Source organism: Pseudopodoces humilis, chromosome 27 (genome assembly GCF_049639895.1).
Source record: "Pseudopodoces humilis isolate 2021_Gansu_Grassland_sample_001 chromosome 27, ASM4963989v1, whole genome shotgun sequence".
NCBI lineage: Eukaryota > Metazoa > Chordata > Aves > Passeriformes > Paridae > Pseudopodoces > Pseudopodoces humilis.
Window position 1 is genome coordinate 1480388 of NC_142226.1, and position 70313 is coordinate 1550700.

The 70313-nt window shown below is 58.8% G+C and overlaps 1 protein-coding gene across 1 annotated transcript; it reads right to left on the reverse strand.

The window, feature by feature from the left end:
* Positions 1-8207: 8207 nt before the first annotated feature.
* On the reverse strand, positions 8208-41673 carry FOXO6 (forkhead box O6). Its single transcript, XM_014258589.2, has 2 exons — positions 40625-41673; positions 8208-9784 (listed from the first exon to the last, which is right to left on the reverse strand). The coding sequence occupies exons 1-2, from the start codon at positions 41051-41053 to the stop codon at positions 8372-8374; spliced, it is 1842 nt and encodes a 613-aa protein (XP_014114064.2). The 5' UTR covers positions 41054-41673; the 3' UTR covers positions 8208-8371.
* Positions 41674-70313: the final 28640 nt, after the last annotated feature.

Consider the following 70313-nt stretch of genomic DNA (forward strand, 5'->3'; position numbering starts at 1 on the left):
GGGCGTGCACACCCCTCACACCCCCCTCGCACTCGGTGCTGCACTCACAGCCTGCGGATGGAGGATCTTCTACACTTCCCCAAGTGATCTTCCCCCAGCAGACCCTTCCCTCTCTGTCTCTTTTTGCTGCAGGGAACTGAAGGTTTCCTGGGGACAACTCCTCCTCCTCTTCCTCCTCCTCCTCCTCCTGCTCCGGGTGTCCCCAGCCTGCACAGGGAGTGCCAGCCACTGCCGAGGGGGGTGTCGGGGAGGATGAGGAGCACCCAGCTTGTCCCCCAAAAGAATTGGGCAGAGGGTCTCTCTGGTGTGTGTGTGTGCCCGGGGAGATGTCATTTCCCGCTCAGGGAGGTTGGCAGGATGTCCCCAGAGAACGGGGCTTGATGGGCACAGTCCCAGGTGTCCCCCGGGGGTGCAGGGCACAAGGGCTGCCTCCCCCCAAGGGCAGAGCCCTGGCACTGGGGGCAGCTGGGCAAAGGTGGCCCTGCACTTGGCCCTGCTCAGGACAGCCCTAACCATGGAATCAGGGAATGGGCTGGGTTGGGAGGGACCGCAAAGATGATCTTTTTCCACTCCCTGTCATGGGCAGGGCACCTCCCGCTGTCCCAGGCTGCTCCAAGCCCCATCCAACCTGGCTGCGTTGCTTCCCTGGGCTTCGTTCAGCACAAGCAGCTTGTGCTGTTTCTCCTCCTCCCTGGGGTGGGCTGCTCATTTTTGCCCCATAAGACAATGCCCTTTTTCAAAAACAAAGAAATTATAAAGTACATATGAACATATGGTAACATATATTCTGGGCTGCCTATGTGGCCAATTTTCTGTATGTTACCATATGGTGCCGCGTATTTAGCAAAAATATAACTTGACTGTTTCTCTTTCCATATGGGGATTCTTTTGCCTTAATTAATAACATTGAGCAAAAACTCTTTCTAAGGTTTCCAAGATTTCTGCAAGGGAGTATCTCATGACAGACACATGCTCCTGAAGGCTTTCCTCCTCATTTGCCTGCACCCTTCTGTCCCTGTCTCCTTCCGCGTGCTCCAGGGGCAGCTGTGGGCACATCTGGCGCTGTTGGCAGGGGGATGCTGCACCCTTGGCTCCCGGCCCAGGGGGCTCCTGTCCCCCCAGGGCCCGGCTGCAGCTCCGGGGATGACACGGGGCCCGTGGGCTGGATCCCTGCGGCTCATCCCGGAGAGGAATTCCGGGAACAAAGTGGGAGAGGGAGCCGGTGCAGCACAGAGAGCCTTGGTGGCCGCGCAGGGACAGAGCTGCTCACTCTGCAGCTCTGCAGCGGAGCCTCTCGGGGTTATCTCCGATGGAAGGTGTCGGGGGATCCTCTCGGGACGAGCCCACAGGCAGTGCCCGTGAGCTGCGTCCCGGTGTCCCGGGCTGTGAAGGGTCAGTGGCACAGCCCCAGGCGCTCCTGCTCGCCCAGCCGGAGCCCGGCACCGAGGACAAACCTCCCCAGAAGCGTCCCTTGGCCCTCAGGGATGTTCCTGCAGAGCGGAGCTGGCACAGGGCAGGACAGCAGGGCCAGCAGGGAGATGTTGGATCTCCGCCTCTCCCGGTTCGCTGCGTCCTGCTGAGGCTGCTGAGCTCCCCGGGCTCCTCCTGGGGTGGGACAGGGGGCACAGGCAGGGCCTGGGGGCTCAGCTTTGCTGTGGGGTGAGCCTGTTCCTCCTGCTCTGCAGCAGCAGGGACTGCTCCCCGAGGCACCATAATAATTAATATATAATATATAATATATAATATATAATATATAATATATAATATATAATATATAATATATAATATGTAATATATAATATGTAATATGTAATATGTAATATATAATATATAAAATATCATAGATCATAGATCATCATATATCATATATTATTATATATTATATATTATAGTATATAGTACGTATATAGTATATAGTATATGATATATAATATATAATATTAATATATAATATATTATATAAATATATAGTATATAATATAAATAATAATATAAATAATATAAATAATAATAACTCTCATATATATTATATAATATAAATAATATAAATATATAACATAAATTATATAATATATAATATATAATTATAATATATAATATATAATATATAATATATATTATATATAATATATAATATATTATATATTATATATTATATATTATATATTATATAGTATATATTATATTTTATATATTATATATTATATATAACATAAAATACATATTTTAAATATTTAAGATATGAGATATAAGATATAAGATATAAGATATATATATATAAGATAGGATATATTATATCTTATATCTTATATCTTATATCTTATATCTTATATATTATATCTTATATCTTATATCTTATATCTTATATCTTATATATTATATATTATATATTATATATTATATATTATATATTATATATTATATATTATATGGAACATAGAACATAGAACATAGAACATATAATACATATTATAAAGATAGATATAAGCGATAAGATAAATATCTAAGATGTAAGATATACGATATAATACCAATAACAATAACCCTCAGTTATTATTCCACGGGCAGGATTGCTCCAAGCCCCTCTCTGGAAGGATGTCCCTGAGCCAAGCTGCATTTCCAGCCCAGTTCAGACCAGAGCAGGCTCTGAGCTCTCGTGCCCAAGCTCTTGGCACAGATCAGATCCCACCCTGGCACCAGCTGCTCCTGGTGCCACTGGGGGATGGCACTGGGAGAAGGTCAGTGCTGGCAGCACTCAGCTCTGCACGCAGGACAAGCGTGGGGTGCAGAAATCGGGCTGCAGAGCAGGAGGAGAAGCAAGAGATCATCCTGGAGTGCTGCCCCTGAGCTCTGCTGCACGGGCATTTCTGGGAGAAAAGTACAGCTTGGCCGAATATTTCAAAATATTTCAAATATGTATTCAAAATATTTCAAATATTTCAAAATATATATTCAAAATATTTCAAATATTTCAAAATATATATTCAAAATATTTCAAAATATATATTCAAAATATTTCAAAATATAGTCAAAATATTTCAAATATTTCAAAATATAGTCAAAATATTTCAAATATTTCAAAATATATATTCAAAATATTTCAAATATTTCAAAATATATATTCAAAATATTTCAAAATATAGTCAAAATATTTCAAATATTTCAAAATATATATTCAAAATATTTCAAAATATAGTCAAAATATTTCAAATATTTCAAAATATATTCAAAATATTTCAAATATTTCAAAATATATATTCAAAATATTTCAAAATATATTCAAAATATTTCAAATATTTCAAAATATATATTCAAAATATTTCAAAATATATTCAAAATATTTCAAATATTTCAAAATATATATTCAAAATATTTCAAAATATATTCAAAATATTTCAAATATTTCAAAATATATATTCAAAATATTTCAAAATATATTCAAAATATTTCAAATATTTCAAAATATATATTCAAAATATTTCAAAATATATTCAAAATATTTCAAATATTTCAAGATATATTTCAAAATATCTCAAATATTTCAAAATATATATTCAAAACATTTCAAAATATATCGAATATATATTCAAAATATTCAAATATTTCAAGATATTTTTCAAAATATTTCAGATATTTCAAATATAGATTCAAAATATTTCAAATATTTCAAGATATATTTCAAAATATTTCAGATATTTCAAATATATATTCAAAATATTTCAAATATTTCAAGATATATTTCAAAATATTTCAGATATTTCAAATATATATTCAAAATATTTCAAATATTTCAAGATATATTTCAAAATATTTCAGATATTTCAAATATATATTCAAAATATTTCAAATATTTCAAGATATATTTCAAAATATTTCAGATATTTCAAATATATATTCAAAATATTTCAAATATTTCAAGATATATTTCAAAATATTTCAGATATTTCAAAAATATATTCAAAATATTTCAAAACATATTTCAAAATATTTCAACAAATATTTCAAAATATATATAAATATTTCAAATATTTCTAATATATATTCAAAATATTTCAAAATATATTTCAAAATATTTCAACATATATTTCAAATATATATTTCCAAGTATTTCAAATATAGATTCAAAAATGTATTTCAGATTTTCAAAATGTATTTCAAATATTTCAAAACAGGGTGATGGGGATCATTTCAAGTGTGTTGATCCCAGAGAAAATAGTGGAATGGCTGATCCTGAACACAAGGAATAAAGAATCCAAAAGGGTGATATAATTACTGCCAATCAACAGGGATTTATGGAAAACAGATTTTTATCTTTTTTTGTTCGTTTTGGGGGTTTTTTGGTGGGTTTTTTTTGGTTGGTTTGCCGGTTTTGGGGGTTTTTTTTTGGTTGTTTGTGGTTTTATTGGTTTGGGTGTTTTTTGTTTAAAAGCAGGATTACAAGAGCCCCTCTGGAGCCAGGCTGGGAGAGCTGGGGGTGCTCAGCTGGAGAGGAGAAGCTCCAGGGAGAGCTCAGAGCCCCCTCCAGGGCCTGCAGGGGCTCCAGGAGAGCTGGAGAGGGACTGGAGGAGAGGGAACGGCCTCGGGTTGGGCCAGGAGAGGCCTAAAATCAGAATCAGGGTGGATTTTAGGGAAAATTTCCTGATGGAAAGGACTGTAAGTCCCAGGCTGTCCAGGGCAGCGGTGGAATCACTGGAGGGGTTTCAAAGGTGGATGTGGCACGTGGGGACACAGGTTGGTGCTGAGTTTGGAAGTGCTGGGTTGGACTCCCTGGTCTTAGAGGACTTTTCTTAATGATTCCATGATTTTGTGACCTCCAACCATGCAAGCTCAGCTTCAGCAAACATCACATCTCCCCCCTGGTAACTCTCCCCAGCTTCCCTGGGGGGCACCATCCCCTCTCAGCCCAACCACACAAGCACTGACGGCAGCAGCAGCCCCACCTGGTAATATTTAAAACAATTTTATTCATGAAAATATGCTGTACAATGCACTATACACAGTTCTTTACATTGCCACATACACAAACTCTAATAGCACAACCAAGAAAGTTACCATTGCCTACGATAGATGCATGTGAGAGATGATGCCTCCGACCCTCCCCCCCAGTCTGTACAGCTATAAATACGAGGGAAAGGACCCAAAACCGCCGGGGGAAGCAGCCCGGGGGGGCCCTCGGGTGTCCCCCACACCGGCTCCAGGCAGGGCAGGGCGGGAGCAGAGGCAGCTCCTGGTCCCAGAGGGAAGGGGGTGATGGAGAAGGGAGGATGAAGCTGAGTGTGGTGGGACATGAGGTGGCCTCGCTGATTCCAGAGAGGGAACCTGGAGCCTCAGCCGGCGACACAAAGCCCTGGTGTCCCCCACAACCACAGTGGCAGGGGGGGCACGGCCCCAGGACCTGCCTGCCCCACACCCCCAGTCCGTCAGCACCTGGCCACTGCAGCCCCACGTGCCTGGGTCCTTTGGTCACCTGTCCCCATGGCCCTGGGTCCTTTGGTCACCTGTCCCCATGGCCCCGGGTCCTTTAGTCACCTGTCCCCACGTGCCTGGGTCCTTTGGTCACCTGTCCCCATGGCCCCGGGTCCTTTGGTCACCTGTCCCCACGGCCCTGGGTCCTTTGGTCACCTTGTCCCCATGGCCCTGGGTCCTTTGGTCACCTGTCCCCATGGCCCTGGGTCCTTTGGTCACCTGTCCCCACAGCCCCACGTGGCCCTGGGTCCTTTGGTCACCTGTCCCCACGGCCCTGGGTCCTTTGGTCACCTGTCCCCATGGCCCTGGGTCCTTTGGTCACCTGTCCCCATGGCCCTGGGTCCTTTGGTCACCTGTCCCCACAGCCCCACGTGCCCGGGTCCTTTGGTCACCTGTCCCCACGGCCCTGGGTCCTTCGGTCACCTGTCCCCACAGCCCCTGGGGTGCCAGCGCTCGGGGGTGCCCGTGCCTGCCCCCGCCGCCCCTCGCCCCGCACGACCACTGAACACACGACGTTACCGACACGACTGCACCGCACACACGACAACCCCACGGTCACGAACCACACGACAGCTTGGCGAGGGGCCGTGCCCACGCAGGGGCAGGGGCGCGGGGGCGGCCGCGGGACGAGGGGACGTTTTCCTCCCGCCACGGCGATGGCCGGCCCGTGGCTGTGACATCGAAGGGGGCTCGGGGAGCTCCCTGCGTGGGAGAATCCCATCTCCAAATGCCTGCCCAGCATTGGTGTGCTGCTGGATCTGTGCCTGGAAAAGCCAGGACCCCTTCCCTTTCTCCCACTCCTGGGGGGCAGAGCCCCCCGTCTCCTCCAGGGCAGCCAGAGCTGCCCTCCTGCCTCTGGGTCCCTCACACCCACGTGCTGAACTGGGGGGTCAGGGATAAAATAACCACTTGCAATCGGTTTCCAAGGATTTGAAAGATGCCTGAAACGAGAGGTGATGTATAAAAGGAATGCGGTAATGATCCTGACCAAAGAATAATCCTTTTTAAAAAAGCATTCAAGAAAGATTATATATAATAGAATATATTAAATTCTGTACATGATCAAATAATGTAAACATAATTAATTAACTCGTAAGAATGTCTTTAGAGACCGTGCCTGCCGTGTGCCCCGGGTGAAGGGGAGCGGTGGCACATGGGGCTCCTCTGTCACGCTCTGCCACAGCCGTGTGGGTCAGGACAGGAGCAGGAGGTGCCACCCGTGGGTCCCCATGTCCCTGGGGCTGGCTGGGACCCAGCACCTGCTCCGTGGCAGAGGAGCTGGTGCTGGGGCAAGGAGGGAAGAGCTGGGCTGGGGAAATGTGCTGGTTCAGTGCACCGACCCCGCTGCAAGCCAGGGCCTGGGGGTCACAGAGAGCTGCCCAGGAGGAAGGATGGCGCAGCAGAGACCCCACAGGACACAGCAGCAGCTCCCACCACCTCCTGCCAGCCCCTCCATCATCTCCAGACCAGTTGCTCCTGCTGGTCACCAGCCTGGACCCCCCCAAAACCTTGCTGCTCCTGGCAGCTGTACGGGATGGACGTCCCTGGCCCGTTCCTGTCCCATGGGGCAGCGGGGTCAGTCTGGGGTCCTGACACACAGCAGGACCACGTGTGCATCATGGTCCCCATCCTCATGGAGCCCCAGCCCCTGGCAGGTGGGTGCACCCCTCTTGCTGACAGCTCCTGGATCGGCTCTCCTGGCACCCCTGGGGTGGGCAGTGAGGCACTGGGACAGGCATGGTGGCACTGACCCCACAGGAGCCCCACAGCCCTGGCTGGGGAGCCTGTGGCACCTCCCTGAGCAATGTGGGTCACCTGAGCTTGGAGCAGGATGGACCCCGCACTGCATCCAGAGGCCTGGCCCCCACATCCCCCCCTCCCCACACACACCAGCCCCTCCTCGAGGATGACCCACATCACAGCCCCCCACCATCCAACACCCACCATGGCCAAGATGAGCCACGTGATGGGACACAGCCACCAGCACTGCCCATGGCCTCTCTCTTTCCTTTCCCTAAGCTCGCCCCTTTCTTCCTTCCAACGCAAAAACTCAATGGCAAAAGAGTGCATGAAATCAAATAAATACGGCCCCCTCCCCGCCCCTGCGAGCTGCCCCTGAGCCTCCAGCTCAGGGGACCCTCACTCCCAGCAGGACCCCCCGGGAGCATGCCCAGCCTGCTCCGGGCAGGGGCTGCAGCCTTCCCTGGCACCCTCAGGCCCCGGGGGCTGCCGAGATGCTGCTCCCAGGGCTGCTGGCTGCTCACCATCACCACCCCCTTCTCGCTGCTGAGTAAGAAAAGCTGCCTGGAGCCACACGAGGACACCTGCAGTGGAGGTGGCCTGGGGGTGTGGGCTCGGCAGAGCTCCCGTCTCCACCAGGACTGAGGGGTCACGAGCCCCCCCTTCCCTTGGGGCAGGGTCCCCACTCCTGACACTTCTACCCGGAGGACTCAATCCCAAGGTGGCTCAGAGGAGAGTCCCCTCCCAGGGGGGATGCCCACGTGGGGAGGGTCCCACGCCACCAGCCGTCACCACTCTGTCACCCAGCCCAAGGGCGAATCAAACCGGCACCACTGCCACGGGGCACTGGGACCGTCTGGAAAGGCTTTCCCTGCCTGCTACCCCCCTGGATCTGCCTGGCTCCGGCTGCCTCTCCCACCCACCTGCCCTGTGTCCTCCAGAGGATGCTGGCAGGACCTGCAGACCGGGCACACGTGGGGCTGGGGGGGTCCTCCCCCGTCTCAATATTTGACCCTCCGGTTTGTGTTTCGTGTTCGACCTCAAGCTCAGACCGATGGCTCTCGCCCATCTTAACAAACAAAGGCAGAAGAGAAAGGAAAAAAAAAAGTTAGTCTCAATGTTCCCCTCGTGGCTTCCCGGTGGTGAGCCCGTGCCGGGGCAGGCGTCACCCAGGCACCCAGCTCTGGTTCGTGGGCTGCGGCCCCCCGGGCAGCGCGGGCACGTTGAGCCCGTTCTGCGGCGGGAGGGCCGAGTCGAAGTTGAAGTCCATCTCATCGCTGTCCATAAAGTCATTCAGGATGATGGACTCCACGTCGCACTCCAGGCTCCCGTTGAACATGTCCAGGTCCAGGTCTGCTGGGAACCTGTCTTGGCCCAACACGGGGGGGTGGACGGCCCCCGGGTAGGGGCCCTGCAGCGAATCCAGCAAGCTCATGTGCGCCCCTTGGTTATTAGCGTAGGAATGCAGGTGCCCGTGGTGCGGCACGGCCGTCATGCTGCACGAGTCACTGGGCAGGCTCATAAGGCTGACAGGATTGGCTAAGGCACTGGTGTTGACCGCAGGGTGGTGACCGGCTGGTGACGGGTGGTACAACGCGTTGCTCTTCACGAGAGAGCCCGGGTGGGGCGGGTAGGAGGACAAGCCCTGCTCCCCGCCCCCGCACAGCAGCGGGTTGTGTCTGTGGCCACGGGCCGGCACCATGGGGCTGGCCTGCGGCAGGGGCAGCTCCCCCGGGACCATGCTCTCCTTGTGCGCGTAGGAGATGGAGGAGAGCAGGTCCTGCAGCGAGGCGTTCCTGTAGGAGCTGGCGGGCGAGAAGGTGGCCTGCTTGTTCTCCTGGATGGTCTGCATGGGCAGGCGGCGCATGAGGCTCATGGCCGGCTGGCTGTAGATGGTCCCGCAGTAGGTGTTGGAGGCGGCCCCCATGCTGGAGCACTTGGAGTTGAAGGTGAAACTGGAGCTCCGCTGCCGCAGGGCGGCCGGGGGGAGCTGCTGGGAGGGGCTCATGCTGTAGCCGTCCTGCAGGTCCTCCAGCATGCTCTCCCCCAGGCTCTCGTTCAGGCTGATGGTGCCGGTCAGGTCGGTCAGCCGGGGCAGCTCCACGGAGCAGCGGGCGCTGAGGGACGGAGACATGGTGCTGGAGGGGCTGGGGTACATCAGTGGGGACGAGGGGGTACCATCGTCCTCCTCCAGCTCGTCCGGCTCGTGGTTGGCCATGATGGGCGAGAGGCGCCCGCTCAGCGTGCTGGCCGTGGAGTTGGCCCGCGTCCGGAAGTCCGCCCAGGCGTCGTACTCATCGCTGGCGTGGGACGCGGGGCTCTCCGACCACTTGGCTTGCTGGGAGGACGGGCTGTCCTCCCCGCGCTCCTGCGTCACCTGCAGCTGCTTCTTCTTGCTGGCCTTGCCCTTGATGCGCAGGAACTTGCTGTTGTTGTCCATGGACACCGCCCGCCGCCGCGGCGTCTTGCCCGTCTTGCCGCCCTCGGGGTTCAGCATCCACCAGGAGCTCTTCCCGGTGCCCTCGTTCTGCACGCGGATGAAGCGGGTGTGCAGCGACAGGTTGTGCCGGATGGAGTTCTGCGGGGACAGCAAGGACAGGGACGGGGTCAGCAGCGGGGATGGCACCCCCCAAGGAAAGGGAGTCCCACGGGGATGGGGGGCACACCGTGAGACACCTGGGCTCCATCCCCTGGGGTGTCTGAGCCGGAGCGTTTGGGGCTGGGAGAGCTCAGCTGGCAGGTCCCTCCCACACCCCGTGGGTCACAGCCCTTTGCTGCACTCCCAGCTCCGTCTCTGGCACAATCCCTGTCATGGCAGGGACAGGGAGTCCCCAGGGACCTGCAGCAGCCAGGGCCAGCTCTCAGGGGACATTCCTTCCCTGGCAGGAGGGACAAGGTGAAGAGGCAACAAATGCAGTGACGGAGTCAGGACCACCCAGGTCAAGCCCACCACAAGGACCACCCAGCACAACCCACAGGATGCTCCCAGGGCTGTGGAGATCCCAGCTGGCTCCCCACAGCTCCACAGGCAGAGGGAATCCCTTTGGAGTGGACTCCAAGCCCCTTCCCCTGCCTGACATCACTGGGGATGTGCTCCCCTCCACCCTCAGCAGCGACACACGCCTCATGCAGGGCACATCAGCACCACCACAGCCCAAAACAACCTGTTGGTACCACGTGAGACCTCGTCCCCAAATGCCTGTCACCCCCTGTGAACAGGACTGAGGGCCCACAGGAGAGCGAGTGGCTCCCTGCATGTCTGGCTCTGGTGACAGGGACACACCTGGGAGGCTCAGGTGGGTCTGTAAACCCACTAGAAGCCCCTGTGCCCACAGCAGGACTGCCTGGGGGCTGCTTCCACCCTGCACACTCATGGCTCCCTCATCCACATCCAGCACCTCAGGGTCCTGCTGAGAGCAGCACTCGGAGCCCTGGGCTTGTGCCGGCTCTGAGGAGCTCCCTGGCTGGAGCAGGGGGCACACCCCAACATCCCCAGCTGCCCCTGCCCCACGGGGTGACAGCCTGGGGGGACCCTGGGGTGATGCACCCTCGCGGTTTTGGGCTGGGGAAGAGAGGGGGTGAGGATGTGAGCACAGAGTGGGAGAGGAACCCACCGAGAGCAGCCCTGCAGAGAAGGTTCTGGTGGGCGAGAGGCTGGACAGGAACCAGCCCCTTCCTGGGCTGCAATAAAGAGAAAAGACCAGCAGGGCAAGGGAGGGGATTCTTCCCCTGGCTCTTGCGAGACCCCACCTGCAAAGCTGCCCCCAGCACTGCAATCCCCAGCACAGGAAGGACATGGACCTGTTAGAACTGGTCCAGAGGAGGCCCTGGAGCTGCTCCCAGGGCTGGAGCCCCTCTGGAGCCAGGCTGGGAGAGCTGGGGGTGCTCAGCTGGAGAGGAGAAGCTCCAGGGAGAGCTCAGAGCCCCCACCAGGGCCTGCAGGGGCTCCAGGAGAGCTGGAGAGGGACTGGGGACAAGGCCTGCAGGGACAGGACACAGGGAATGGCTTGAGATTGGAAAAGGGGAGATTTGGGTGGGATCTTGGGCAGGAATTGTTCCCTGGGAGGGTGGGGAGGGGCTGGGCTGGAATTGCCAGAGCAGCTGTGGCTGTCCCTGGATCCCTGGCAGTGCCCAAGGCCAGGCTGGACATTGGGGCTGGAGCAGCCTGGGACAGTGGGGGTGACCCTGGGACAGTGGGGGTGTCCCTGGGACAGTGGGAGGTGACCCTGGGACAGTGGGGGTGACCCTGGGACAGTGGGAGGTGACCCTGGGACAGTGGGAGGTGTCCCTGCCATGGCTGGGGTGGGATTTGAGGTCCCTCCCACCTCAAACCAGTGTGGGATTCTCTGACACCTGCCTCTCCCTGCTGACATGCAGCTCATGGGATGCCACCCCAGCTCCCTGTGCCTCAGTTTCCCCAGAGGCAAAAGGCAAGATGCAGAGGCCAGGGAAGAGGCTCGGTCTGCAGAGACCCTTCTCGGGGCTGGCCAGGGGCTGCTGGAGAGGGGAGGCACCTCCCCAGCCCCTCCCCAGCTGCAGGAGGGGCAGAAGGACGAGGAGGGAGAGGAACCCACGGTACAGGGGAGAAAGTTTGGTGCCGTTGTGGTGTACAGTGGAATACTAATGAAGAGGCAAGTGAGCTCCAGCCTCATCTATCATATTATGTAATGGCTTACTTCTCTGCACTTCATTTATTTGGAGATTGCTCCCAGGCTGGCTCCTCGCCAGCAGCCACCAAATCCAAGTCTACAGAAATCAATCTCGCACTGACTGATTAAGCCGTGTTTAGAACTAATTGCTCCTTCGTGTGTGGGGAGAATAAATTACGGGCTTTAATTTCACATCTTTAAAATGCAACTGCAGGTATGGGCCAGCCATTAACCCCTTCCTGCACAGCTGGGGAGGGGGCCCAGGGGGTGTTTGGGACACCACCAGCCCAACCAATGCTCACCACCTTCGAGCAGAGCAAGTCAAGCCCTCCTGGCAGGGAGAGTCCCCTTGACCCTTCCAGCACCTCTCCTTAAGCCACAGAATGATCCAAACTCCCACTGGCATTCAAGCAGCAGGGACAGGAGCACAGCACGTGGTTGTCACTGCCTGGCAGGCCCAGGGCCACCAGCCAGCTCAGCCCCTGGTGCCCTGCACCCACAGACTGTGGGGAGCTGGGGATGCCAAAGCTGGGCTTGCTGGAGTGATGCTCAGTCACTGCCGGGCCCCTGGCACTCGTGGGGACCCCCCCATGGCCACAGTCCCTCCCTGCCAGCTCTGCTCAGCACAGGAGGCAGGAGATGCTGCAGGGATGGAGCTGCCATGAAGAGCACGGGGAGAGGGGATGGGCCTTGGGGATGTCACAGCTGGATGGGGGTGACATTCAGCATCCTCAGAGGGAGCACAGGGCACCCTGCATCCCCAGAGGCAGGGGACGGAGCTGGCAGGGTCAGGCTGCCCGAGGGAGAGAAGGGCAGGCTGCGGCTTCTCCTGCAGCCGAGCTTCATTAAGAGCCTGAAGACAGCGGCAATTAAGCGCAAGGTGCAGCACACCCGGCTCTCTCCTCATTAGCACCCCGACACGCTCGGCTGGCCGCGGCTCGGGGCACACGGAGCAGGGCGGGGGCTGCGCTGGGGCGGGCCAGGAGCTGATTAGCAGCAGGCAGGGACCTGTCCCAGCCACGGGCACCCCGGCAGCCCCGGGCACCCAGCATCCCGCAGCCCCGGGCATCAAACATCCCACAGCCCCGGGCACCCAGCATCCCGCAGATCCGGGCACCCAGCATCCCGCAGCCCCGGGCATCAAACATCCCACAGCTCCGGGCACCCAGCATCCCGCAGCTCCGGGCACCCGGCATCCCGCAGCCCCGGGCACCCGGCATCCCGCAGCTCCGGGCATCAAACATCCCGCAGCCCCGGGTACCCAGCATCCCACAGCCCCGGGTACCCAGCATCCCGCAGCCCCGGGCACCCGGCATCCCGCAGCCCCGGGCACCCGGCATCCCGCAGCTCCGGGCACCCGGCATCCCGCAGCTCCGGGTACCCAGCATCCCGCAGCCCCGGGCACCCAGCATCCCGCAGCCCCGGGCACCCAGCATCCCGCAGCTCCAGGCACCCAGCATCCCGCAGCCCCGCTGACAGTGACGCGCAGCTGGGGACACGGGGGACAGCAGCTGCCTTGGCAGGGGGTGCCCTGGGCTCAGGAAAGGACGGTGCCAGCCCCAGGGCACCCAGACACCTGTGACACCAGTGCAGAGCTGGTCGTGCCCTGCGGCCGAGCTGTGCCTCCCTCCCGTCCCCTCTGTCCCCGTGTCACCCCTGCCTGTCCAGTCCTCTCCGATGGCTCAGCCCCTCACTGGGAACCCGGCCCCGCTACCCCCAAACTGCACAGAGGGCATCGGTCCCCAGCTCACACTCAGCCCGTGCCAGGGTGACACCCAACCCATGGCAGCGGTGACACCCAGCCCATGGCAGCGGTGACACCCAACCCATGGCAGCGGTGACACCCAACCCATGGCACGGGTGACACCCAACCCATGGCACCGGTGACACTCAGCCCATGCCAGGGTGACACCCAACCCATGGCAGCAGTGACACCCAGCCCGTGTCAGGGTGACACCCAACCCATGGCAGCGGTGACACCCAACCCATGGCAGCGGTGACACCCAGCCCATGGCAGCAGTGACACCCAGCCCATGGCAGCGGTGACACCCAGCCCATGGCAGCAGTGACACCCAGCCCATGGCAGCACTGACACCCGCACTGCGGGCCCAGCACACCCCCCAGCTCTGCCGAGGGGACAGAGACGCTCCGGGGAGCACAAGGGTGGGCTGGAGGTGGCACCAGGGCTGCAGGTGCACCGGACCCCCTGCCCAGCCCCGGCTGGCAGCACGGCAGGGCGAGGCTGAGCCCGTGCCAGCCCCCAGCCGCCAGCTGCCGGAGCCTTTGCCAAGCTGGAAGTGCCCAGTGCCACGCCGGTGCCCGTCTCCCGGGGGCTGAGGGGGGGCTGTGGGCACCCACAGAGCCCCTCACCCCCCCAGGAGCCCTCCTCCGGCGAGCCTCATTGTCAGGGGAACAGGCAGTGTGAAATCGGTCTGATTAGCAATTAGTCCCATTGTAAAAGGATTAGCCGGACCCATTGTTTGGGAGAGTGACTTGACTGTCAATGGGCATCTGGCAGCGATGATGATGATGATGATGATGATGCGGTGGGAGCCGGAAGCCATTCCCCGAGGCCGGACTCCCAAAAATGAGCATCGACCCCCGAGACGAAGCTCGGACCCCGAGATGAGGCCCCCAGCCAGGTACCGACCCCCAAGACAGGCAGCGCTGCCCATGCCCACCCCAGCAGCAGGTCCCAGGGTGCCCCCCAGCCTCGGGGTGCCCGCGAGTGTCGGGGTGCAGCGAGCGGGGCTGAACTCCCCTCTGCGTGCCCTGAGGAGAGCGGGGTGGGGGCAAACGAGTGCAATCCGAGCCCTGGCCAGAGCTGGGGGGATAAACAAGGCGCTCTGTGGATCTCCCCATCCCTGTCACATCCCCTGCACCCCCCTTGCTGTCCCCACCACTGCCCGGCACCCCTCCCTGCACAGCACTAAGCGTTTTCCAAGCAAACCCACCGATCCCAGCTGCTCCCCACACATTCCAAGCTGACAGCCCTGCTCTCAGAGAGCCCCTCGGGGCCGCCTGTCTGTCTGTCTGTCTGTCTGTCCAGGCTGCCGGGCCATCCAGCAAAGGGGCCCCTTGGTTGTTACCCCGTGGGGACTCTCACAGCGGTGACAGGAGGAAGCAGGGACGGGGACGCTAACAAGAGCTCTGCCAGCAGCACAAGGACGGCTCCAGGGGTTAATTGATGCTTATTCACTTCTTGCACATAAAAATTGCCACTGCTGGAGGAAATATTCCAGAGGGCAGAAGCTGCTGACAGCCTCAGTGGGGCTTCATCCCTGGGGATGATGTACAGGGAGGGTGCTGGCATGGGATACTCAATGGTGACACCGCCGAAGACACCATATTCACCCAAAAAATGGCTCTGCCTGTGGGCACCAGCCACCTCCTGGCACCATCCCCTGGGCATGGGCAGCCCTACTCCCTGCTTTGGTGTCACCATCCTGCCCAGAACAGCCGCTGGCTGAGCACAGCCCACCAGTCCTGGCACGGCCACCCCGAGCGGGGCCCAGGCGTGTCTGGCGAGCAGGTGGCAGCTGGCACACGTGGCAGTGCTGCCCACACGCTGGGGCTGGCAGGCACCCCGGCTGCTCGTGACAGGGACAGGATGGCCCACAATGACAGGAGCAGGTCCCCATGCTGTGCCACAGCTGCACGAGACCCCACCGTGCCTGTGGGGGCGTCAGCCCACCCCACATCAGCCTGACCCATATCAGCTCAATCCACACCATTCCCATCCACACCAGCCCCACGTCATTTCCATCCACATCACATCAGCCCCACACCATCCTGACCCACATCAGCCCCACACCATCCTGACCCACATCAGCCCCACACCATCCTGACCCACATCAGCCCCACACCATCCTGACCCACATCAGCCCCACGCCATTCCCATCCACACCAGCCCCACACCATCCTGACCCACATCAGCCCCACACCATCCTGACCCACATCAGCCCCAAGCCATCCTGACCCACATCAGCCCCACACCAGCCCCACACCATCCTGACCCACACCAGCCCCACACCATCCTGACCCACATCAGCCCCACACCATCCTGACCCACATCAGCCCCACACCATTCCTGTCCACATCAACCCCATGCCATTCCCATCCACACCAGCCCCACACCATCCTGACCCACATCAGCCCCAAGCCATTCCCATCACATCAGCCCCACACCATCCTGACCCACATCAGCCCCACACTATTCCTGTCCACATCAGCCCCAAGCCATCCTGACCCACATCAGCCCCACACCATCCTGACCCACACCAGCCCCACACCATCCTGACCCACATCAGCCCCACGCCATTCCTGTCCACATCAGCCCCACGCCATTCCTGACCACACCAGCCCCACACCATCCTGACCCACATCAGCCCCACGCCATTCCTGACCACACCAGCCCCACACCATTCCTGTCCACATCAGCCCCAAGCCATCCTGACCCACATCAGCCCCAAGCCATCCTGACCCACATCAGCCCCACACCATCCTGACCCACATCAGCCCCACACCATTCCCATCCACATCAGCCCCACACCATCCTGACCCACATCAGCCCCACGCCATTCCTGTCCACATCAGCCCCACGCCATTCCTGTCCACATCAGCCCCATGCCATTCCTGACCCACATCAGCCCCACGCCATCCTGACCCACATCAGCCCCACGCCATTCCTGACCTACATCAGCCCCACGCCATTCCCATCCACATCAGCCCCATGCCATTCCTGACCCACACTAGCTCTCCCTGCACGGGTGGGTGAAGCCAACAAGGGGAAGCCCACGGGGGCAGGCAGGGGGTGGCTGTAAATCCAGCCCCACACCGGGACCCAGCCCCACTGAATCCCACCGGGCTCTGCTGTGAGCAGTCTGTGAGCTCCCCACATCCCCGCGGTGCCTGGCTGGGCAGGAGCAGCCCCCCAGCACGGGGCTCCTGTGCAGCCTGAGCGCTGCCATGCCCCACAGCCTGTGAGCTGTTACTGCCCCACAGCCTGTGAGCTGTTACCGCCCCACATCTTGTGAGCTGTTACTGCCCCACAGCCTGTGAGCTGTTACCGCCCCACAGCCTGTGAGCTGTTACTGCCCCACATCTTGTGAGCTGTTACTGCCCCACATCTTGTGAGCTGTTACTGCCCCACATCTTGTGAGCTGTTACTGCCCCACATCTTGTGAGCTGTTACTGCCCCACAGCCTGTGAGCTGTTACTGCCCCACAGCAGCCCCCACGCTGTGCCCCACAGCATCTCACAGCAACCCCCCTGCACTGCTTCATCAGCTCCCTGGTGCCCTATGGCAGCCCACAGGCAGACCCACAAGCTCCCTAGGACCCCACAATGCTCCACAATGCCCCCAGACCCCCGCAATGCCCCATAACCCTGCAGACCCCCGCAATGCCCCATAACCCTGCAGACCCCCATAAACCTCCCCAGCCTCTGGCTCTGTCTCAGCCCCCCACCCGCAGCTGGTGCCCAGGTCCCGTCTGCCACGTCCCCCTCGGGAGCCGGGGCTGTCCCCCCTCCCCGGGCCGTCCTTGCCGGGGGCTGGAGCCGGGCAGGGCCCGCCCGGTGCCTGCGGAAAGGGCACGGCAGGGGCAGGGGGAGGCACTCGGCCCCCGCCGCGGGGGTCTCGCCGGCGGCGGCGAGCGAAGGCAGCGCATTCGGGTCAGCGCTCCGGCTGAGCAGAGCGGGGCTGACGTGCTGCTAATTGAACCAAATGCCCATTAGAGGCGAGAGGGGCCGCGCCCGGCCGGCCCCGGCGCAGGTGGCTGACACGCGAGGAGCCCCAGGGCGGCACGGCCGGAGCATCCCCGCCTCCCCCCCGCGCTCCGAGCGCCGCCGACAGCTCATTAGGGCCCGCTAATCACCCCCGAGGTGTGAGCAGAGCCGAGGGACGGCTGGGGCTGAAGCTGCAGCCTGAATCCTCCATGAGCATCCCCCCGAACATCCCCCCGGCCCCTCTCTGCGCCCACCGGGCAGGGGTCCAGCCTTGCCCCTGGGGCACACGGCTCCACGATGCTGTGTGGCTCCAGACAAGCTCCAGACTCTGGAATCTCACAACATCGTCCCCCTGTCCATCCCGGGGCTGGGGGATGGCGTGGCCCAGACGTGCCTCTCCTGGAAGAGAAGGTCCAGGTAGGAAACCACCACCCTGACCCTCTGCCGGGGCTCGCCAGCCCCATCCCGACCCCCAGATCCAGACAGAGCCCGGCTGTGGCTGCCTGGGCTCCAGGCTGGTTTCAGAACCAGCACAGGTGCTGTGGAACTGGATGGGTCCCTGGGGGGATGCCCATTCCCTTCCTGACCCCCTGCTGCTCCTGGCCCATCTCCACCACACATCTTGGTTGGTTCTGAGTGGGTCCGACCTCATTGAAGCCCCCAATGCATCCCCCCCCACCGCACCCCCTGGCACGGAGCTGCCCCTCACCCCCACTGTGCGCTTGGCAGATGCTCCAGGGCTGCCCCAGTGCCTCCCTTCCCCTGCTGACCACAAGCAGTTCCCAAACTCACTAGTGACCTGACTGACACCCATCAAACCACCCACGGCTCCCCACGGCCCCCAGCAGCCCCCCCGTGCCCAGCCCTCTCTCCAGGGCACCCCCACACCCCCCGGCCCCAGGGGAACACCCCACGGGGGTGCTTGGGTCAGCACTCGGGGGTGAGACCCCCTGCACCCCCCAGCCAGGAGGCCACATGGGGACACTCCTCATGCCCAGGCTGGAACCAGAGTGCCCGTGGGTGTGGCAGAGGTGGCACACAGGGCCCGGAATCCCTCTCCCAAGCCCTGGGACTGTTGCTGTTGCCATGGCAGCCGCTTTATTTTAGCCAGCTGCCATCACTCCATGTCCCCTCCAAAACCAGGGGAAAAGCCAGCTCGGCCACCAAGTCCCAGTGAGGTGGCTCAGGAGATGGGTCAGAGAACCACAGAATCTCCCAAGCTGGGAGGGACCCACCAAGATCATCAAATCCATCTCCTGGCCTTGCACAGACACCCCAACAGTCCCAACCTGAGCCTGAGAGCGTTGTCCAAACAGCTCGGGATGGATGGATGGATGGATGGATGGATGGATGGATGGATGGATGGAGACAGAATTAGGAGTGGTATTGAGTGATTTCAGTGCTGGGGGAACACCTGCATGGTCAATCCAGCTACCAGAGCCTGCACAAAGATATCCCTTGCCTTGGGCTTCTCCTGACGGGGCCAGAACAGCCCCAAACCCTGGGAACAACCCTATTCCTGGACAGGAACCCCAGGAACAAGCCTGTTCCTGGCTGTGCTGGGGCTCTGTGTGACACCCTTTCCTCCAGCCACAGCAGTTCCCAAGGGCAGGAGGGGGCAGAAGAGCTGGTCCCAGCACCCCACAGTGTCTGCCCCAAGCCCCGTCCTGCCCCACCACCCCAGGGTCTGTGCTGCCCACCCTTGAAGGGGTGACCTGAGGGGGTGGAGGAGGAGCCCGGGGTGATGAGGAAGGCATCCTGTGCACCTCTGCATGCAGAACCACACCTCTGCAAATCCCCAGCACCACTCGTGCCCCAGGCGCTCCCCGAAGGGCTCATTAGATCAGAGCAGGGCTGTGCCTAACGAGCAGACACACGCTCCTGTGTGCCCCCCTCTGGGGAGCTGGGGACCCCCTGTGGGACTGGGGGATGTTTTGGGAGAGCCCAGCCTTTCCCCACTCCCTGCAAGGGGGCAGGAGCTGTGGGCACACAGGACCCAGCTGCAGCTCCCTCTGGCACCAGGTACCCCCCAGGGACACGGCCCCGGTGCCAGGGTGATGGGCTGGCCCCACACCCTCCCTGGCTATGGGGTCACTGCCTGCAGGGACAGCCAGGAGCCCTGCCCTCCTCGTGTTCTGTATCCCTGGAATGCTGCCAGAGGGAAGGGGTTAGGGAGCAGCTGAGCTGCTGTGTTGCCCATCTCAGCTCTGTGGCCCTGGCATGGGCACCCGCTCACCCTCAGAGCTGGAAGCAGCTGAGCCACTGCCCTGGGCAGCTGGCCAGGGGACATTGTAGTGCCACCGGGCACAGCAGTGCCCTGGGGACCTGTGCCAGCCCCAGCTCTCAGCCAGCCCCACGGGGATGCTGGGGGTGGGCTGTGGGGCAGGGGGTGCTGAGCAAGGGGGAGCACAGGGTTGGACTCTGCCCCTCCCTTTGCAACGGGAGCTCCAGCCCCAGCAGCCCAGCTCCCCTGAGGTGCCACCACAGCCAGGGATGCTCTGCAGGGTGCCAGGGACACCAGCCCCTCGCCTTTGGGGACAAAACCCACCCTCAGCACTCCCTGCTCGCCCAGACCCCCTCCAACAGGTGAGGCCAGGTCAGAAGCCTTGGGAAAACCCTCTCCACCAGCAGCTGCTTACCCTGCAATGCTCTAATGACACCCCAGAGTTGGCCACCAAAATAGCTGCAGTAAATCACCCGGAGCTGCCATGTAATTTTTGCATGAAATTACAGGATTTTTTTCCCCTGGGTTCAATTTCCTCCACACCAAGTTCTCACCGCAGCCAAACCATTAAAGCAGCCGCACTCCCTTTTCCTCAGGTACCACTTGATGTCCCTGCTGGCTGCCCCCCTGCTGCTGGCACTGGGGCTGGGGCTGGCAGTCCTGTCCTGTCTGTACCCACACTGAGAACCCAGAGCTGCTCCCAAACCGAGGCAAGCCACATCAAATCCTGCTGGGAGAGACCCCAGGGACAGCCAGCACCCACCAGGGATGCAGGAGGTGCCCCAAGCAGGATGCTGAGCCCCCGTGGGGGGTTCCAAGCCCAGCAGGCAGAGGAGCTGGCTGTTCCCATGAGGGAAACCACCCACCTCCTCCTCCCTGCCCACGGGAGGAAGGGGAAGCAGCAGGACTCAGCCTGCACCATCCTGTGACCCACAGCGATGCTCAGACACCCATGGGAGGCAGCTCTTCTGTGCTTTTTGCTTCTCCCATAGAGTCAGAGAATCCCAGACTGGTTTGGGGTTGGGCAGGACCTTAAAGTACATCACTTCCCACCACCTGCCATGGCAGGGACACCTTCCACTGTCCCAGGCTCCTCCAAGCCCTGACCTTGGACAATTCCAGGGATCCAGGGGCAGCCACAGCTTCTCTGGACCACTTGTTCCAGGGCCTCCCCACCCTCCCAGGAAGGAAGTCCTTCCTGCAAGAGATTTTATCCCACCACCAGCAAGCACAGATGGCAAAGACTTGGGAGAACTCAGGGCTCTCAGCCCTGAGGGGTAAGGGGACAAGAGGGGTGGCCAGGACAGCAGGGACATCCCTGCCACCAAATGACTTTGGCTGAGAGATTCTTCATGGAGCAGTTTTATACAAAAAAAAAATAAAAATAGAATAAAATAGAATAGAATAAAATAGAATAGAAGAGAGTAAAATAAAATAATAAAATAAAATAAAATCCCAGTTGCTCAAGCAAACAAACATTTGTGCCAGTTTGCAGGTTTCAGGCCCAGAGGGTGGAGCAGGGGAGAGTTCAGTGATGCCTCTAAGGGAGAAAATCCTCACCACAGGGACCTGCTGTGCAGAAACATGGCAAGAAGCACTATTTAAAAAACATCCCTGAAAATAAGGAGCAGTTTCCAGCCAGTGGTGGGGTCGAGTCCATCTGGTCAAGCCCATGGCACCCCTGGCAGGCTCTGGGCTGTCCCTGCTGTCCCCAAGCTGCTGTTCAGTGCTGACAGCCCACCCCAGTGTAACACACACCATGGGCTGGCTCCTGTCCCCTCCTCACTCAGCCCTGTGGGACTGCACATCCCCCAGCCCCTGACCAGGGCCAGCTGTCCCCAGCCAGCCCTAGAGTCAGAGCCCCCCATGCCAGCACACACTGAAACCCTCCAAAATCCTCCAAATCATCCCTGGAAGTGCCCAAAGCCAGGTTGGACAGGGCTTGGAGCAGCCTGGGATAGTGGAAGTGTCCCTGCCATGGCAGAGGGTGGGACTGGGTGGGCTCTGGGTCCCTTCAAACCCAACCCATGATTCTGTGCAAACCCCACATAACTCCCTTTTTTTCCTCTCTCACATTAATTTTTTGCCCTTGTGCGCAGGAGGAGGAGGGCAGGACCCCCCCGTTCCCAGCACAGCCCCCCTGGCACAGGCAGGATCCGGCTGCTGCAGGGAGTGGAGACCCCCAGGGTCACCCCCTTGGCAGAGGGGCAAACACTCCCCAGCTGGAGCTGTCACCGGTGTCACCATGTCCCTGCACGGCCAGAAACACAGCGGGAAGGAAGGAGCCTCATGGCAATGGCCCTCCTGGCCCGGGCCAGCCCAATGGTCCCGAGCCATGTGCCACAAGGGGCTGTCAGCAGAGATGCTGTCACAGCTGAGAGGCCCCGAGTGCAGCACCCTGTGCCACGGGATCTGAGGGACATCAGACACCCCAGGGCAGCCCCAGAGCTGTCCCCAGGTCCCTCAGCCTGCCAGGCTCTCACAGCCAGGGGGGCTCAGCTGCCTCACACCCGCACAGACCCTGGGGTGAGATGTGTGGGGATGGGCGCTCCCAGCAGGGCTGAGCCTTTTGTGTCTGATCTCAGTCTGTGCCCGAGGCTGCTCTGTGCATCCCCAGCCTCACACAGACCCTGCTGGGAGAGGCAGTGACGCACTGGGGGGGTCCAGAGACCCCTCACGCCACCAGCTCGAGTCACACCAGTCAAAGTCACGCAAGTGGAGCAAGGTCACCACAAGGCCCCGGGGATGGTTCTGAAGCTCCAGCCCCGTGGGAAGGAGGGATGCTGCGTCCCAACCCCCAGCCCAGGCCTGCTGCAGACACGGGAAACTGAGGCAGGGAGGGGGTGCTGGCAGAGAATGCTGCAGTGCCCTGCCATGACCACTGCCGACACCCACCCTCCCCACCCACGGAGGGGTGACAGCACCCTGGGGTGTCCCCAAGGGGGATTCTCTTAGGGCTCACTGGCTCGGCAGGTGGGGTGAGGCTCACAGCTGGGGTGGCTCCTGTGTGGGGTGAAGAGGGACGGGGAATCCATCCTGTGCCCCAAGGAGCTCCCATTGCTGTGGCAGCCACAGCTCAGGAGTGTTCTCAGCCCCCGCTTTGGGCAGGAGCCAAAGGCAAAGGTGTGGCAGAGGACACGTAAAAACCATCCCAGGGGGCTGAAAGAACAGCCCCCGGCCCTGCAGCAGCACGGGTGGGTCACAGCCCAGCCCAGGATGTCCCCAGCCTGCAGCAGGGTGTCACACTGCTCCAGTCACACCCTCATGGCACAAGGTGCACCACCCTGCACACGGGTGCCCCCCTCCCGTGTCCCCCGCCATCCCCAGCCCCCCTCCCGTGTCCCCTGCCACCCCTGCTGACTCAGCTGCCCCCTTTTTGTTTCGTTTGCTCTGCACCTGCTAATGGCAGCCACTCCCCCTGCCACCCCCGCAGCTCCGGGCTGGGGTCCCAGCAGCCTGTGCTTCCTCACAGCACAGGGAGCCAGCAGGAGCAGGAGGGGAGGAGGAGGAGGGGAGGCTTCCCCCACGCTCAGCAGCTGCCCAAGGATGGGCTTGAGGGCCCCCCCGTGCCCCAGAATGTGTGGGGCATTGTGCCAGGGATAAAGTCTCGAGATTCACACACCTCGATGCCCCCCAGGCACTGCCAGCACTCACTGAGCACAGCTCTGCCCATGACTGCTGTGGCTGAGCCCTGGTGTCACCTCACGATCTTTGGTGTCACCCCACAGACCCCTGCTGTCACCTGGACTCCTGGTGTCACCCCACAGACCTCTGCTGTCACCAGCGAGCTCATCTGTGCTTGTGGGGTTGTTCCCTGTGGGCACAGCCCCACTGATGGGTGGGAAAAGGGGGACCCCTGGGACATCCCTCCATCCCGGGGGCTCAGCAGGGTGGGCTGGCTGCATCTCCTCAGTGCTGCCAAGGAGGTCTCTGCAGGCGAGGGGCTGGCTGCCAGCAGGGCTGGGGCTCCCCAAAGAACACCCCAAAGGAGCTCCCAGCTCAGCCCACGGGGCACAGCACAGGATCCACGGGGAAATCCTGGCCAGCACTGCGCTGCAGGCTCTGATTTCATCCAAACACATTCCCTGGGCAGGGCCAAGCACTGCTGCCTCAGCAAGGGAATTTCCTGGCTCTGCATCCACTGCTGGAGAAAGCACTTGGACCAGCCCATCCTGGGGGGCTCCCAACTTCCCCTGCCCTGGGATCTAAACCCTGATGCTGCAGGGCTTAGGGGGTGTCTGATCCTGCTGAGATGTGCCCCTGGGAATGGGACGGGCAAAGCTGTTTACAGAGCACGGGGGACACTTGCTCCCCAGTGCACTCACCCCAGCATGGGCTCATGGCATGAAGGGCATCACCAGTGGCAGGCAAACACCCCAGCTCCAGCCTGTACTGGGTTTAACCCACCTCACCAGTGCCCTCCTGCCAAGACCAGTTACCCCGAGGTGACCAGGAATGACCAGCTGCCCTGGGCACTTGCCAGCATCCCTTGGCTACTCTTCCCTTGGGAATGCTGACTGCCCACAAGCCCAGACAAACCCCCCAGCCCTGTGTGCAGGCACAGGGTCCCCAAGCCTTGCTTTTTCTCCCACCCTGAGCTACCCATGGCTCCCTACACTCAGCAGACCCACGAGGCACCTGCAGCGAGCAGAGTGAGGGCTGAGCTCTGTCATGACAGGCAGGGCTGCCTGCTCCCCCAAATCTGCCAGGCTGGCGCCTCATCCTTCCACCCCTGCCTTAGAAAGAGCAGCTCTGGGACTTGTCAGCCTGTCCCCACCACCCAAGGCCACCGTGGGCCCCCGCAGCAGCACGGCCCTTCCGGCAGTGCTGTCAGGTGTTGAGTGGCTGGGCACAGCAGAAGGCAGCTGGGGACCCTCAGTACCTGCCTGCCAGAGCTCCCGGATGCTGGGTTACCCGGGAAACAGGGATGACATCGCAGGGGATGCAGGGAAGCTCTGCCCGAGGTGTGCGGGATGCCATTGCCGTTGCCAGGGAAACAGCGGGCGACATCCTGCAGGTAAGGTGGGTGCTGGGGTGGGGGCCTGGCAATGCAGCCCAGCTTCACCTGCCTGACATCCAACAGGGCTTTGTGCCCTGTGGCACATGCCCTGGGGGCACTGAGGCTGGCCCTCCCACTGCCATCCCCCTGGAGCACTGGTGAGGCCATGAGGAGGAGACTTTCCCCTTGGGGACATTGCCACCCCACCTGGGGCTGCTCTGCTGGGCTGCTGGAGCAGGGACAGAGAAGCCACTGCACCCCAGCTCTGGATGAGCACTCTGCTCCCTGCCCCATCGCTCCTGGGTCTCCACAAAACAACACCCAGGGACACGTTCCCCTGCCTGCAGCTCCCACCATCAGGCCATGGGCAGGGGCTGGCAGCGAGCCCACCCCATGGAGGGGGAGCTTTGCATCCCCGTGCCACCTCCAGCTCAATCACAGCCTCTGCCTTTCCCCCTCGAGAGCTCAAGATGCTTCCCAGCATCCCAAACTCTAGCACCCTTACCCTGGGCAAGGTGTCCCCTCTCTCTGAGAGCTGTTTGATCACACAGGGTGGCAGGAAAGCCACTGCAGTGGTCCCTGGGCTGCACCTGCACCGGCTGAGGCAGGACACAGGGATGCTTCCCACAGACATTGTGGCAGGAATGCTGCCAGACCAGGCACAAACCCAGCAGGAGCAGGGGTGAAAACAAGCCAGGGGGCTGCTGGGGCACGGGAAATTCGTGGTGCAGCTTCTGCCCCCCAAACACAGCTCTGGGAAGGACTCAGCCAGCACAGGCAGCCCGAGGAGAAGAAGAAGGAGGAGGAGGAGGAGGGGAAGCAGGCAGCCGCCCTGGGGAGGCAGCGGGATCCCTGTAGGCTGCTGCAAAGCAACAGGAACACAACAACCCCCTCCTGCCTGCCTTAGGGGAGTTTGCCGCCCGAGGCAGAGCAGTTTTACCTGTAATGGCAAAAATTACATCAGCCAGAGCTGCCGAGGCAGCCAGTCCTGGTGCCGCTCGAGGGAGGATCCGGATCCAGCCCACACTGCCACGGCCCCACGGAGCACTGAGTTCCCAAGCAATGGGACCAGCTGCCCTCCTGCAGCGAGGAGGAAGTGGAGGTGCTCCAGCCAGGCCCTGCAGCACCTTCAGGATTGGTTTTTATTGCAGATGGGTCTCCCTGGAGCAAGAGCCCCCAGTAACCTGTCCCCTCCAAACTGGCAGCGATGCCTTGGGCTGTGGGATCAGCCACCTCCGTGGCAGGAGCACATGGCCCCAGGACCTTCCCCAGGGCCACACTGCCAGTGGGGGTTTGTGTGTCAGTCAGAGGAATCACACACTTGGAAATAAAACTACCAAAAAAAGTTGTCTGGGCAGGAGGGGGGTCACAAAATGCCCAAAAACAGAACAGGCAGAAGGAACCAGTGCTCAGAGCACCAGAACAAACCAGCTCTGGACTGCAGTGACAGTGCCCTGGACCCGGACCCAGGGGTTTGAACCCATCCACAGCCCCCCTGGATGTTGATTTTAGGCTGTTCCTGGGAGGTGTGGGTTGCAGCAGGGCTGGGGACAGAGGAAGACAAGGCACAGGGAGGAAGCAACGGGAAGTCACACATCCCTGCAGGAGAGCAGCTTCTCACGACTCTGGAAACCCATCCTCAGGGGTCTGAACACCCGGGGCTAGCATGGTGCTGTGAGCACCTGCCTGTGGTGCCAGTCTGGGCACAAGGCCCTGCCCGAGGGTCTCCCCGCGGAGCCGGGGCCGGCAGGACACCCCCATGCCGCCGGTGTCGGGGAGAACCAAGCGGCCCTTCAGAGCCACCCCTGCCCGCGGGGCCCCCAGCCGCCGGGCCCCGGCTTCGTGACACGGAGCTGTAATTGAATTAGCCTGAATTAGCCGCTGCTGCCCGGGCAGCGCCGCCTGCAAACCATCCTCGAATTCCTGGGCACGGCGCCCGCTCTCTGTCTGCGGCCCGGCCCCCGCCCAGCGCCTCTCCCGGGCCCGGCCCGGCCCGGCCCGCTGGGCCCGGAACCGCGGCCGGCCCGAGCCGGGCCCGGGGCCGGGGCAGCGCCGGTGGGAGCCCCCCGGGGCTGTCCCCGAGCCAGCCCGTCCTGCGCCAGCTTCCTCCGCTACAGAATGTACCGAGGCCCCTGGCCGCGGCCAGGGACACGATGTGCTGCTCCCCGCTCCAGGCCCTGTTTTTCCTGGCCGGGCTCCTGCTCCGCTGGCGGCCGGGCTGTGTCACTCAATGCGGCTTTTGTTCGCTCCTCGCTCGGCTCCCTTCACACCTCCATCCCACCCCTGCAGCCCTCCTCTGGACCCCGCCGTGACCGTCCCCAGCCCCGGCTGTCCCCGGCCGTGACCGTCCCCTGGCCTCTCCTGAGCCTCGAGGGGATTTTCCCCTCCCCACGAGCGCGGCCATGGCTGCTGGCAGCGCCTTCCTAAGGCAGCTCCCACTGCCAACCCCCAGCAGGGAAGAGGTCCCTGTCCCCCTCAATCCTGCCCACAGGGTCACTGTCCCCCTTGTCCTGCCCACAGGGTCCCTGTCCCCCTTGTCCTGCCCACAGGGTCCCTGTCCCTCTTGTCCTGCCCACAGGGTCCCTGTCCCCCTCAATCCTGGCCACAGGGTCACTGTCCCCCTTGTCCTGCCCACAGGGTCCCTGTCCCCCTCAATCCTGGCCACAGGGTCACTGTCCCCCTTGTCCTGCCCACAGGGTCCCTGTCCCCCTTGTCCTGCCCACAGGGTCCCTGTCCCCCTCATCCTGCCCACAGGGTCCCTGTCCCCCTTGTCCTGCCCACAGGGTCCCTGTCCCCCTCATCCTGCCCACAGGGTCCCTGTCCCCCTTGTCCTGCTCACAGGGTCACTGTCCCCCTTGTCCTGCCCACAGGGTCCCTGTCCCTCTTGTCCTGCCCACAGTGTCCCAGTCCCCCTGACCCTGCCCTCAGCCCCAGCCTGCTGTGGGCACAGACACAGCCTGTGGTGATGGTCCATCTATAACTCGCCCATGGGTGTTATGTGGGTGCAGGGGGGATGTCCCACACTGCCCTGCCAGGACCCACAGGGACCCCCATCCACAGTGGGGATCAGGGGAGGGAGGGAGATGGAGCTGCCTACACGGGAGAGCTGAGCACAACCTTCCATCCTAACACCCGCTGGAAAATGGGAATTTTCCACTTAACTGCCAGAGGGATAGATGGGATAATGGGAAGAAATTCCTCCCTGTGAGGGTGGGGAGGCCCTGGCACAGGGTGCCCAGAGAAGCTGTGGCTGCCCCTGGATCCCTGGCAGTGTCCAAAGACAGGGTTTGCGGCAGCCTGGGATGGTGGAAGGTGCCACTGCCCATGGCAAGGGATGGGATGGAAGGAGCTTTAAGATTCCTTCCAACCCAGTCTGGGATTCTGTGATTTGAGGTCCAGTACAGGAGATGATTTCAGCTTCCCAATCTTTAAATATTTCCTACGGTAAAAGCAAAAGAGTCCCTGTGACCCAAACTGCCAGTATCCCATTTAACCCACTGGATTTGCCTCCTGCCTGCCCTTCTCCTGCCTTCCCCTTTCAGCCACTTTACCACCTGAGCTGACCCAGCAGGATCTGCCCACTGAGCACTGGGGCAGTCGGTCTTGGGGCTGGCACCCCCAAGATCAGCAGTCCTGGGGAGACACCAAGGATGCAAACCCTCCCCACAACACCACCATCATCCCCCCAAACCCTCCACCCCTACCCACAGCCTGAGAACAGTCAAACCCCCTCCATCCCTGAATCCCCAACCCTCTATCCTCCATCCCTCCCCACAGCCCAGGAAAAGCCAAACCCACTCTCTGCACCTCATGGATTAAGCCTGGTGGCATCACTCCTGTATCCCCAAGCCCCTCTATTTTTGTCCCCCCTCATTTCTTTGCGGCTGCTCTCTTCCCTGGCAGCGGGAGGGGGTCTCCCCTGCATCCGTCTGGCAGCTCAGCCCCTGTCGCCATGGGGGCATTAGCACCAGAGCTGCAGGGAGCTCCCCGGGGAGAAGTAAGTGGATCAAAGGGTTTTAGCAGCAGACGGCTCCCAGACAAATCTGGATCGTCTTCAAGGCAGCCACTTGCGGCTACAAATGCACTTTCTGCCTGCAGCTCCCCAGCCAAAAGTTTCACACCGGCTTTAGTGCTTTTAACCCCTCGCTGCTCCCGGCCCCGCAGCCAGATCCCGGCTGGATGGGGGGGCTTGACCCGCCCAGGAGCAAATCCAGCCCTGCAGGAAGAGCTGCACTTGTGCAGAGACCCCCCTCAAAAATGTGGTGTCCTGAGCCAGGCAGCGAAACCAGCTCAGTTCCCCATCCCTGGCACAGTGACAAGGGGGACACTGAGGCACGGGGGTGGGGGAGCAGCAGGTCCTGGGGGTAACTCCCCCTCCATCCCCTGCCCGCTCCACCCCGACCCCTGGCAGCAGATTTCAGGTGACAACCCCCAACTCTGTCCCACCCCACTGCCCTGGCCAGCCCATGCCCCCACCCACACCCGGGCGGTGCTGGGGGGCAGCAGGGCAGGGAGAAGCACTGCTGGAGTCTGCTGCCATTAATTATTCAGGGCACGAGGTTAATTGTTCGAGGTTCTGCTCACTCTCCACACGCAGGAGCAGGATTTGGGCTGTGGTGAGAGCTGGGGACAGGGAGGGGGGTGCCAGGGACCACTGCTGGCCCTGTCTCCCAGTGTCACCATGGGGGTGCCTCAGTGAGGCAGGAGGGGACCCCAGGCATCTGTCCCCGGCTGAGGAGCCACCTCAGCATCTTGGCTGGGAGTGTCCCGCCCCAGACCCCTGCAGTTGGGTACCTTGCTGGTTTAACTGGGAGCTTTGGGGAGCCAGACTGCCCCCCCTGCAAGCAGCCACTTCCCAGCCCTGCCCCCCACGCTGCACAATCCATACCTCAAATCTCCCAGCCCTGCCCCCCAGCCTTCCCACAGTCCTGCACCCCACATCTCCCAACCTCTCTGCCCAGTCCCCAGGTGTGGGGTCACCCTGAGACCCACATGGGCAGAGAGAGGTGCCCCTGCCCTCAGCAACAGGCACAGAGGTACCTGCCCAGACCCCACCCTGCATCCTGCTGGTAACCCCATGTCCCCCCACACTGGGTCCCCACCTCAAAGCCCCCCAGTCAGTGACAGTCTCACCACTGGCACAGGGGCCAGGCAGGAGCCTGCTGTTCCTTGGCTGGTGCACTCAGGCTCCAGAACAGAGGGAAAACAAGAAAACAGCCAAAAAATCTGCGCAGGGGGTGAGCAGGCCCTGCCAGGATCCCAGAATCACCTGGCTCTGGAATGGGCAGCAGGAAATCTCAGCCAGGAAGTCCTGGCACGTGGGAGGACACCTGAGAACATGTTGCTGGGAATCTGGGAATCCGGGAATCCTCACTCCATTGCAGCAAGGAACAGCACTGCACCCCCAGAGCCATCTGGGACCCATCCCATACCTACTGCTGCTGGTGTGCCATGGGGCCAGGGGGGGACACCCCATAACCCACAGAGCACAGAGGGGCAGGGAGGCAGAGCCAAGCACATCAGGGCATGTGGGCATTGGCACAGAGGTTTCCTCTGTGTGTGGGTTCAGGGTATGGGGTGTGCAGGATGGCTGGAAGTGTGTGTGGGAGGGAGTCCAGGCGGGTGGGGTGCAGGCTGCAGGGTTTGGGGGGCAGGATGCAGGGTAGAGTGCACAGGTTTTGGGGAGCAGGGAGCAGAGATCGAGGAGCACAGTGCATGCTGAAGGGAAGAGAGTGCAGCTCTGGGGTGCAAGAGTGCAGGCTTTGGGGAGCTGAGTGTGGGGTACAAAGGGCATGGGGAGCAGGTGCAGGACAGTGGGCACAGGCTTTGGGGAGCACAATGAGGGGTGCAGAGTGTTGGGAGCAAGGCATGAAGTGCAGGGCGTGGGGTTAAGGGAGCAGACTTGGGCAGCGGAGTGTGGGGTGCAAGGGGCATGGGGAGCAGGTGCAGGATAGTGTGTGCAAACTTTGGGGAGCAGAGTGAGGGGTCCCAGGTGCAGTTTTTGGGCTGCAGGCTGGTGGCCTGGCACGGCACAGCCCTGCAGGGAAATTCACACCAACAACGCGGCCCCTGCATGCCTGGGGCCAACATTCCTGCCGCTCCCAGCTATGCCCCCCACACCCCACACCCCACCCTCCCGCTCCCCCAGTGCTGCAGGGCCGTGGGTGCCCAGGCCTGCCCTGCCGTGCCCGGGCAGGCTGTGGTGCCTTGCCAGCTCTGCTGCTGCGTGCCAAGCCTGGCACAGCTCCCCGCTGCTGCTGCTGTGCCCGCCCCAGGCACATCTCCAGCTGCCTGGCACCGTGTCCCCAGCTCCATCCCACCTGCCTGGCACCGTGTCCCCAGCCCCAGCCCCATCCCACCTGCCTGGCACCATGTCCCCAGCCCAATCCCACCTGCCTGGTACCGTGTCCCCAGCCCAATCCCACCTGCCTGGCACCGTGTCCCCAGCCCCTGCCCCATCCCACCTGCCTGGTACCGTGTCCCCAGCCCAATCCCACCTGCCTGGTACCGTGTCCCCAGCCCAATCCCACCTGCCTGGCACCGTGTCCCCAGCCCAATCCCACCTGCCTGGTACCGTGTCCCCAGCCCAATCCCACCTGCCTGGCACCGTGTCCCCAGCCCAATCCCACCTGCCTGGCACCGTGTCCCCAGCCCAATCCCACCTGCCTGGCCCTGCTCCCCAGGGCTGCCCGTGGGGCTCTGCCCCGCACTGCTGCAGGCGGCTGCCGGATGGGCACAACCACGAGGACACGGAGGGTCCCAGGGCTTGGGTGGGCCCTGGGTGATCCCCACACATGGGCAGAGGGTTTAGCATCCCCAGGCAACTGGCAGCACAGGGAGGAACTCAGCATCCTCCATCCCTCTGCCTGGTACCCACAGGACACGTCAGCCAGGAGCTGCTGTCCTGCTTCTCCTATTTTCCTTAAAATCATGAAATCCAGCGGGAAGTGGAGGTACCCCCCAATCCCACAGTCAGCTCCTGCCTTCCACCTGTGACTCCACTGCCACACACCCGGCACCAAGCCAACAGGACCAGAAATTAATCCCTGCGACAGAACAGAGCCGATTTTAACAACCAGCGCCATCACTGCGTTACACCTCAGCGAGGGTGTGAGCAGAAGCCCTGAAAAAGAGACTCCTTGTCTTGGCTTTTTTGTTTTCCCTCCAGCTTACAGGTAATATCCAGAAATGGGCAAACCCTCTTTTAATGGACTCTTAATAATGCTGTAATTTCCCTTTGCATGGAAAGTTTTCCAAACAGTCAAAGATTCAAAACAAAGCAATGATTGTTCCTATTAGCATTAAATTCTACTCTGGGAGAGAGAATAAATCAAGCAAGGGGATTCAATTCAAAACAGAACTATAAAAAATCCAATAATGATTTTTTAATATTAATAAGAAAAATATATTGTTATGCACCCTTAGCATTTAAACTTCTAATCCAATCAGCGCAAAGTGCAGAGATAAATCACAGCCACAGAAGAGAAGGGAACAACCATCAAGCAGGCAGCAATAAAATGCTGTCTTACATCCCTGGGACAGGCATAGGTTTGACAGTCTTGAAAAAAAAAGCCAAAATTTATAAGTCTGTTGCTCCACGAAGTTGTGAATCCCTCCCCTGCATCCTGCACACCCATTGCAGCCGGGGCAGGGAGGAGATGATGTGTCCTGGCTGCCCACCTGGTGGTGTGGCTGGGCAGAGATGGGCACTTGCCCATTTTCATCCTGCTGGAACTCATGGCCAGCAGCCACCAGAACTCCAGCTGGCTGTGCCGTGGGATGGGATGGGATATGGGATATGGGATATGGGATGGCTCCCAGTGCCCTGCAACCACCACAGGGTGGTCCTAAGCACGGTCACAGTCTCGGTCTCCCTGGCAGCTCACACTGGATGTTCCCAAACCTGCACTATCAAACACATCCAACAGCCCAGGCAGGCTCTGGGGATGCTCCAAACCTCATGGTGTGCCATGGTGTGGTGCCCACTCCCCCAGCACTCACAGATGCCAGGATGGAGCCAGTGGTGTCCCCACACCCCCCATTCCCCATCCCTGTGCTGGGAGATGCCAGGCAGCCCTTCCCATCTCCTGGCACTGCACAAAAAGTGCGTGGCCGTGTGCTGGGAGATGCTCCCGGCTGTGCCAGGGTCACAGTCCAGGGATGACCCGATGGCAGCTCCTGCCGTGCCATCCCCCCAAACTCGTTATGGATAATGGCACCACGGCTCACCCTGGCTCCAGGGCCAGCAGCGAGCTGTGACAAGCAGAGAAATTCCACAAAACGCGTTCAGAAAGCCTCAGCTCCCCCTGGATTCCCCCAAAGCCGAGCCGGCAGCGGGAAGCAGCGTGGCACCTGCAGCTGGCGGCCCCAGCCATGCGACAGCCGAGGACAAAAGCCATCTCAGCCATGCAGGGAGTTCCCAACCGTCTGGCAAACTGCTGACGCCACCAACCCAGGCGAGAGGGCGTTTGGGGACAGGGGCTGGACACGCTGCTCCTGCTCGGGAGCACCCCAGGGCCTCATTCCTGCCAGCTCCCAGCTGCTGAGCTCCTGGGAGAGCCTGGGGAGGGGGGAAAGGATTAATCACGGCTGTTACAGGTCCAAACCTGACACATTTTGGGGCGTTTCTGCTGCACTTTTCCTTCAGATGGTTTGGGCAGAGGGTTGGGGAGCAGATGCCAGGCTCATCTCCAGGCTCCCCATGGGTCCCAGTGACACCCTGTCCCAAATGCCCTCCTGGCACTGTGCAATGTATTTTAAGGAAAAAACAAAAAACCAGGGCAGAGGTGGCCACACCTCAGTGTAGCCCAATAAATGGCACTGAGAGCATCGGGCTCATGGGCTGCTCCAGCCTGACAGGTGACCTGCAGGCTCAACCCTCCTGTGGGACACCCGGTGAGGCTGAGGAAGGGGGAACCCACGTCCTACCACCCCCACATTGCCCTGTCAGCCCTGCAAGTCTGGCTGCTGGAGGAGATGCCAGCCATCCCTGGGGCAGCACAGCCACCAGTGCGTGTGGCCAGGACTGCCAAGTGCTTGGGGACCAGGAAAGTGGGCAGTGAGAGCAGTGCAAGGCTTTCCCATTGGGCTCCCAGCAGGACCTGGCACCCATCCCCTGCGCATTCCTTGGGGGCCTCAGCAGCGCCAGGGCTGGGCACGGAGCTGGCACAGCCCCACAAATGCCCATCTCCACACACCCCAGGGCTGGCCTGGCTGCAGCCTCCTCCCAGCCCCGCAGGAGATGAGCCAGGCTCCCGGGGAGGAGGGCGAGGGTGCGGGCAGCGCCAGGCTGCGCTTCCCAGGGCTCACTCACAGCCTGACCAGAGGTACCCCCATGGGGCAAGCGAGCAAAGGGGGTTTTTGGGGAGAAGGGGGGGGTGAACTTTTGAACCCACAGGCAGGAGATCAGTGCATTACCTTAACGCGAGTTAAAAATAACCGTCTCGTCTCTCGAAATGAGCCTGTCTGCAATTACAGCTTGGCATGTCTGCTCCGGAGCGTCCCCGCGCTGGCACCGCGCCAGGCGCCTGCGAACAACCCTTGCCTTTCTTCTCCTCCGTGCCATTGCCTCTTTCATTTTTTGGGGGGCAGGGGGGGTGTTTTGTGCGGTTTTGAATTGGTGGGGCCTGTTTTTTCCCCGTCCCGAGTAAATCAAAGGCGGCTGCTCAGTGCCCCAGCTTGGGCTACCCCCACCCACCCAGCCACAGCCTTTGAAACCAAAAAAAAACCAAACTGTGCCCCAAAGTACAGTCACCTTGTGTCCCCCCCAAGGTCCCCGAGGACAGGGGGACACTGTCACCAGCCCAGGCTCCCAGGAGGGAAGTGCAGTGGCCAGTAGGAGCCAGCCCGAGGTGTTTGAGGGTCCTTCCCGACGCGCATCCTCCCGCAAGGCGTGGGCTGAGCGCGTGTGGGGAGCCCGGCACGCCCAGGCACAGGAACACACGAGGGAACACACGGCAGAACACACGAGGGAACACACGAGGGAACACACGAGGGAACACACGAGGGAACACGTGCCCATAGAGACTGCAGGTGCCCGGCAGCATCGCTGCCTGCACCCCCTGGGATCTGCCCAGCCCCACAGTCTGTCAGCACCCGGGGATCCGGGTGGAGCCATCCCACTGCCAGCATCCTAGGCTGTTTGGAACTCTCCTCAGCCCTACAGGCCCCAGGGAGCAGGAGCTGGGCTGAATCGCTGCTGCTCAGTGCGTACAAAGTGCCACCAACCCCAGCGGAAAAGCCCGAGAGCCTCCCCGCTCCAAGGCCCTGCTGGGCCTGGAGGGATGCATGGGGGTCCTGGGGAGGGGAAGAATGAGTCCCTTGCTGACAGAGTGGACACACAGACCCCAATATCACCCCATCCTGCTGCTGAGCCCCACCCCACAGGACAGCAGCAATCCCAGGGGTGGACATCTCCTGGTGTCCCTGCCCATGGCAAGGGGTTGGAACAAGATGATCTTCAAGCACAAACCAGTCTGATTGTGATTCTATGACACCTCACAGCAGGCAGCAGCTCAGGATGCCCTGGGATGATGGAGCATCCCTGCTGGGAGGGAAGGAACCAGCCTGCCTTGGGGGTCCCCGGGCTCCCCGCCCAGCACCTCCTCCTCCTCCTCCTCTTCCTCCTCCTCCTCCCCGCAGCGGGTGAAAGCGAGCTTTGTGCCGGGGCTTTCAGTTCCCCTGGCTGGCACCCGGCCAAGGCACCACATAATAATGAACAGATGCTGTCCAAAATGAGCCTCAGCGGCAGACAGGCGAGCCTCCGCGTGTCCTTCCGTAACCCAAAGTGCCTTTCACCCCGGCACTAAGCAGGCACCTTCGCTGGGAGCCGGCGGGAAGCGTCAGGATAATTAAAAGTAACGTGAGCTGGGAGCAGGGAGCCCACCGTGGTGGGTGCAGGGGACAGGGGGGTGTCAGGGCAAGGGCAGACCCAGCTCCAGAGCATCCCCATGGGAGACCCAAGGACATGGTGGCTGTGAGGCCTGGGATGAACCCCAGAGATGGAGGAGGCAGCCTGGGGATGGGGGTCCAACCATGTTCAGTCCCTGCTGATGCATGGGGAGGGGACATTCGTCCCTTTTCTGTAAATTCCGTGCCAGGACCCAGAGGTGACAGGTGTCCAACACCACTCCTTAAGCCCCAAGGGCCTCCCACTGCCAGCAGCATCCCAATGAGGGTCCCAAGGAGCCCCAGCTCACTCCTGGCCCAACCCACAGCCTCCCTAAAAAATATTTCCAAGGTTTTTTTAATTACAAAATCCATTTCCTAGCCCAGGACGCTGGTCCTCCTCCCATCCCAGCATCAGGACACAGAGGGAAGGAAGCACAAGGGGAAGGATAGTGAGAATGCCAGGCTGCAAGCACTCTTCTAGTCCACAGGATCTTAACTGTAGTTTATATTCCAGTGGTTATTAAAAATAAAGGGGGAAGTGGGGGAGGAAGCTAAGAGCAGAGCAAGCTGTTCATTTGGAGCCTTTCCCTGGGGTTTAATAAAGCCCCACTCGCTTCTGTAGTATCATTTTTATGCTATCATAAAGCCGGACCATTTAGCAGGTTTGTGTTACTTCAGCAGTTAGCGCTGCATGAGAAGCGATTCCAGAGGAAGGGAGAGAAGGGAAAAATAAAAAAATAAAAAAATTTGAAGATGAAAACCTCCAAAAGGAGAGAGCAAAATGAGGTGGGAAGGAGGAAAGGGGATTCCTCACAGCCACACCGACGGCAGCACTGCAGCACATCAGGGGGATGTGAGCAGGAGAACAGGTGGGGAGACCCCCGCTCCAGCCCAGGGATGATGGAGGGTCAGAGACCCCAGCCCAGCATCCAGAGGGACCCTGCCTGTGCTGGGGGGGGTCCCCATCTCACAAGGGATCCCGGGGGTGCTGCGGGGACAGGAGAGCCAGGGTGGCTCATCCAGGAACTGAAGCAGGGTGAAGGAGCCCAGCTCCCCCCAGCCCTGCAAGCTCCTCGGGCTGACCGGGCTCTCCTGACCCCTGGAACTCCCGGCCCAGCTCCCAGCTCTCTCTCCGGGAGCATCGGGCTCTCCCAGCTGCTGGAAAAATCTCCATATATGGCGAGGATGGGATACGTGACCGAGCTGAGCCGAGCCAAGCTGCCCCAAGGGGAGCCCTGAGCGGCCAGCCCGCACTCAGCCGGCTCCTGGAGCCCCCGAGCCGGCTGCTCCCCACACTGCCAAGCCCAGCACAAACGGGAGCGAGCCTGATGTGCACCCCCAGGTCACCCCAGGGCCAGGTCACACCATCCTCCCTAAGTGTCCCTTCACTGCTGCGCCACCCCAGGGGCAGCACCCACGCCCTCCGTGGGGAGAGTCATTCCCATCGGTCCCAGGCGCTGCCTGGAGCCTCTCCAGCCACACTGGGCACGGCTCCAGAGGCACTGGCCCCATCCAAGAGGGGAAGAGCGGGAGGTGGCACCAGGGAGAGAGCCACAGAGCCAGGAGCTGCTCCCTGGAAGGGTCCTCTCCCCCTTAGCCACAGCTCAGGGGTCCACAGAGCAGCCTGGAACCCCAAACCCTGGAGCAGCAATGAGAACTCTGACCACGCTCCCACTCCCACACCGTTTCCTCCCTAATTCATTTCCTTCCTGCCCTGCAGGAGGACGGTGGCACTTGGCAGGGGGGTGTCTGCACGGCAGCCCCGGCCCCCGTGGCAGGCACAGCCGCCACGCTACCGACCCGGCAATAGAAAGGAGGAGGAGGTGGAGGGAGGGCTGGGAAATTAAGGTTTTCAGCGCTGTCAGAGCCGCATCAAACAGGCATCCACCAGCTGATGGCTTGATTGTTATATTTTGGATGTCAAACCGGAGCAAGCAGAACCCTTTAAAATGCATCAGTGCCGCTGCCTTTCTGACGGAGGGTGTTGGTTTCCCATTAACAAGAGGAAAGCGTGAGCTGGAGCAGAAAACTTCAAGCGCTTTGGAATTGATAAAATAACAACTCCCTAATTAAGCAGAACTGTCAGTCAGCGGGAGCCCGCTGCCCTGCATCGGGAAGCAGCAGCAGCTCCTGGTGCACAATCCCGACAGCTCAGCCCGTGGGGGGATGCACTTCCCGAGGATCAGCAGCCAGAGCATCCCCACTGTGTTCTCCATCAGACCCAGACAGGTCCTGGTCCTGGTCCCAAGGCTGGACACGGCTGAGGTGTTTGGGTTCTGTCCCTCAGTTTACCTCACCGTGAATGCTGAGGCTGCTCCATCCCTGGAAGGGACCGAGGGCAGGTTGGATGGGGCTTGGAGCAACCTGGGATAGTGGAAGGTGTCCCTGGCTGTGGCAGGGGGTGGAATGAGATGAGCTTTAGGGTCCCTTCCAACCCGAACCATTCCAAGATTCTATGATTTTATGACACCATGCAATGCAGTGCGCAGCCTGGTGGGGAAGGAGAGGCCTGACCCCAAAATGCAACCCCTGCCAACAGCCTTCCCTTTCAGGAGACAACCACCAGCCTGGGGCACACATTCCTGACAGACACATCAGACACCACAGCCAGGTGCACATTCAGCATCCCCTGTGCCAGCTGGATGCAGGAAGGAGTCCGGCTGTGAAGGTCCCTCCAGTGCTGGAGCAACGCAGAGAGGGTTTGGAGAAGTCAAGAGTGGGATTTGAAATGTTCAAAGCCAAGTTGAACACAGCTCTGGGCAACCTGCTCCAGTGGCAGGGGGTGGGATGAGATGGCCTTTAAGGTCCTTTCCAACCCAAAGCATTCCATGATCCTACAGAGCCTACAGCAGCACAGCCAGTGCCTGTGGGGACGCTGGGCCCTCAGACCCCACCATCCTGCTCTGGCCAGCACAAAGAGGCTGTGAAGGACCCAACCAAAAAAGCAGCCGGGACCTCACTGCGACTCTGCCGTGCTGGGCAGTGAAAAGCTGTAGCCCTGCCTGCTTCTCCCAGGCAGGGAACAGCAAATTCCCAGAGCCCTGGGGGCTCCCTCAGCACCCAGGGAAGGGACACCCGGGGGGTTTGGGGTAGGGGACAGCCAGGAGGGACCAGGGGCTGTGGGGAAGGTGTTTAACCCCTGACATGCTGGTGTCTGATGAAACAACCATGCAAAGGGGGTCTCTGTTTGTCACCCTGGGCTGTTGCCAGCCCCCGCAGCTCCAGCCCCAGCTGGGCACTTGCAGCACCAGGAGAGGCTCCAGGGCACCCTGCTCTGCCCAGCCCGGAGTGCAGGGCACTTCACAGGGCAGTCCTCAGCCCAGCTGCAGGGTTCAAATCCCAGTGAAACCAGGGCAAGGGAATCAGCCCCAGCAGTGCAGCCCAGGCAGCAGAGCCGTGGCAGAGGAGCTCCAAGCCAGAGATTGGCCAAGAAAGGGGACAGCATCCCATGAAGGGGTGCACACAGGGGAGCCCACCTGAGCAAGCAGCCCCTGAAAATGACCCTGGTGCTCAACAGCAGCTGGACTCTGAGCCTGTCCTCCTTCCTTGCACACCACACAACATGAAGGCCCCAATGACATGTGTGACTGCCTGGGAATCCCTTCACTCCTCATCCCAGTCCCTGCTCCAGAGCCCTGACACATCTCCAGACCCCATCAATGCATATCCCCTGCTGTCCCCATGGTGTGAGACCCTTCACCTGCCCAGGGCTGTGCAGGTCTCACCCCGGGCAGAGGTTTGAGCGGCCCCACACAGGCACCACCTCCTGCCACCTCTACAGCCCTGACACCCTCCCCTCACCGGGGGGACACCAGATGCCCTCAGCCCTCATCAGGAATGGGTACCCATCCTCTTGCACAACAGCAGCTCCCACAGCCTGGATACAGGTGCCCTATTGCTCAGCCTTCCTGCCCCAAAAGAACCTCGTTTGCACCCAAGAAGGACCCCCCGAGGTGGGCTGGATCTGGCCGGCCCCAAAGGAGCCAGGACACGCGTGCCAGGGCCATTAGGTTGGTGTGGGAGCCCCCGGAGCCTGGTAACACACTAATCACACTGGAGGTGACAGGGCTTAGGGGAGGACTTAAGAGAAACTGGCTCCTTTTTACTGACACCATCTGGACACAGCCGATCTCTTCCCCCTTTTCAGCACAGAGCCCAGCCAGAGGGGCAGGGGCCGGGGTGAGCCAGCCCCAGCACCCTCCGTGCCCTCAGCGGGGCTGGGGTGGCCGGTGCCGATCCCCAGCTCGCAGCGACAGAGAGGGGAACACCGCCTGCGCCAGGGAATCCTAACGAGCCCAGGGTGCCAGGCGAGCAGAGAGCCGGGGAATGCCGGCTTGGAGCCGCGGGGAGCGTGCGCTGCCTGCCTGGCCCCCCGGGACGGGGACGCGGCCCCGGAGAAGGCGGGGGCTCAGCCAGCGGGAATGCACCGGGTAAAAGCCGGTCTGGAGACAGCAGTGTGGGAACAGCTCTCCGTCCGCCTGTCCTGCCACCGGCACACGGGGACCTGCCCCGGCCGGGGTCCCCACAGGCACGGCCAGGAGAGCGCTGATACCGGGCTTATCGCTCGCTGTAGCCCCGTACTTGGGGCTGGCACTCACTGTAGCCCAGGGCTGGCTCACCGGGGAGAGCCGCCTGTCGCCATCCCTCGCCCCGACCTGCCGGGGGACGGCGGCACCGCTCCGAGCCTCAGCCCGGCGGGTGGCACCGGGACAAGCTCACCCCGGTTCCAAAACACAACACCACGAGGCACCGGCTCTCCCCAAAACTTGACCGGGCCCTTATCTCCCCAGCTGTGAGGACGGCGGGGATCCCCCAGACCTCCCCACCAGGACCGAGCTCCGGCTGCCCCGGGAGAAACCTCCAAGCTCCGGCACACCTTCGGGAGAGAGGGCAAAGTTGCGCTGGGGTTGGGGTCAGGGGGTCAGGTACCTTCCAGCCGGCGGAGCTGTTGCTGTCTCCTTTATCCTTAAAGTAGGGGACGTATCGCACCATCCAGTCGTAGATCTGGGAGAGGGTGAGGCGCTTCTCCGGCGAGCTCTCGATGGCTTTGGTGATGAGGTCGGCGTAGGAGAGGTTGCCCCAGGCGTTGCGCCGGGAGGTCTTGGCCTTGCGGAGCTGCCCCACATCCGCGCCGGGGGGCGGTGGGGGAGCGGCAGCGACTCTGCGCTCCACCGGGGCCGCCGCGTTCTCGGCTCCGTCCCCGCCGGCCGCCAGCGCCGGGGTTCCCCCCGCGCCCCCATCTTCCTCCTCCGCCGCCAAGTCGGGGTGGGGGAGAGGCCAAGTGCAGGAGCGGGGACGGCTCTGCGGCTCGAAATCCGGGTCGATCTCCACCTGATGCGCCTGGAGCTTTTCTTCCATGGTCGCCTCCCCGCTGCCACCCCACAGCCCCCCCCGGAGTTACGGGCGGTTTCCACCCAAAAAAAAAAAAAAATAAACCCAAACACACAACAAAAACCCCAAAATCTCGAGAGGGAGAGGAGTGCGAAGGCGGGCTCCCTGCTCAGCTGGAGGGGAGAAGGGAAGGAGGAGCCGCTCGATGCGCGGGTCCTGGCGGGGGGAGCCCCGAGTCCGGGGGAGCCCCGGGTCCGGCGGCTCTAGGAGGCGGCTGTGCCCGGCGCCGCGCCGGGAGCGCCGAGCCGGGGGACACGCTGCATAGTCCTCGGCCGCCTCTCCAGTCCGGGCCGAAGCAGGGGGGTGTTTTTTGGTTCGGATTTGGTTTTGGTTTGGTTTTTACCAGCCGCGGAGCTCCGGAGCGGTTCCCGGCTCGGTAGCCAGCGGGGCGGCTGCGGGCGGGCAGGGCGCGGGGGCGGCTGCATCCATCGGGCTGGCGGCGCGGTCAGGCAGCAACAGATGAACCGGAGCGAGCGGCGGCGGGCGGCATCCTCGGCCGGGGACCGGCGGGCTCCGGGGCCGGGCGGCGGGGCACCTAAGCGGGGAGAAGCGGGACGGAGATAGTGGGAGCCCTCGGCGCGGCGGGCGCAGTCTCCCGCGGGCTGCCCGGCGCTAGGTCCGGCGGCGCGGCGGAGCCATGCTGGCGGGCGGCACGCACCTGACAGCGCCGGCGAGGGCGGCGGCGGGCGGCTCCCGCCCCTACGCCCCCCCGCTCCGCTTCAGCGGCCGCGCACCTGCCCGCCGCCGCCGCCGCCGCCGCGCTGCCGCCACGGCGCGGGCGGGCCACATGCTGGGGCGGCCGCGGCTCGCTCGTTCCCTCCTTCCCTCCCTCCGCCGTGCCCGTTCCCGAATGCGGGCGCCGCCGTGACACAGGGGGAGGGCCCGGAGGGGCGGGGGGAGGGCGGGGGAGGGGAGTGCTCCCGCGCCTCGCGGGGCAGCGGCGGGGCGGGACGGAGCGGAGCGGAGAGCCCCGGCACCGCGCCCCGGCACCGCTCTCCCCCCGCCCGGCCCGGGCCGCGACCCCCGCCCGGCCCCGCCGCGGCCCCACGTGCGCCCCGGGCGCCCCCCATTGTTGCCCCGGGCCGCGGCCGCCGCCTGATTGGCTGGAGGGGCCCGGCGGCCACGCCCCCCGCGCCCGCTGATTGGATGGGCGCCGGCGGGACGCTCCGCGCGCGGGGGGGATGAATGGGGGGCGCGGCCCCGCCCCGCGGGTGACGTCACGGGTGCCGGCTGCATCCGCGCGTCACCCCGGGCAACGCGGCCGCGCGGAGGGACACGCCCCTTTACTACGGGCCACGCCCCCAGCGCCTCGGCCACGCCCCCGCAGCGCCGTCGGGGAGACCCCGAGCGGGCCCCGCCCACCGCGCCGCAGCCACGCCCCCGTTTAGGACACGCCCCCTTTCCACGCTGGGGGAGATCCCGACCCCGATCCCGATCCCCACCCCGATCCTAATCCCGACCCCCGTCCCCTCGGGGCCCGTCGCTCCCGCGGCTCCCCGGGTCCATCAGCCGGTTGCCTCCTCGCTGATGTCCCCTGTGGGCGTGCAGTGACCGTGGGGTCGGAGCCCGGCGGGGCAGCAGGAGCGCGCTGTTTTCCTGCCCAGCCGCCCACAGCCCGGCAGCCTCGAGGGTGCAAACCCCTCCTCGTGCACCCACCTGCAGCTCTCACCCACTGGGGACGATCCCTGATCCCTGCCCCCTGCATCCCCCTCCTCACGCACCCCCTGGGGACACACCCGTGGCACTGCACGCCCTGGGGACAGAGGTGTCTGCAGCAGCAGCTCTGTGTCCCCCACCTTCATCCCCTCCCCAGCACCCCAGGGACGCTCCTGCCTCACACTGCCCACCGCAGACCCGTCCCTGCCCAGCAGCCATGCCTGGGGAACGCTGGCACTGAGTTCCCTGCATCCTTGTGCTGTTTGTCACCCGTGGTGCCACCAGTTGTTACTGTAACAGCGTCTTTCATGCCACGGTCACGTGGCAATCCTGTTCCTGCAGCCCCATTGCTGCTCCAAAGGGATGGCCTGAGGTTACCCAAGCAACTGAGGAGCTGATGGTTCCAGCCTGGAAGTGCTCGGCCTGACAGCTCTAATAATATAATGAAGTACAATATAATCTAATAGATACAATATAATATAATAAATATAATACAATATACAGGCGGGACTTGACAAGTGCTCTGTTTCACAACCCACAGCGACAGTGATGGCTGCAGAGGCTCCAGCTGTCCCTGGAGGCACATCCCAGCAGCTGGGGTGTGTTCCCTGACCCCCTGCCAGGCAGCTGGGGACCTGCTGGCCAAGCCACACATCTCCTGGTGTCACTGCTCCGGGGAGGCTCAGCCAGGCTGGCACCTGAGCGCCCCTCAGGACCCGGACCCCAAAATCCCCCGACCCTGAGTGGTGCCAGCCCCCACATCTCCCTGGGCCTCCGTCCTCCCCCGAGCATTTCTCCAGGGATTTATCCCAAATTTCCCTGGCTGTGGTTTACACCCATGACCTCCTTCCTCTGCCCAAGGGCGTGCCGTTCCCTCCTCTCTCTGCAGCCTTTTGCCCACTTGGAGCCCAGCGATGTTTTTTCCCTCAGTCTTGCCTTTCTTAGTCAAAACCCTCCCACATTTCTCACCCTCTCTCCCAGCCTTATTTTTCCAGCCCAGCTCCCCAGGGCCGAGCCAAGCAGAGGGTCCCAGCCTGGGCTGCTCCGTGGGTGCCTCTCCCTCCTGGTGCCGCTCGGTTCCTCCTGATGCGCTTTTCCTCCTCTGCTGCAGCAGGTGCCTCTCCCTGCCCTCACCCTCGGCCACCTCAGCCCTTGGGGATGGCACTCAGAGCTCCCTGCCCACACTGCCAGGTCACCCTGGAGCTGTAGCAGCTCCCGATGCTGCAGAAACACGCTGGGCTTGCTCACCTGCTGCCTCAGTTTCCCCACTTGGAGGCCAGCCCCTCCAGGCAGGCATGCTGGTGGGGAAGGTGACAGGTTGGACAGCTTTGTGGCTCCTCGCAGCCAAAGCTGCTCCCATCCCATGGTGCTCCCATCCCTGGCTTGCCCAAGGCTCATCCCTGACCTCCTCACTCATCCCCACGGATGCAGAGCAGCACATTCCTGGGTGCAGGTGTCCCCATTCCTGGCTGCAAGGCACACACAGGGCTGCCATTCACTAGAGGGGGGGTGGTGACTCCTCTGCCCCCAGCAGAAACACAGGGCTGGCTCATTCCCCTGCTTCCCAAGCACCTGGATAATTATCAATCAACCTCCTGGCACCAGGAGGCTCCATGCAGGAGCAGCTCCATCAGCCAGCTGCACACTGCCACCGGCCCCTTGGAGCTGCAGCCCCTCTGCTCAGCCATCACCCCGTGGGGACAGACAGGCCAGGGGGCAGAGCTGGGGACACCAAGCTGCCACCTCTGTCCCCCAGAGCCCAGGGTCCCCCTGCTCCCAGATGCCAGGTGCCCACTGGGGAAGCTGGGGCTCTGTGGGGTAAGACCTGGAATTTCAGAGATCTTTCTGAGTCAATGCCCTCCTACATCTCTCAGCTGCTGCTCCAGCCCTGCTTTTCCAGAGGCTGGGATGAGCACAGAGGGCCAGGGGGAAGAGCAGAGCAGAGCTGGCTGGGTCTGGGTACACAAATCTCCAACATCCTTGGGAATAGTCACACTCCCAGGCCTGACAGAGTTCAAACATTACGTGAACAACGCTCTCAGGCACAGGGTGGGATTGTTGAGGTGTCCTGTGCAAGGCCAGGAGTTGGACTCAATGATCCTCGTGGGTTCCCTGTCCATAACTCAGGATATTCTGGGATTCTGTGATCCTTCCCATGCCAGCACAGCCCTTGCCAGATGTAACTCCCTGCACCTTTCCCTGGTGGCTTCCAGCAGCACCTGGACAAAGGTGTCCACTGGAATGGAATGTTGAGGTGTCCACTGGAAGCTGTGCTTCCCCCTCTCTGCCCACCTGGCCAGGAAATGGGGCTCCTCTGCCCCCCAGCTCTGGGGCATGAACCAGTTTGCTCCTGATGGTGATGAAGCTGTTCAACACTTTGGTTTATTGTGTGAAGTTCACACAATTTCAGGAGAGGGAGGGAAGGAGTGACACGGATGTGCCCAACCTCGGTCAGGTGCCCAGCACCTCCATGGTGGGAAGAATGAGGCCGAAAGGGAAAACAGGAGCTCAGAGGGGACGAAGTGGACAGGTCCAACACATCCATGGCAGTGAGGGGGCTGGACCTGCCCTGTCTGTACCCCCAGACAGCACTGGAGCCGTGTCCACCAGCAGGACATGCACAAACTGCTGGATGCTCCAATGCTCCAGTGCCTGTGGGCTGGTGGATGCTTCAGTACCTTGGCTCCTGCAAAACTGGTCTGAATGGTCTCAGAATGGTGTGAACGGGAGGACTTCCAGCTCCTCAGCATCTGCCAGCCAGTGTTGGGTGAGGGGCAGCTGGAAGAGCAGGGTCTGGGCAGAGCTGGGGGATCACACCACCACCCTACCTGAAGGGAGAGGTTTGTGCAGTGAGAAGGAGCCAGAGGAGCGGCAGGAGGAGAGGTGGACCTCTGGGATCTCACAGATCAGACACCAGGAGGGCAGTGCAGACTGAGCCCCCCCTCCCTCAGCCCCTCTGGGCAGAGCCAAGGCTTGGTGTCCTCAGCTGGTGCTGGTGTCAGCTCCCATCCCACCCCACCAGGCCAGCAGGATCTCCATCTGACTGATTCCCACAACATCCCGTGCACCCTCTATCCTTCCCAGCCCCCTAGACTGACACCTGAGGGCTGTCCTGAAGCCCCCATCCCCTTCACCATCCCAGCAGCTCCAGGATCCAGGACAGAACCCCAACTGGAAGCATTTTTTGGGTGCCTGCAAAGGGCTGGGAGGGGAGGAAGCACCAAGACAGCCCCGGCAGCACACGAGGCGCCTGCTCTGCTTTGTGAGGCAGAGCCACACGTGCAGCACGTCCTGTGAAATGAAAATTCCCCCAAATGCTAATTCAGGCCTCGGAAACGCCACGTGTGACGCTCCCGCGTCGCTTCCTCCCCGGGATGCCGTGGCGCGAGGAGATCTCAAGCGGCGCCTATTAAAAAGTACTTTCACGGAACATAAAGTGGAAGTTAAGTGAAGGAAATGATAAAGTCAAAATGAAATATTTTTACTTTCCTGAAATGAACTTCGTGTTTTGACATGATCGGAATAAACATTTTGACACTGCTGAAACGAGAAAGTCAAAGTGATTCTGCGAGGCTTCTTCCCGGGAAAATGGCAGCGAGATCGACAAGTTCCCAGAGAAAGATTTGATTCCAATAAACCCCTGTTTTCTGATGGAAAACCATTCCAGGGAGTCCCTCAGCTTTGTGCAGAGAACAGGTTTCCAGGTGAGACCAGCACCTGCGTCGCTCCCCAGAACAGTAACAGGGAAGGCAATCTGCCTTTAATCTGCCTTATCCTCTATCCTGCTGAGAAAGGGAGGGATGGATTCTCCACCATCACATAAAGACTGATGCTGAACCCTCAGTCCATGCACAGGTGTCCAACAGCAGCAGGGTTTGTCCCCATGTTTGCCATGGACATGCTCAAGGTCACATCGTGTCAAACCAAGGGTGGCACAGTGGGATTAAATTTTCATACTTTTATCTGGGGAAATTTCAAGAGGTTTTTTTTTCTTTTTAGTTGAAAAACCAAATCATTGCATTTTGAAGGGCTGGAGTTTTGCTGAAAAACAGACAGATACTTTAGGAATAGTTTCATGTAGCTGATGGCTTCATTTTTCATGTGATCCCAGTTGGGTGGGAAATTGCTGACCAACCTTTGGCAGAAAATTTCTGATCAACCTTTGGTGCACAATCATACACTGGATTTTGCTCCAGAACAACATTTAGGGGGAATTTTTTTCTTTAATAATAGCAATGCTAATAATAGTCTTCAATGCTAATTCTTGGCAGCAATTCCATGTGGTTAAACATACCTTTGGTGCATAGAAAATGGCGCATGTCGTGCAACAACTTCATTCACCCTCTAATCTCCCCTTCTGGCACAGCCACCATGGCCAAGCACGAGGGCAGGGAAATATGCAGCCCAGCACACCATTCCCTGTCTCCACACCACCAGGCTGCAGCAGCTCCTCTGGGCTCAGCATCACCCTGACAGCTCACAGGACTTGTCACAGCCCCCCAGTAGCCAAGGGAGGACCTCCTGGGCAAGAGACCTTTGGGGATATGGCTGATTCCTTGCACTGGTGAAGGCATGAAACCCTTGCCAGAGGTCCAGGTCACCAGCAGGGCCATGGAAATCCTGTTGGGAAGCATTTATGGGCAGCTGAGCTCCTTCAGGACCCCTCTGCACTTCCCAGGTCCCAGCACTGCCCCATGTTCCTGGTGCTGCTGACCTGGAAGCACCAGCATCATCCACCTCTCGCTGGTGACCAAGGACACACAAGGGAGGTGAGTGGTGAGAGACCAGGAGTGCCTGGGGGACATGCTGCTGGTGGTGCTGGGGAGGTTGCTGCTGTTGGTCACCAGTGTGGGGGGTGTGACAAAGGGCCCTCAGCCCCAGCACCCCTCCAGGCACTGCACTCCACATCCCCGCAGGATGGCATCCGTGCTGGAGGCTTGGTCAGCCCCCAGTCTGGGAGATGGATCCCTCAGTCACAGCTTCTGCAACAGCTTCAGCCTCCCTTTGCATGTAGAGGCAGAGCACTTGTCTCCAGATTGCATGCTAATGAAGCATCCTGGAATCCCTGCGTGGTCGCTTCCTAGTTAGGCTCATCTGCCTGAGTGAACTGAAAACTGTTAAACACATTGAGTGTGTCAGACCAGATATTATCAGAAATAAGACTACCTTTCGCTGGCACCCACAGCTCCCAGACACACAGCAAAAAGATATTTAAATCTTTTCCAGCTGTCTCCCGTGTTTCCAGAGAGGCTCAGCTCTTACAGGTCTTTTTAACCCTTCCCTTCCCTTCCCTTCCCTTCCCTTCCCTTCCCTTCCCTTCCCTTCCCTTCCCTTCCCTTCCCTTCCCTTCCCTTCCCTTCCCTTCCCTTCCCTTCCCTTCCCTTCCCTTCCCTTCCCTTCCCTTCCCTTCCCTTCCCTTCCCTTCCCTTCCCTTCCCTTCCCTTCCCTTCCCGCACCTTCCCGCACCTTCCCGCACCTTCCCGCACCTTCCCGCACCTTCCCGCACCTTCCCGCACCTTCCCTTCCCTGGCTGTATTTTGGTTTTCTCTTTCCTCTCCTGGGCTCCAGGAGTCCCCGCTGGCCTGTCCCCATCCCCTGCCATCCCGTCACTCCTGTGGGTGGTGGGCCCATCCCCACCAGCCCCAGAGGTGTCCAGCACCCTCCACCATCCCCATCCATCCCACTCCCTCTCCCCTCCAGTTTGGGATCCCTCCCACTTAACTCTGGGCTCCACAATTCAATTACCACCCCGAAGCCTCCGGGCTGCCAGCGCTGTCCCTGCCCAGCCCGGCCTGGCACGGCCCCAGCGCCTCCTCCTCGGCACGGGGCGGTGTGGCTGCCTTCCCAGAGCACAGACTGAACGCGCCGTTTCACGAGGCTGCCTTGGAGCAGGATCCAGGAGTAAAACCCCGTTTGCACGGCCAGCGTGTTTGAGAAGGGCCATCTGGCCGGGCTCGCCGTCCAAGCCCAATTTGCTGGATGGTTTTGAAGGTCACTGAGCAGGGACTGAAGGCGCTTCCATATTTTCTCATCTAAAAAACGGCGTTTCCAAGGGAGAGAACGGGAGCACATGCTGGTAGGAAGGATCTGGAGGTTAATCTCACCCTCCCTGCCCAAAGGGGAGGAGAGCAGGACACAGGAGCAGGGGCAGAGGCACAGACACGAGTGTAACACACACACACAGACGCTTGCTGACACCCGTGCACGTGTGCCCACACACACACGGTGCTCCATGCAAGCACTCACACACACCTGCACCCAGGACAGGGCTCTCCCAGCTGGGACAGGCTCCATCCAGGATGTCCTGCTTGTTGATCCCTGCTCTGACAGCAGAGCTGGATTTCCTCTGGAAGCACAATCAGGCTCCCTCTGGAAGCAGAGCCCTCCCGTCCTTGGGCTCCAAGAGATCACCTTGTGCCCCACAGCAGCCAGGAGCAGGACAGAAACATCCCAAATCCTGCAAGATCCCCCCAAACCCCTCATTCCAAACCTTGCCATGCCTTCCCACAGCCCTCCAGCCTTGTCCTACTCTGCACAAGCTGGGCTGCGGCACCCAGCACCCAGCCACAGTGCTCAGGACCTTCTCCCAGGCACCCTGAGCACCCCGAGGGACAGCCAGCCCTGTGGCCACTCACACAGGACCAAGGCTCCCTGTTGCTTCCCTGGAGAGCCCTGGAGGAGCCCTGCCTTCTGCTGCTCAGCACTGGCCAGGTGCCACATGGTGCCAGCCACAGCCCGGCCATCATCTCCCTGTGCCCCTCGGAGAGCGAGGCTCCGGGCAGGGATGAAGCACCTGCAGCAGGCAGAGCTGCCACTTTCCGTGGGGGTGATGTCCCTGTGTGTGGTGAGGGGTGGGGACGATGTGAGCGTGGTCAGGTGGGGCATTTCCCGCTGTGACCAGGTGACACTGCAAAGAGCAGGTCACTGCCACCAGAGGCTCCAACCTGGCTCCTGCAGTGCCCGAGGGAGCCTGGCCCAAGCACAGCAGCTGGGTCTGATAGCCCTGAGGCTGCAGAGAGCTGACAGCATCCCTGCACCAGCATCCCAGGAACCCAGAGGGGAGCTTGGCCAGGGCCCCTGCACCGCTGGGATCCTGCTCTGGGTTTATGCCCACGGCCACAGGAGGCTCTGGCAGGACAGGCTGTGGATGGGGGAGTCCTTCCAGAGGCAAAGATGCAGTTAAGTGAGGCCCCCGGACAGTGCAGTGGGGACAGGCCAGAGCTGGGGGCACAGAGGAGGAGGGCTGGGGGCTTCCCAGTGCCTCAGGACCCCTCTGGGAAGCAAGGGCTGAGTTCCACGGCAGGGACAGCCCTTCCCATCGAGCTGGGATGTGCAGCTCATGCCTGCTGCATGTTCACAGAGGGGGGATTCTCCCCCTGGGGCTGCCTCCAGCCCCATGAACAGAGCTGAGTCCTGTGCCCGGTGCCCAGCCCTGCACCCCATGCCCGGTCCCCAGCTGGGCACGGGGCGCTCCCTGCCCTCCTTGTCCCCGCTGCATGGACAGCCCACATCGGGAATTTCTCCTCCCTAGCTCCCAGTGCCGTGAAACCCTCCAGGGCTGCTCCGAGGCGCTCCCTCCTCCCTCAGCAGCACACCTGGGCTCGGGGCTCAGGCCGGGGAGCATCCCTCACCTGCCGCAGCCCCAGCCTGGGCTCAGGGATGCTCCCACCTTTCCCAGGGGATCCAGGTGGTCCCTGCAGCCGGCTGGGAGCGGGGAGAGGAGCACGGGGAGCTGCCCTGAGCGGAGCCGGAGCCGGGAGCGGGGCGAGGCTCAGCCGGCTGCCAGAGCCTGCCGGGAAGCCTCGGGCGGCTGCTCCCATCTCCGGAGCCTCGCCCCGCTGGGCAGGACAAGCTCCAGCTCCAGCCAAGGCACCGCCACGGGGGGCTGCGACCCCCACGGTGCTGGGCCACCAAAGGCTGCGGCTCAGCGCTGTGGAAAATTACAGATTTTTTTGGTTTTGGTTTTTTTTTTTTAATAAGGGTGAGGTGGGTTTGTTTTTTCCCCTTGTTTGTGCAGGTATTTGTCAGAGGATATTTTTAAGCTAGCTGAAGTCAAGAAGGGCTCCAGCATTCCTGTGGCTCGGGCCAGCCGGGACCTGCTGACCCGGCCGGAGAGGTCGGCCAGAGAGGACGTGCCGTTCCCGGCCTCTGCCCACGGGGGAGGAGAAACTCTGTCCAAGAGTGCCGGAGGAGAGCTCAGCTCCCCGGACGCTCCCTGCAGCATCCTCTGCTCCTCCCGAGCGAGCCTGGCCCCCGCCCCGCGGAACCCTGCTCAACCCCGGCTCCAACCCACAGCTCCCACCCTGCCCAGGGGGACACGGTGGATGTGTGACATCTCCAACCCACAGCTCCCACCCTGCCCAGGGGGACACGGTGGATGTGTGACATCTCCAACCCACAGCTCCCACCCTGCCCAGGGGGACCCCGTGGATGTGGTCACCTGCTCCCTGACAGCCGGGGAGGTTCCTGCTGTTTAATAAAATGTATAGTAAAATGTATATGTAATAATGTGTAATAAAATGAATTATAAAATGTGTGTATAAAAGCTATTCCTTGCCTTTTGCTTCCAGCAATTCAGCCCTTCCGCCATCCCCAGCCCCTCCTTTCCTGCCTGCCTCAGTTTCCCCTAAGCCTGGTGTAGTGTGCAAGGGAGTGCAGAGGGCCATGGTAAGAGGTCATCTTTGTACATTAACCTCATCAGTGGTGCAGCACAGATGTCTGTGGATCCAGTATGAAATCCACACATTAAAGACAGCAGACACCAGCTTTTCACCTCCTCGTGTATTTGCAGGCACAGGACAAAAAGATGAGAGGACTGGGAGAGACAAAACCATCTCTAGAAAGGCTCTGCTCTGCTCACAGATGACCAGTTGCATTCTGAAGGTCCTTTAAACACCTCACAGACCACAAAACCATCTTGTGCAGCTGTGGGGTGAGGAGGAGCTCCAGGGCTCCTGCACAAGGAGCTCCCCTGTCACCCCTCTGTGCCCCAGCAGAGCCCACCTTGCCATGCAATCCCCTGGTGGGTCCCCGGTGCTGAGGCACGTGGAGATGTACCCTGAGCATCTCACAGCCCAGAGAAGGGTCAGGAGGACCCAGGATTGCTGACCCAACCTCTGGGAAGCGCCGCCTCCAGCCAGACTCGGATGGAATCCTTCTTGTTGGATTTGAGCCCATGTTTCTCTCTCCACCCGCCCTTCTCCCACGCAGAGGGCTGGTGGCCAGGTATTTCTGGGGTTATGGGCCCCAGCCAAGGGCCAGGAAATGTGGGTGCCGTGGTCACCATGTCCTGCCCTGTCTGGGCTCTTTCCAGGGGTGTAGCCATGGGGAAATCCTTCCTGGTTTGGAAGGGTGTTGGAGTCACTGCCCTGCTGAGGTGGTCACGATCATCCTGGTGTGACAGGACAGAGGGGAATGGCTTCCAACTGACAGAGAGCAGGTTTAGATGGGATCTTGGGAAGAAATTCTTTATTCTGAGGCTGGGCAGGCCCTGGCACAGGTTACCCACAGAAGCTGTGGCTGTCCCATCCCTGGAAGTGTCCAAGGCCAGGCTGGACAGGGCTTGGAGCAGCCTGATTTATTGGAAGGTGTCTCTGCCCATGGCAGGGGGCTGGAGGTCTCTTTCAACCCAAACAGGTCTGAGATTCTGTGATTCTATGAGCTCTTTAAGCACCAGCGAGCGTGGGATGAACTGTTTCTAGGCCAGGTAAATCTGGATTTAAACACTGCAGCACCACTGCCCCAGGATAAAGAGGGAGGAACTGGCCTGCTGTGGACAAACTGGTTCAGCAGCTGAGATGGGAAGCTGGCAGGGAAGGCACATGCCAGAACCCCTGCCCCAACATCCCCCTCAGCCCTTCCTGCCCTCTCCAGCACCTGGGCCAGCAGCACTGAGCCCATGCTCAGCAGGTGAACGTGCCCTGGACCAAGCAGGGCAATATCCCCACTCCTACTCTCGACTGAACCATTCCCCCACCTCCCGTGACTCCACCCCAACACCCCCGTGCTCCCTCGTTTGTGTCAGACGAGTTCAGGATGGGAAATCACAGGAAAATCCCTCTCTGTGAACAGGGCTGCTGTGAACTGTGTCCTCACTCAGGGGAAGCAGTCAGGGCTCAGGCTGAGAGGTCACTCATCCTGCCAGGGGAGAAACACAGAACCATTAAGGTTGGAAAAGACCTCCAAGACCATCAAGTTCATCCTTCAATGAAATCCCAAAGTGCCACATCTGCTGGTTTCTTGAACTCTTCCAGAGACGGTGACTCCACCCTCATCGCTCTTTCAGTGGAGAAACTTTTCCTACTATCCAACCTGAACATCCTCTGGCACAGCCTGAGAACTGCCACATTTCTGTCACAAAAGGGAAAACCCACCCATTTCCCTGTTTCTCACAACGGGGTGGATCTGACAGTATTTAGTGTTATTGATTTATTACTGATATTATTACTGATATAATTATGTTACTCCACAGCTGAGCAGGAACCCCACACCACCATACTGTCCTCTTCCCCTGCACTCCATTTCACACCCATCTGATGTCCCTGCACAGCAGGACCTGCCCCACTCCCAGGAGATGGTGGCCAGGACCCGTTGATGGCTCCAAATGGCGAGCACTGGGAACAGGAAGCCCTGCAGATCATCTGCTTCATCCCGTGAGGGACACAGAGGGTTCTGAAGGAGAGCAGTGGGATTCTCTGCAGGTATCTACAGGTGTCGAGGACCAGAGGAAGACACCGAGGGGTTGTACCTGCTGCAGGTGGTATCCAAACCCTCAGAGAGGGATAGCAGCTCTAAATGGATGGCAAAGGGTGTTCCTTGACCCCCCGGACCTTCCCTTTCGGCTGCTGCAAGCGGAGTCCTGGCGGTACCCGTGGGACCATGGAGCAAACACTGCCCAAAGCATTTTACTGGAGTTTGTGTCCCTGCCACCACCACGGTCCCTTGGGTGCCATGCCAGGGGTGGCAGACACCTCCAAGGAGGCAGGAAAGGGTTGGGAAGCTCTTCAACAGCGTCCCCCAGTAAACAGCCGCAGCCCTGTGCACGGGAGCTGCCTGATCGTGCCGGGACGCGCTGGCCCCGCGCCCGGGGATGGGAGGGAGGTGCTGCTCCTTCTCTGCCACAGAGCAGCTGCAGCCCAGCTGATTTCCCCACCCTGACATCTCCACCCTGGATGGTGTTGCCTCCTCCCACTTCCCCAGGGTGTTTTCTCAGGGGGGTGGCAGGTGCTGTGGTTTTGGTGCTGTCCCAGAGAGGACAAATGATCTCCCTGGAGTGTCAGAGAATCACAGAACAGCCTGAGATGGAAGGGACCCACAGGATCAAGGATTCCAACCCCAGCCCTGCCCAGACCCCCCAACAGCCCCAGCCTGGGCATCCCTGGAGCGCTGTCCAAAGGCTCCTGCAGCTCTGGCAGCCTCGGGGCCGTGCCCATTCCCTGGGGAGCCTGGGCAGTGCCAGCACCTCTGGGGGAAGAACCTTTCCCTAAATGCAGCCTGAGCCTGGCCTGGCCCAGCTCCAGCCGTTCCCTGGGTGCTGTCCCTGTCCCAGAGCAGAGATCAGAGCTGCCCCTCCCCTGCCCCTCAGGAGGAGCTCTAGGAAAGCTGTCATCTCCTCTGGAAATGGCATTGATACCTTTGGTTGCTGCTCTGTCCATCCAGCCTCTGGGACAATGCTTTTAGCTCTCTCCTACCAGGATTTTCATCAGCTGTCCTCAGGATCTCCCATTTGGCTCTCTGTGGCCACGTCCTCACCTGCACACAGTGAGAGAGCGTCCCTGGAGACCCAGACCACAGGGCTGGAGGTGCCTGGGAGAGTCCAGACCTCCCTCCACTCACACTCATTGGGTACAGCTGGATACCTCATCTGGGGCTGGGTCCTTCAGCAGAGCAGAGGGAATCCAGAGGAGGCTCCACAGCGTGGAGAGGCAATGGGGTTTGTTCAGACTGGGGATGAGAAAGCATCCAAGGGGAATCTCCACAGCCAAGGAGATCACGGAGAAGGAAGACCCAGGATCTCCACAAGCAAAGGACGAAGGCAGCAGACATGAACCAAAACAACCTTGGACTGGATATGGGGAGAATAATTCACCATGGGGAAGGTCAAACCTGGCAGCAAGTTGAGAGGCTGTGCAGCCTCTGTCCTTGGAGACCTTCAGGACCTGACTGATCGTGGAAAAAAAATCCCTGAGCAGCCTGGTCTGATCCTGCTTGGTGCAGAAGGTTGAATGAAAGACCTTCAGAATCCTTCCACCCTCAATTTCCTGTCCTACTGTGCTGCTGCAGGTGGGGTGCTTTTCTTTCTCTGTATAGTTTTTCCCTTATTATATCTTCTGTCTGAATTCCTTAAAAAGCCATTTCACTGTTGAAGGAATGTCTTGGGAATGGCTTTGCGCTTTCACTTCAGGAGCATTCAAGATTGTTTCCATTTTCTGGTGGCTTGGGGGATTTTTCACACCCATGATTGATAGTGTGCCACACGCAGCAGCTACACGAGCACTTCAGTTGCAAAGCAAAGCAACTCCAACCCACAGAAATGCCACAAGTGACACCGTCCACAAAACCATAACTGTGCCTTCTTATCCATATTCAGGCTGCAGGGTATTTAATTACGGGATCCCAGATTATCAGCACGCACTCCTGCCTGGCTCGGTGGAGGAGGAATGGTGTGTCTGGAATGAAAAGCTGTTCGACACTTCCTTTTCCTTGGTGCTCGTTCAGTGACTCACAGGATCCTCCATGTCCAAACCTTGATATGACCCGAGCTGGAGCTGGGCCAGGCCAGGCTCAGGCTGCATTTAGGGAAAGGTTCTTCCCCCAGAGGTGCTGGCACTGCCCAGGCTCCCCAGGGAATGGGCACGGCCCCGAGGCTGCCAGAGCTGCAGGAGCCTTTGGACAGCGCTCCAGGGATGCCCAGGCTGGGGGTGCTGGGGGGTTGGGCTGGATGATCCTGGGGGTCCCCTCCAGCTCAGGAAGTTCCATTCCTTCTGTCCAATCCCATTCCATCCTTGTGCTGAGCCAGGCAGGATCCTGTGTCATTCTTGGCAGGTCAGGAACCCCCAGCTCCGTGCTGACAAGTGAAACCATCATACATGTCAGTTATTTCTGCCTTCCTCCATGCAGCCTCTGCTCACCTCACCTCTGCTCCACTTGCCCATCTTCCTCTAGAAAATGAGTCTTTAATGCCAGGGATGGGTCCTGGGGAGCTCCTCTGTGAAAGGGACAGGGCTGCAGGGCAGTGCTGGGCTGTGGGCAGAGGGGAGCAGACCCCCGGTGCTGGCTCAGCACTGCAGAGCAGGGAGGTGACCAGCCCCAGGGACAGGCTCTGCTCTGCCCAGGGAGCAGCAGGGGCTGGCCCAGACCCTTGGCTGCAGCTGCCCTGGGTCCCCTCTGTGAGCCCAGGGGCCAAGGAGATGCCAGGGCCAGGCTGGTCACCTCCCTGAGCCAGCACCGGGGGTCTGCTCCCCTCTGCCCACAGCCCAGCACTGCCCTGCAGCCCTGTCCCTTTCACAGAGGAGCTCCCCAGGACCCATCCCTGGCATTAAAGACTCATTTTCTAGAGGAAGATGGGCAGGTGGAGCAGAGGTGAGGTGAGCAGAGGGGAGCAGACCCCCGGTGCTGGCTCAGGGAGGTGACCAGCCTGGCCCTGGCATCTCCTTGGCCCCTGGGCTCACAGAGGGGACCCAGGGCAGCTGCAGCCGAGGGTCTGGGCCAGCCCCTGCTGCTCCCTGGGCAGAGCAGAGCGGGTCCCTGGGGCTGGCAGCTGTGCCAGGGCTGTGCAGCTGCCTGGCACCCGCTCGCCATACGGGCGTGCGTGGGAGCGTGGGACACACGTCCTGCCCGCCTGGCAGCGCGCCTGGCAGGCCAGCTCGGGGCAGGAGCCAGCTGTCTGCTCCGAGAGAGGACAGCAATTGAAAAACCCTTGGAAGGCTTCCACTGAAGGGGGCGTGGGGAAAACAACAACAAAAAAAATAAATTAAAAAAATAGGTGTCAGTGAAAAGTTGTTTAGCCAAATGGGCTTCCCTGGCACGAGGCTGGGGCTGGGCACCTCCCCACTTTGCCGTGGTGCTCAGCAGGGAACAGAGGGAGCTGGCACTGCCAGAGCTGCTCCCTACAGCAGGGACAGAGCACCACAGGACAGCCTGCTCTGCCACTTGCTGATTTTTATGTTTTTTATTAAGTGTGGGTGTTTCCCAGTGCTCAGCATCACCCTGGGAGCAAAGGCAGAGGAAGGGGAAGGCCCTTTGGAAGAGCTTCTCCCTCTGCTCACACGCTGCCTGCCCTGCCTGCAGTGCCCTGGGTGCCCACCCTGCCCTGCCCAGCTCAGCCAGGGGCTCCCAGCACCACCAGGACTGAGGATCTTCTCTTGATTTCACTGGGTCCTACCAACAGCAGCTGGGCTGTGTCCCTCCATGCAGGACCCACTGGGGTTTTTCCGTGAGCACGAGGGGGTCTCCCACCCATTTCCACAGCCCCTCATGCTGGACACCGTGTCCTGGGGATGCTCCCTCACGAGGTACTCAGCTGTCTTCTGAGGCCTGCAAAAACACCAGCGTAGTTTTGGCAGCTCAGTTTCGTAGCCCAATTTTATGTAGCGATTTTATAGCCCAATTTTATACGGCGATTTTGTACCCAGATTTTTGTAGCCCGATTTTGTAGCCCAGTCCGTCACTCCCGCCCTGGGATTTGTCCTGGTGGCTTCCTGCTTCATCCCCCCACCCCAGACCTGCAGGGCTTTCACCAGGGAGCTCCTCCCTGCTAAAAAGGGCTTCCTGCTCGACCAGCAAAGCCAGCAGCTGCTTGCCAGAGCCCTCACCTCGCTGCACCCCCTGCTCCAGGGAGGTTTCCCTCTCTGCTCCGTGACCCCCATCAGCATCCACACCACCAGCAAGGACAACCTCCCTGCAGGCAGAGGTTTGGAGCACCCCCTGCCCCAGCCTGGCACCCCTGCCCGGGGCCAGGGGCCGAGCCAGGCAGGCAGGCCTTGGGATCAGCCAAGCAGATGGGCTCAGATTCCAGCAGCCAAGAGGCCATGGAAATACATGTCACATTTGCAGGACAGGATTCCCATCAGCGCGTCTCCGTCTGGCTGGGCATGTTCCGTCGGCAGGGGAATGCTCAGCTGCTAATCCACGTAATCCTGCTCTAGGCTGGATTCATTTTAAAAAATAAATAAGTGGCTGAGAGCAGTTTTTGGACCATCTGACTCAAGTGCTGGGCTCTGATGGCGAGAGGCAGAACCACAGGAGTCTTATTTACATTGATTTTCATGGAATGTGCTGCTTGGATCAAGGAATTAAAGGACTACAAGGGGAGGGTAACCTGCAAATCAGGCGAGGGCATCCCAGTCGGCACATGGGATGTAAGATCTGATTACCACTTGCCTGGGCTTTAACCTCTGTTTGCTGCACCATTTTCATATTCACATCCAGAGCCCAGGCATGCATACAAATGAAACAGGCTGCTGGGCCCAATCTTGGACATTTTGGTCAAAGAAAGAGTGACACTGGAATAAAACAGAGTCACAGGGCGTTTGCCCTGTGGGACAGCGCTGGGGACTCAGCAAATCTGCTGGAGCATCTCTCCAGGATGGCAGGATCCTCTGGAGCACGTGGAAAGCAGCCATCTGAAGGTGTCAGGGAAAGATTTCTCACCCTGGCAGCATTGGACACGTGCTGGGGTGACCCAGGCAGCCACCTCAGAGGTGTCAGCTCTGGTCTCCTGGGGCAGGACCTGCTCTTGGCAGGACCTCTGGGGCGTGGGCCATGGTCTGGTTGGTGTCAACCTCTTCCCCACCCCAGGATGACCTCGGGAAGGGCAGCACACCCAGTCTGGCTGATGTGTATTGAAGAAAATAATGTATCATCTCCAAAGCAATTTCACTTTGCTCCCAGGAAGAAGGCAGCCGTGGTCGTCAGGAGGAGCCAGGGCCTGAAGGGACTTGTCCCCGTCAGACACCTTCAGCTGAAAGCCAAGTTTCTGTGATGATCTCAGGGCCAGATCCACAGCAGCAGCAGCAGCAGAGACACACACCCCAGCCTGCTGCAACTGGCAGGAGGCAGAAGCCTTGCAGAAATTCACCCGTGGCTGTGGCAGCCAGCGCCGATCCGGGTGCTCTGCCCGTGTCTCGGGGTGCCCGCGTCCACCCATCCCCAGTGTGGGAAATGCCTGACCCAGATTCAGGCCTCATTAGCAAGTCAAGTTCCTCGTGAAAAGCAGGTTCTTGATGCTGCATCTGACCATGAGTAACTCCACGTGGTTGCACAACCCCTGCCTGTGCCATCTCGCTTCCCTTTCCACCCTGACGAAACCCACAGCCCGGGCATCACCCTCGGCTGGTGCTGGCATGTGGGTAATGCCAGGCTGAAGACACCTGCAGGACTGGGGCCACTCGTTTTGCCAGGTCAGGATAACCTGTTTTCCAGGTGAAATATCCTTCCTGTGTAAAGAAAGAGGACCTGTCTCTGAACACTCCTCGGCAGAGCCCCCAGGTTTGGCTGCAGGCTGGTTATGGGGAAGGGGACAGGAGCCTGGAGGAGGACATGGCAGGATGCACACTGTGTCTGGCACATGGAAAAAGTGTGGGGGGTGTAGGAGGATGGAGAACCTGCCCCGCTGGGAGTTTCCCCTGAATCCTGGCCAAACACAATCTCTCAGGAATTAGCCTCATCCGTGCCAGGGGTGAGAACATCTCTGCTCGCTTTGGACATCTCTGACTGGCCTGCAGAGCAAAGACCTGGTGAGATGGGCAGTGGGGAGAGGCAGCCCCAAGGACAGGCTGTGGGCACAGCCCCTGTCTGTGTGCAGGGACATCTGCCAGCCCCAGGCTGCTGATCGGTGCTGGCACACACTGGCAGCTCCTCACCCCTCATTAACCAAGAAGCCTCTCTATTGCCACCAGGATCAGCAAATTGCATTAATTACCCCCAGGAAAGCGGAGCACAGAGGCAGCAGCACAGAGGCACGGCCCCAGTGTGGCTCAGGCTGCCCCGAGCGTGGCCGTGCCCCTCGGAGCACTGAATTGTAGAATCACGGGCTGGATCAGGTTAGAAGGGACCTTAAAACCCATCCTGCCCCAGCAGCCCACAGATCTCTTTGCACTGCCATGGCCTACATCTTCTGAAGGCCATGGAAGATGCTGCACATGCCCACGGGGCCCTGGGTCACCACTGAGTGTGTAAGGGACAAGCAGAGTGACAGCAGGGATGGAGCTGCAGGGTGGAGGAACTACCACCAGATCCATCTGAGGCCACCCAGCTCCTTCCCAAACAGTGGCACGGGAGGAAAGACACTCAAGGAAAAGGATTTTTGCTGGTCCATCTTGTAGATGAAGCTTGACAGAAGTGCCTCGTGGCAGGTGGGTGGCCAAGCACATCTTCCATCACCTTGTCTTTGCTGCCTCATCACCCCTGGGAGGGCTCAGAGCCCCCAGCCTCGTGTCTCACGCAGAACCACCTCACCACACACCCAGAAAACACTCCACACTGCCCAAAAACTGAGCCACAGGGACTCAGCAGCTGGGAAATGCACGTTGTCTGAGGTGGGAGTGCTGGGGCTGAACCTCAGAGCGAGGGCGCACTCCAGGGACCCCAAAAACTGCAGGAACCTGCTCCCCCCCTGAGGAGCAGAGGGAGGCAGCCCCCCTCTCATTGCCTGCTGCCCAGTGGGACACCTTGCAAGAGAAACCTATTTCCTCTCACAGCAGCACCTGTCAACTGCAAACCTTTCACTGCCTGGTGATTTAGCTTCCCTTCTGCTCCGAATTAGGGAATAAAAAGCAAAAGTTTTAATGTGATGGAAGCCAGCGCAGTGGCCTTGCAAGTTGTTAAAATTTAAAAAGGCAACAATAAATCTGCTGAGCTAAGAAGAGCTCTCAATGAAAAAGGGGAGATTTGTTTTCTCTTTATTATCTTGCAGGTAGGTGATTTTCAGGGCTCGCTGGTATTTTATTTCTCGTTAATTGTTCTCCTTTCTGAACTGAGGGCTCTGTCACCCCCCCCAGACCCCAAGCAGGCAGGAGCACCTGGCAGGGGAACGGCAGCATGGTGAGAGTTAATTCCACACCTGCTCTCCCAGGGGAGGCTCACCCTGCTGCTGGCTCAGACGCTGTTTCTTGCCTCTGTCCTTCCCCAGATCAAACCAAAATGCTCAAGGTCGCGTGTTCCTTCCCAGGGAGATCTAAACCGTGGGTGTTGGAGCTGTTCTCAGTGGTGGGGCTGAACCCCAACCTTTCCTGCTGCTGCCCTGGGCCTTCCTTGGGGGGCTCATGGAGCTGGAGAAGAGCTGGGTACCTCCAGCCCTGCAGGTCGTGGCTGTCCCTGCTGCCTGGGCCAAGCAGGGCTCAAGGTGGGGGTCCTGTCGTGCTCAGGGATCCCCCATCCCACCCTCTCCTCTCCCATCCTGAGCCAGCGAGGGGACAGCTGCTGGGAAGGGATTTGGGATCTCACCCAAAGCTGCTGAGCAGCAGGAGGTGGGGAAACAAGCTGGAGAAAGGCAGGCGATGCTGAAGGCTTGTCTCCTCCTCCTCCTCCTCCTCTTGGAGAATCATCCGTTCCTTTACTGCTCCCTGAGACCTGACAGCCAAAGCTGGAGCAGAATGGTCAGTATCAAAGAGCAGCACAGAGCACCAGACCCCAGAGAGCAGCTCCAGGTGTGGGCACCTCATCCCTGGAAGCCCCCGAGAGCTGCAGGGCAGGGGAGGGTGCAAGGGAACAGGGTGGAAAGGTAATTGGGATGGACAAAGCGGGTGTGAGAGGATCCACCGCCTTCTTCAGGACCAAGGACACGGTTAAAAGTTCACCAGAGATTACAGAGCAGAGTCTGCATCAGGCAGGAGACATGATTTGGTGTTTTTTGGTCTAAAAAGGCCCAAGAAGGAAAAATTATATGTATGTGTGTGATTGCTCACTTAACCTGACGTGGATCAGGAGCTCTGGAATTTAACATCCCTTATTTCAATTGTCCAGATGAAGAATGCTCACAACAGTGCCCAAAATCAGCAGCTCCCCTTGGAGAGCACTGAGGTGAAGCCTTCATCTCCCTGGGTGTGTCCCACCGGCTGCAACGTGCCCCCCAAGCACCCCAAAGGGCTCAGGTGATCAGAGCAGTGCCACACTGCGCCTGCCTCCAGCATCCTGTCATCAGCCATCTGCACCCCACAGCCATCCAGACAAAATTCCATGTCCTGCCCCCGGCCCCCGCACTCCCAAGCCTTTCTCCTCCCTCCAGAGGGGTTGTGGTGGAGGATGCAGAGCAGGGGACGTCCCTGGCGCACTAAACGGGAGCGGGGCCGGCGCTGTAGGGGACATGAAGTGGTGCCTCCCTGCTGACCATGGAGCCCTCAGGGCTGAAATGTGGCAGGGTTTCACCCAGAGGTGCTGGCTGGGGTCTCCTCTGGGCTCAAGGTGATGTGATGTGGGGCACGGGCACCCCGTGCTCCTCACCCCCGGCCAGGGAGGGGAAATGTCCTCTGGAAACCACGAGCTGCTTCCCAAAGCCGTGTGTGCAGGGCCAAAGCCACCAGGACCCCACCCTGCACCTGGAACAGGGGGCTGCATCAGGGACAGCTGCACAAAATCGGGGGTTTATCACAAAAAACCGCTCAGCCACACACAGAGCGGGGATCACCCGCCTGGAGACAAGAGGGGATCCCACCACAGCTGGGTTTTGCTCACTGCTGTGAAGCTCTGGTTGGTCCCACAACACCTGTGGGACCCCATACCACAGCCCAGCACCCCCTCAGTGACCCCCACTGCTGAACCCTGCTGATCTCTGATCCCCACATGTCACCAGGTCCCCAAACAGCTTCCATGCAGCTCCTGTTACCTTTCAGCTCTGCCTGGGCTGGGAAAAAGCGACAACAAAAGCTGAATTTTCCAGGGATTCTAGAAACGGAATCTTTAAGAAAGGCACCAAACGTTGCAACAGAATAAAAAAGGTTTCATCCACGTTTTGTTTTTTTTAATTCCAGTGACTGGGGGATGTGGGGAGAGAGCAGGCCCAGGAGGCAGCTTAGCTGGGACCAGCCCCCACTCCATGTGCATGTAATGGGATGGCACCAAGGCAAGTGAGCTAAAAATTAAAGCCTGGCAGATCCTGCCAGGAATGACTTGGAGGAGCAGCTTGCTAATGGTGTAAAAGATGGTAATAAAAGCTTTTTCAAATACATCAGAAGCAAAGAGCCTGCCAAAAAGTCTGCAGGGCCAAGAGATGGTGAAGATGTAAGAGAAACACTCGGTGAGGAAAAGGTCACACAGATGAATTATCTGCATCATCGTTCACAGGGAGAGCTGTGTGAGGTCTCAGTGCCAGAGCAGTTCTGTGGGGATGGGGATCTGGGAAGCATTTCAAACTGAAACATCCATCAGAAGCAGGAGCGAATCACCAGGACCAGGTGGATTTAGCTCTGGAGATCTGAGGAGCCCAGTGGTGAAACTGCTGAACTCCTGAGCCGTGATTGCTGCTGAGAAAGGCCAGGGATGTGACCCAGGCAGGCACAGCAGGGCCTGGCCCGTGCTGCTGGGGCGTTCAAGGCTTGGGGGATCTGCAATATCAGTTTATTAGAGCGAGTTTTCAGCACACAAAGCTGGAAATCTGCTCTCAGCCCTGCAGCACTCACACCCACCCCGAGCCCTGCTCACAGAGGAGGAGGAGGAGGAGCTGCCAGCCCCCTTCCCAGTTCCTCAGCCAGAGGAACCAGCCTCAGCCTCTGCCCAAGCTGGCCATGACCCTTCAGCCCCTGGGGTGGCACAGCTGCCCTGCCTGAGGTGAGCTGTGCCTTGGATGTGCTGCCCTCCCACTCCTGGGGCTGCCTGCATGGCCAGAGACCACAGAGCTGCTGGGGCTTGTAGGATGCATCCAGCCATGAGCTGCTGGGAAATGAAGCTGCAGGTTAAATTCAGCACCAAGGAAGGCACGTGGGAAGGAACAAGGATACAAATGCGTGCAAGGATGGAGAAGCTGTGGCTGCCCCTGGATCCCAGGCCAGGCTGGATGGGGCTTGGAGTAACACGGGACAGTGGAAGCTGCTTTAAGGCCCCTTCCAACCCAAATCACCCCACGATTCTGTGACGCCTCTAAATTGCCTCCTATTTCTGAGGAAAGCAGGCAGAGAGCGCAACAAAACCATGGGTGGGAAGCCCATGAATTGCCCAGAAGGCAAAGTGAAGGAAAGGACCAGAGAACAGAGCCCAACACATCTTCCTGCAACTGATACACCGAGCCAGCCCTGCCCTCAGAAAGGGAAACAAAAACGGGGAGGGCAGCAAGGGCCAGAGCTGGGGATTAGGGCACGGATGACCTCCACCCAGCTGGAAAGTAATGAAGTTCCCTGTAAAGCCATCAGCAGCCCCAGGTGGGGAGCACTGGTATTTCTCACTCTGCAGGAGCCCCATGGGCAGATGGGGTCAAACCAACCACCTGTAATCATCCTGTGCCATTCATGGCCCCAGTTCATGGAATTGAAAATGGTCCTTGGGCTCAGACTGGCGTTAGGAACCAGAGAAACCCAGGATGACAGGCAGATTTTGGCTGGAAGGGATATTTGGTCCAGCCCCAGTCTCCAGTGGCAGCTGCAGAGCTTCAGAAGGTTGGTTGGGTCCTGGCACAAGCAGTTTTTAAAAATCTCTGTGATGGAGACACCATCTCCCTGGGGCACCTGCTGCAGCTCTGTGCTACCCTTGTGGTGAGGAACACGTTCCTCACATCCACATGGGATTTCCCTTTTTGCACTACATCTCTGAGGGGAGCCTGGCTCCACCTGCTCCAAACTTCCACCAGTGAAGATGGCTCGCTCCTTTCACGTTCTGTCTCCTGCCAGCTGGCCCAGCCTGGTTTCCCCACCCTGGGCTACGTTCTGAAGCCCCCTGAGCATCCTGATCCCTCTCCCCACCTCTCCTGTGCTGAGGGTCCAGAACAGGGCTCCAGGAATGTCACCCCCAGGGTGACACCCAGACAGGGGAGCACGACCTCACCCCAACGCTCTGGCTTTGCTGGTGCAGCTCCCTCAGCCTTCACCACTGTGTGACACACTGGGGATGGCAGGGTGGCCCAGATGTGACCATAGCCTCAGAAAGTCCAGAAGCTGCTGCTCCAAGAGCACAGCAGCAAAGGTTCCTGTCTGCACAGCCCAATTCCTTCGGCAGGCGCCCACCCATGGCTGGGGGTTTGCAGGTCACAGCTCATGCCAAGCACAGAGAGATCAAACATCTGCCCACTGTGAGGGTCTGCAGCTGTGGGGGATGTCCAGAATCTCCTGTCACGTTGGTGGCACACAGACTGATGTGTGAATTAACAAACCGCTCGAGTTCTTTGTTCTTTAGCCTTTTCAAAGGGCACTGAGACATCCAAGCCCTGCCCCAAGAGCTCGGGTGGAGCCTGGAGCAGAGCCCTGTGCTCTGGGAGTGCTGGGGGTGGGTTTGTGACCCATCTGTGCTGTCCCAATGGCAGCCACGCGGTTCCTTCGGGAATTCCACAGGAATGCTCTGGAAACACCGGCTGGGTTTGGGGCTCTGCTCGTACTCACCCCTGCAAGCCTGGCAGTCCAACCCCTTCCCTTCTCACAATCCTCTGACATCTCTGGCCACGAGAAAAGCCTGGAGAAGAGGAGGCTCAGGGGAACCTTCTTGTTCTCTGCAATAAAAGGAGGGTCTAGCAGGGGGATGTTGGGCTCTGCTCCCAGGGAACAGGGACAGGACGAGAGGAGACAGCCTCAAGCTGTGCCAGGGGAGGTTTAGGCTCAATATTAGGAGAAAATTTCTTCACTGAAGGGGCTGTCAGTCCCTGGCACAGCTGCCCAAGGCAGTGGTGGAGTCCCCATCCCTGGGGGGATTCTGAAAGATGTGGAGATGTGGCACTTGGGGACGCAGCTTAGCGGTGCAGTTGTCAGCGTTAGGGAAATACTTGGATTTGACAATCTCAGACGTGTCTCCCAACCTAAACAACTCCATGGTTCTGTGTTTCTATAAGAAAAATGGTGCAACTTGCAGTAAAACCCCCCGAGATGACACCTGGCTGAGGGCAGCTCGTGGTCCCCAGGGCAGAGGCACGGCTGGGAGCACACACTGGAAGAGCAAAGGCTTTTGGGGTTCTCAAAGGGGCCTGAACTGGGACCTGCTCATGGATGAATCCCTGCAGACCTGCTTGGAAGGGTGAGAAAGGGTGAGAAAGGGGTGAGGAGGGTGAGAAGAGCCCTTGGGCAGCCCAGGGGCAGCCCAGCTGTCTGGGAGCAGAGCTGGGAGCAGGGATGTAGCTCAGAGAGCAGAGCCCTGGGCCCAGGCTGCTGTGCCAAGTCCCTGAGCTGAAGGATGGAGAGCTGTGCTGCGAGGCGCCACTGCAAACCACAAGAAAGCCAGGCTGGGCTTCTTTGTAGCACTCCAAGCTTGACAATTAATGCATGCAAGCCACTGAATTATAGGCTGGAGACGCTGGGAGCCCAAATGGCAGCTAACGAGTGTTGTTGATCGTCTTTCCGGAGGCCATGGAGACACAGACACTTATTCTTAGAGACATGGGTCCCAGAGGGAGCTCGGCAGCCACAGGAGCCTCTCTGCAGCTCTCACATCCTCCCTGTCCTGGCAGCCCTGTGTCCCCTCCCTGGGCAGTGAGGCAGGGATGCAGGGAAAGGGGGCACCGAGCCCTCACCCACCCATTTGTTCAGCCTCAAACATCCCAAAAAACTTTACTCGCTCTTTCCATGCCATTTGCCCCCACCCTGGAGGACAGAATTTGCCCTTGGGAGGTGATGCCTTAGGATTTTAGCTTTTCTATTTTTCATACATTTGTAACCCTGCCATTCTTTAGTGTGTAACTCCAAACTCCACACACAGTGTGAGCTGCTGCTTTCCCATTTGGGTCAGACACAGCAATTCCTCTCCAGGCCTGGCAATCAAGGACACCTCACTGCCTCAGGCCCCCAGAGATGGAAACAAAAGGGAGTTGGGGCAGCAAACTTGGGGTAAATGACTTCATTACCTGAAGCTGAAATTGGGAGATTAACCCCAATATGGAAATGGACCAAACTTATAAAAGTGTGAAACCCCTGACCCGTGGTCCATTTTGGGTGCAGCCCCTGGGGGGCTTTGTCTGCCTGAAATGTCCCTGAAGGCCCCTCAATAAATTTAACTGCTTTTTATTCCCTGGATTTTGTCTGGCCTCTGTTTTTAGGCAGCCCCAAAAAGCCACCAGAAGGATGGGGTGTGAGGCAGCAGGTGCTGGGCAGAGCCCACAGGATGCTCTGGGCTCTGGGAGGGCAGGCAGGGAGGACAAGGAGGGGCAGCTGAGCTCCCTTAAGGCAGAAAAACACCTCCCACAATGTCCAGGAATCCCAGGAAAGCATCACATCGCCAGTGCTGCACACTCCCTCACATATCTGTGCTTTACAGTCAGTGCATGTTTCCTGTCACACTCCCAATTAATTGCTGAAGTATTTGAATGCCGGGTTTTCTCTCCATCTCGCCAGAACAGAGGCCGTGTGCTGCTGTCCTTCCTCTCATCTCCACGCTGGATTTTCCCTCCCTGATTATTTTCTGTGTTGATGCTCTCCAAGCAGCAGCCTGGCACCTCCCACAGCAGGGCAGTCAACTCCAGCACTGACTGGAGCAGCCAAGGGCGGCCAGCTGGAAAATCTCTGCCCGGATCTGCTTCAAGGTCACGGCAGCCCTGTCCACGTCAGGGGTGGCTGCATCCCCCCAGGACACGTCTGGGGAGCACAGGATGGACTGGCTCAAACTCTGCAGCACAGCAGAGCGCCCTGGGCAGGGCTGGACAGCCCAGGGCACCCGAGGGAGGGTTCCTGCAGCATCTGAGAGACAGATCTGGGACTCTCACAAAGAGTGGAGATGAAGAGACGTGTTTCTAGGCAAGGATTTACTTGCCAATTGCAAGGAAAAAAAGCAAAAATCAAGTGAAAGCCCAAATCTCAGCACTGAAACACATCTGAGAATGGCCCCAAATTGGATGCCACATCTCTCCAGCAAGAGATATTTGGTTAGGGCTGAAAAGGCTGATTTCTGAGGTTGTCACCAGCTTTTTGGGCCAAACAGGATGGTTGTGCCTTTGGCAGCCAGGTGACGGATCTGTGTCCCCTGTGCCCCAAGTGTCCCTCACCCCCTGCTCAGGCTGGACACAGGTTCAGATTCTGGGACCTTCTCCCTTCCCCAGGCCTCAGATCCTTCCCTGGCTCTACATCAAAGCTTCCAACTTTGCAGTTACCATTTAAAAATAAGAGAATAGCACTGATACATCTGCAAGCGCAATGAGGGTTTTTTAGCCTTGTTTTATTTCGTTGTTTGGGTTTTGGTTGTTTTTTCTTTTTAATTTCATGGAAATTCATCCTCTCGGTGGGTGCTTATTTCCCTTCAGCAGCTCTGTGTCTCTCTTTTGGAAACTCTTTAATAGCTCTAAGCCCTTCTCATGTTATGGCACCCAAAAATTAATTGTGCCCCAATTCTGAACATCGAAAATGAGTGCCCCCAGCACTGGGGGTGAGAGAGCAGCACCTTACAAAGCAGGAATATCATCCAGTGAGGAGCCTGTTGAATGGGGAGGGAAGGATTTGATGCCCTTCTGAGGTTCCCCCCTGTTGCCACCCTTGAGTTGTGTCACCGCTGCCTGTCACCAGCAAATCACACAACAAAGGCAGCAGTGAGGTTCACACAGTCCTGCTGGGGATGGAGGCTCAAAGGGAGGAGCTTCCCAAAAAGGCTGTGCTGCTCTCCCAGCACAATCCACCCGAGAGACTGCGGTACCACCTTCCCCAGGTGCCTCTGAGAACAACACTTTTATCCCAAGAAATTTACAACAATTCCCCCTCACCAAAAATCCATCATTTCACCAAAACCCCCATGGATGTGATTTTCTTTCGTTTTCCACTCTTGTTGTTGTTGTTTCCTTTTCTCTTCGCCCACTTTCAGGGTGTTTTAGCAGATTTCTATTTTCCACATCTTTTTTAGACCCTGGCTACCACAGGATGAAGGGCATCAGCCTTGGTCCTTGGGGTTTTTTTTTTTTTGTAATTTTCCTTTTGCTAATGTCCAATTTTGCAAACTTCTCCACATTAGAAAAGCGGCAAAAAGGGCTGTAAAGAATGAAGATGAGAAGCTGAAATAAACCCAGAGTCCTTGGTAAATCTGCACATCACACTTTTGGGGTTACCAGTGGTGAAAGGAAAGAAATGGGGAAGGTGGGAAGGAGGATGAACAGCCCAAATCTCTTCCAGGACATGGCTGGTTTAATCAAATAATTAAAAGACATTCTTCCTGCTGGGTGAAGAACATAAACCACAGACATTTGGGGCATTTCTTCCCCAGTGCTATCGCTTTCTCCTCAATAAATTTCACCCCTGAGTGAGCTCGGTGCTGCCAGGTTCTGGCAGCTGTCTCCAAACCTCCCAGGGGCTGCATTGTTTTGCCCAGGGTGGTGATTTGGGGGAGGAAAACTGCAAGTGGTGGTGAAGAACGAGGGTTGGAGCTGCTGACCTTTAAAGGCCCTTCCAACCCAAGCTGTTCTGGGGTTCTGTGAAGGCGCAGAGGGCACAAACCCATCCCACAGCCTGTGCTGGCAGCAGTGGGGAAGTGTTTGTGGGGCAAAGCCACAGCCCCACACAGACACCAGACAGGAACAGTCCTGAGGATGATGCACAGCCAGGAAAACCTTGGCTGGTGTGATGCTTTAGGATTTTAGCTTTTCTATTTTTCAAATCCTGTACTTCTTTAGGGTATTACTCTAAAACACCATAGCCTGTCAGCTACTGTTCTCCTGCTTGATTCAGACAAAATAATTCCTCTCTAGGCCTGAAACTCAATGCCACCCTACTGCCTCAGGCCCCAGAAATATAAACAAAGTGAATCAGGGAAGGGGGAGCAAACTGGGGGTAAATGACTTCATTACCTGAAGTTGTAATTGGAGAATTAACCCCTGATATGTAAATAAACCAAATTTCTAATTGTCTGAAAAACTTGTGACCATCTTGGGTGCAGCCTCTGTCTGCCCAAGGTGCAGCTATTGAAGGCCTTCAATAAATCCTCACTTTATTCTCTTTATCTTGTCTGGTCTCTGCTCTGGGCAGGTGCTCCAGGTACCAGGTGGAGTCCAGGTCCAGCAAAGCCAGGCACAAACTCACTTGCAGAAGGGAAGAGCAGTGGTGGCTGTGGCCAACACGGAATCAGGCCCTTCCCTGTCCTCCACAGAGGCTGCTCAGCCCCAGAAAGGGAACAGGATTCCTTTCTGTACCTTTTGTACCCATCCAGCACAAATCCAGACCTTTGTCTCCGTCGTGGCAGGGAGGTTGTCCCCCACCTTCTCCTGGGCACCTCCCTCCACCAGCATCATCTCATTTGCAGGTGTCAGGGCTCCCTTCCTTCTCCCTGTCAGGAATGTTCATCTCAAAAGCCAAGTTTCCAAACTACTTCGAGTCAATGATGAGATTATTTCGGGATGACAAGGCTCCCTGGAAAAGTTACAGGGACAGTTCTCTGGCACAGGGTCAAAGCTGAGAATCTCTGGATTCAGCAACGTGGACAAGGAAGATCCCAGTGTGTATAAATCAGGCAGGAGGGTTATTTCTGAGGGGATGTA

Excerpts from the sequence above, each read along its gene's own strand:
- FOXO6 (XM_014258589.2), bottom strand. The coding sequence starts at position 41,053 with ATGGAAGAAAAGCTCCAGGCGCATCAGGTGGAGATCGACCCGGATTTC. Across the intron at positions 9,785-40,624 it reads ACAGCTCCGCCGGCTGGAAG|AACTCCATCCGGCACAACCT; the intron begins GTACCTGACCCC and ends CTGTCCCCGCAG.